Consider the following 71,592-nt stretch of genomic DNA (forward strand, 5'->3'; position numbering starts at 1 on the left):
GGGATACCTAAGGTGTGTGTTGGTTTTACTGTATTTATTCATATTTATGTATGATCCAAGGAAATGGGGGGTGACTTAAGCTCTTTTAATATTTTTTAACATATAGATATGTTTTTTTTTTACTGTTAAAACACTTAGGAGTGTTGAATGCTAGGGGGTTGGATCACTTATACAATACACTGCAATGCTAATGAATTGCAATGTATAGTAAAACTCCCTATACTTCTATTACAGGCTGCCTAGCACAGCCTGTGATAGAAGTAATCTAATGACAAGTCTGGGAGACTTCAGTAGGCTCCCGGCTGTCATGGTAATGGGATGCCCACCCTCAGATCTGATTCTGGGGGCCGGTGATCCACCCCATAATGGTGCCTTGGTCAAAGTTTTGACTGAGCAGCCTGTAATAGAACTCAATCGATTTTGCAGTACATTGCAATGACTTAGCATGGCAGTATATTAAACTAGTGATCAGACCACCCAGGGTTTAAGACTGTAGAGGGTCTCAAAATAATAGTTTACAAAAAGTCTAAATAAAAGGAACAACTGTCCCCCGTAAAGAAATACGTCTTATACAGCCATATATATGGAAATCTAAAAAGTTACAGGTGTCAGACTATGGCGACAAATTTTTTTAAGCTCTGTTTTTTTTGTTTGTTTGTTTTGTTTTTAAAAGTTTGTTAACATGTAAGAACAATGGTATAAATTTCATATTACAGTAATGGTAACAACCCGCAGAATACAGGTAAGAGGACATTTTGGCTGCATCAATTTTATATTTTTCTCAACTCCCCAGCCTCCGTTTTATGAAGCACATAGTCAGGCTTAAAACTGTTCACAACTGTATATCCTTAGGGCTCGTTCACACGGGGGGCGGATTTTGGCACCGAGAGTGACGCGGGGAGCCTCATCAGTCTCAGGTCAAAACCCGCCTGCCATGACTGTCGCGGTCGCGGCTTCCCCCTGCAGAGTCAACTCCGGAGGGGGCTGACCCCGGAGGTTGATATCGCCAGGCGAAAGCCGTGGCTCAGCGATCCGCGGAATCCGCCTGAAGAAAGGGCAGCTCGCTTCTTTTTTCCGCTTGCAACGATATGCCGCTAGCGGAAAAAAGAATGCTAGTGGTCTCCATAGACCACCATTGTATGGAGACAGATTTTGAGGCGAAATCCGCTGTCAAAATCCGCCTCCTTGCTCCCGTGTGAACTAGCCCTTAGTATATATCCTTGTGTTCTAGAATCTGCACAGATATTTTCTATAACATGTATCCGGAAGCTTGGATCAGTTTTGCTCTGTATTTTGCTGTGGTTTTTTAGCGTCTCGGATATACAGCGGAACAAGATCTTTCCATAACATTTTTAGGTCTCACTAGAAAAGGATCGGAATCTGAAATAGCAAACAGGGGTCACTGGATCGTACTTCTCCCAATAGTTAATGGTTCTAGAGATGAACCTGCATCTATAGCATAAATACATAAGGCCTGGTTCACATCTGTGTTGGTAATCTGTTCGGGGAGTCCTCATAGGGACCCCTGTGAACGGACTACTGAACGGATTGGCAAGCGGTGTGCAGTGAAAGCACACGGACCCCATAGACTATAATGGGGTCCGTGTGCTTTCACTGCACACCACTTGCCAATGCGTTCAGTAGTCCGTTCAAGGGGGTCCCTATGAGGACTCCCCGAACAGATTACCAATGCAGATGTGAACAAGGCCTAAAATGTACATAACATAAAAAGTATATAAAACATATAAGACAGACCATCAGTCTCACCCGCAGATCGAGTCTCTCTTCCTCCTCCTCCCCATGGCTGACAGTTCGTCTTCTCATCTTCTCTGTGGATATGGGCATCTATTAGGGATAGATCGGCGGCCGCCTGACAAATGGAGAAAGAAGCATTTTTCTTTAACAAGACCTATTACGATTGTACAACTAATGTATAAATCATTGATCCCCTAACTCACACTGATCACAAGGAACATCATGATCCAATTCCTGCATGAAACTGGCAATTCACAGGGGACATGCTGAAAATATAATAATCCCTGATGAAATTGTCTGTAATACATTTTGGAGATTCTGGAACCCGAACTCCTTCTTGTACACAATATACAAGGATAGTCGGGCATAAGTTGTCAGTATAACTTTATACAACATGAGGGGAGCAATGATATAATACCCCCCTCTTATCACCCAAATATACAGAGTTCTATACATATAATGGGGGGAATTTATCAATTCATGTGTCAATCAAGCTTTCATGCGTTCCAACCTCTAAACACAAGCAGAGGTGTCAAATTGTAAAGTTAAAAATTAGAAATAAAGTTTAGTAAAAACATATGATAAGAAGGCTACAAAGTCCGAGCCAAAGATCATAGTTGTATTAGAAAATGACACAGAATTTTAGTATATGAGACCAGGCAACATTCAACGGGAAGGCAAGGATACGTGTAAAGCGAGTGGAAGCGTCACTTGGGAGAACGTTCCTGAGACTTTTATGTTCCGCCCGGGATCACAATAACGTTACCACCCGGCACACACTGTAAGGGCACGCCCAGTTTTAGCAATATGAGTTTAGGACCCAGAAGTCAATACTTATAATGGTTCATCTGCTTATAGATAAGATTAAAGATATTAAAAGTTAATTTTTGTGGATTTGGATGGTTCAGAAAGTGAATTTGTAAAGGATCTTAATTCTATCTATCAATTATCATTTCTCTAATAAATAGAATATTCTAGAGATTCTACCATAGCAAAAGGTAATATGAGATGGAATTTGTAGATCCAAAAACATTTCTAAAAAAAATATTTCAGGGACCCCTTCTAAGGGAGCATTCACACGGAGTAAAGTGGCACGCTATTTGGCGCGTTTGCGCCGCGTTTGCGCCACGTGTTTGACGGTGCGTGTTTGCGGTCACGCCAAATAGCGTGCCACTTTACTCCGTGTGAATTCTCCCTAAGGGCTCGTTCACATCTGCACCCATACTCCGTTCTCCAGGTTTCCGTTTCCTGCACAAAACAGAGGCAGGAGACGGAAACCTGCCGGAATGTTTCAAGCCCATTCATTTGAATGGGTTTGAAAAGTCTCTGGCTGTGTGCGCCGGTGAGCGTTTATGCGCTCCGCGGCGAAAACGTTTTTTTTTTAAACTGGACACAGAGACGGACATGCAGTACTCTGTGTCTGGTTTTAAAAAAAACGGTTTAGCCGCGGAGCGCGTAAAACGCTCACCGGCACTCACGGACGGACTTGGCATGACAGAAGACAGAAACCTGAAAATGGAGTTCAGGCACTTGTGTGAACCAGCGTCAGCTGTATTGCCTGTTTATATTGGGCTTTTGCTGGGTTAGATGTTCTCCCAGTCTGTGAACAGTCTGTCCGATGTACAGAAGCCTGTGGGGGGCGCTGTATCATGTGTACAATGGAATAGGAGCTACAGCGCATCCTCGGAGGAATCTTGTCTCTTTTTATTGGATTATTTATGACCCCTGTTCCAGGGTAATAATTCCATATTCTGGACTCCTTTCCTTGTCCTTGTCCCTTCTTATTTCTTGGACGAGAGGGGGCAACAAAACTTATTAAAGTACTCGCCCTACAGAAGGTGAAGCCAGGTTAGGGTATGGGAAGTATAGGTACGGGAAGTATGGGTATAGGATGTATGGGTATGGGGAGTATGGGTATAGGATGTATGGGTATGGGGAGTATGGGTATGGGGAAGTATGGGTATGGGGAGTATGGGTATGGGGAGTATGGGTATAGGATGTATGGGTATGGGGAGTATGGGTATGGGGAAGTATGGGTATGGGAAGTATGGGTTTCTTATATAATAAGAAAGATTTATCAATCCTCTACACCAGTTTTCGGGCATAGACGGATGATATTATGGAGCACATTTGGCTTCTGGCCATTCCTTGCACCAAACATTTACCATAACCCCGAATCTCATTGTCCCCATTGTGTGGGGCGGACCAGGGTTGGGATGGGTTCATTATAACTTAATCCTCTGCACCAAAGACTGGCGTACTATATGCCAGTCTTAATAAATCTTCCCCAATGTGCTTTAGATGCAGCTGATTGACATTGAATGCCATTGATAAGGTCACACTGGCGTATTCAGCCCATGAAATAATAATATTTGATGTTTTTACGGTTAATGAGGATCCTCCAGGGCCACTGGCTGCTAACTGGACACGCAGACGACTTACCGACACTTAACGGACGTCTTCCCCGATTGTGAAGGTGTTAAAGTGAGAACTTCTTATTGTCCACAGTTTGACAGAAATAAACTATTAACTAGAGATGAGCGAACAGTGTTCTATCGAACTCATGTTCGATCGGATATTAGGCTGTTCGGCATGTTCGAATCGAATCGAACACCGCGTGGTAAAGTGCGCCATTACTCGATTCCCCTCCCACCTTCCCTGGCGCCTTTTTTGCTCCAATAACAGCGCAGGGTAGGTGGGACAGGAACTACGACACCGGTGACGTTGAGAAAAGTAGGCAAAACCCATTGGCTGCCGAAAACATGTGACCTCTAATTTAAAAGAACAGCGCCGCCCAGGTTCGCGTCATTCTGAGCTTGCAATTCACCGAGGACGGAGGTTTCCGTCCAGCTAGCTAGGGCTTAGATTCTGGGTAGGCAGGGACAGGCTAGGATAGGAAGGAGAAGACAACCAACAGCTCTTATAAGAGCTAAATTCCAGGGAGAAGCTTGTCAGTGTAACGTGGCACTGACGGGCTCAATCGCCGCAACCCAGCTTTCCCAGGATCCTGAATGGAATACACTGTCAGTGTATTCCCGTATACCCGATATATACCCCCGATACCCGTTCCAACGGTGTGCCCCCCCACCTTCACCCCAGAAATACCCTGCAAGTCCCCTAGCAATAGAATTGGGGCTATATACACCCACTATTTTTGCTACTGCCATATAGTGCCATTGTCTGACTGGGAATTCAAAGAATATATTGGGGTTACGTGCACCCACAATTTTTACTACTGGTATACAGTGCCAGTTTCTGACTGGTAATTCAAAGAATATATTGGGGTTACGTGCACCCACAATTTTTGCTACTGGTATACAGTGCCATTGTCTGACTGGGAATTCAAAGAATATATTGGGGTTATAAATACCCTCATTTCTTGCTACTGCCATATAGTGCCAGTTTCTGACTGGGAATTCAAAGAATATATTGGGGTTACGTGCACCCACAATTTTTACTACTGGTATACAGTGCCATTGTCTGACTGGGAATTCAAAGAATATATTGGGGTTATAAATACCCTCATTTCTTGCTACTGGTATATAGTGCCATTGTCTGACTGGGAATTCAAAGAATATATTGGGGTTACGTGCACCCACAATTTTTACTACTGGTATACAGTGCCAGTTTCTGACTGGGAATTCAAAGAATATATTGGGGTTACAAATACCCTCATTTCTTGCTACTGGTATATAGTGCCAGTTTCTGACTGGGAATTCAAAGAATATATTGTGGTTACGTGCACCCACAATTTTTACTACTGGTATACAGTGCCATTGTCTGACTGGGAATTCAAAGAATATATTGGGGTTACAAATACCCTCATTTCTTGCTACTGCCATATAGTGCCAGTTTCTGACTGGGAATTCAAAGAATATATTGGGGTTACGTGCACCCACAATTTTTACTACTGGTATACAGTGCCATTGTCTGACTGGGAATTCAAAGAATATATTGGGGTTATAAATACCCTCATTTCTTGCTACTGCCATATAGTGCCAGTTTCTGACTGGTAATTCAAAGAATATATTGGGGTTATAAATACCCTCATTTCTTGCTACTGGTATATAGTGCCATTGTCTGACTGGGAATTCAAAGAATATATTGGGGTTACGTGCACCCACAATTTTTGCTACTGGTATATAGTGCCAATTTCTAACTGGGAATTCAAAATGCGCAAGGCTCCCGGAAAGGGACGTGGACGAGGCCGTGGGCGAGGTCGGGGGAATGGTTCTGGGGAGCAAGGTAGCAGTGAAGCCACAGGGCGTCCCGTGCCTACTCCTGTGGGGCAGCAAGCATTGCGCCACTCCACAGTGCCAGGGTTGCTTGCCACATTAACTAAACTGCAGGGTACAAACCTTAGTAGGCCCGAGAACCAGGAACAGGTCTTGCAATGGCTGTCAGAGAACGCTTACAGCACATTGTCCAGCAGCCAGTCAGACTCTGCCTCCTCTCCTCCTATTACCCAACAGTCTTGTCCTCCTTCCTCCCAAAATTCCCAAGCTTCACAGAACAATAACCCCAACTGTTCCTGCTCCCCAGAGCTGTTCTCCGCTCCTTTCATTGTCCCTCAACCTGCCTCTCCACGTCACGATTCCACGAACCTAACAGAGGAGCATCTGTGTCCAGATGCTCAAACACTAGAGTCTCCTCCATCTCCGTTCGATTTGGTGGTGGATGACCAGCAACCCACCCTCATCGACGATGATGTGACGCAGTTGCCGTCAGGGCATCCAGTTGACCGGCGCATTGTGCGGGAGGAGGAGATGAGACAGGAGTTGGAAGAGGAAGTGGTGGATGATGAGGACACTGACCCGACCTGGACAGGGGGGATGTCAAGCGGGGAAAGTAGTGTGGATGTTGAGGCAAGTGCAGCACCAAAAAGGGTAGCTAGAGGCAGAGGCAGAGGTCAGCAGCTTAGGCGAAGCCAGGCCACACCCGGAATCTCCCAAGATGTTCCAGTTCGTACCCAGCCCCGAAAAACTCCCACCTCGAGGGCACGTTTCTCGAAGGTGTGGAGTTTTTTCAAGGAATGCGCCGAGGACAGATATAGTGTTGTCTGCACAATTTGCCTCTCGAAATTGATTAGGGGCTCTGAGAAGAGCAACCTGTCCACCACTTCAATGCGCCGTCATTTGGAATCCAAGCACTGGAATCAGTGGCAGGCAGCAACGGCAGGACAAAGGCCGCCTGCCGTTCACGCCACTGCCACTGCCTCTGCCACTGCCTCTGCCTCTGCCACTGCCACTGCTGACTGTGCTGGCGATGCACTCCAGAGGACGAGCCAGGACACCACTTCATCTGCCTCCGCCACTTTGTTGACTTCTCCCTCATCCTCCCCTGTTCCTGTCTTATCTCCTTCTCCTGCACCATCAAAGGCACCATCAGGCGCTTCTTTACAACAACCCACCATCTCTCAGACATTGGAGCGGCGGCAGAAATACACTGCTAACCACCCACACGCGCAAGCCTTGAACGCCAACATCGCTAAACTGCTGGCCCAGGAGATGTTGGCGTTCCGGCTTGTTGAAACTCCCGCCTTCCTGGACCTGATGGCAACTGCGTCACCTCTCTATGCCGTCCCTAGCCGTCACTACTTCTCCCGGTGTGCCGTCCCCGCCTTGCACCAGCACGTGTCACTCAACATCAGGCGGGCCCTTAGTTCCGCGCTTTGCACAAAGGTCCACTTGACCACCGACGCGTGGACAAGTGAATGCGGACAGGGACGCTACATTTCACTGACGGCACACTGGGTGAATGTAGTTGAGGCTGGGACTGCTTCCCAAACTGGCCCGGTGTACCTCGTCTCCCCGCCTAACATTCCTGGCAGGGACACGAGAAGAACACCCCCTCCTCCTCCTCCTCTACCGCCTCCTCCTCCGCCACCGCCTCCTCCTCCGCCACCGCCTCCTCCTCCGCTGTTAGATTGACCCCAGCTACGAGTTGGAAACGTTGCAGCACTGGCGTTGGTAGACGTCAGCAGGCTGTGCTGAAGCTGATCAGCTTGGGGGACAGACAGCACACTGCCTCCGAGGTGAGGGATGCCCTCCTCGATGAGACGGCAATATGGTTTGAGCCGCTGCACCTGGGCCCAGGCATGGTCGTTTGTGATAACGGCCGGAACCTGGTAGCAGCTCTGGAGCTTGCCGGACTCCAACATGTTCCATGCCTGGCCCACGTCTTCAACCTAGTGGTGCAACGTTTCCTAAAGAGCTACCCCAATGTTCCAGAGCTACTGGTGAAAGTGCGGCGCATGTGCGCCCACTTTCGCAAGTCGACAGTAGCCGCTGCTAGCTTAAAATCTCTCCAGCAACGCCTGCATGTGCCACAACACCGGCTTTTGTGCGACGTCCCCACACGCTGGAACTCAACGTTTCAGATGTTGAATAGAGTGGTTGAGCAGCAGAGACCTTTGATGGAATACCAGCTACAAAACCCTAGGGTGCCACAAAGTCAGCTGCCTCAGTTTCTCATCCATGAGTGGCCATGGATGAGAGACCTTTGTGACATCCTACGGGTCTTTGAGGAGTCCACAAGGAGGGTGAGCTCTGAGGATGCGATGGTGAGCCTTACAATCCCGCTCTTGTGTGTTCTGAGAGAATCCCTGATTGACATCAGGGATAACTCAGATCACACAGAGGAGTCAGGGATAGCATCCGATCCGTCACAGCTGGAGAGTAGGTCCACACATCTGTCCGCTTCACTGCGTTTAATGGAGGAGGAGGAGGAGGAGGAGGAAGAAGAGTTGTCCGATGATGTGATGGTGATACAGGAGGCTTCCGGGCAACTTCGAATCGTCCCATTGTTGCAGCGCGGATGGGTAGACATGGAGGATGAGGAGGAAATGGAGATTGAACTTTCCGGTGGGGCCAGAGGAGTCATGCCAACTAACACTGTGGCAGACATGGCTGAGTTCATGTTGGGGTGCTTTACAACCGACAAGCGTATTGTCAAAATCATGGAGGACAACCAGTACTGGATCTTTGCTATCCTTGACCCCCGGTATAAAAACAACATCTCGTCTTTTATTCCGGTAGAGGGGAGGGCCAATCGCATCAATGCTTGCCACAGGCAATTGGTGCAGAATATGATGGAGATGTTTCCAGCATGTGATGTTGGCGGCAGGGAGGACAGTTCCTCCAGTAGGCGACCAAGTTCTCACCGGTCCACACAAACGAGGGGCACACTGTCTAAGGTCTGGGACACCTTGATGGCACCCCCTCGCCAAAGTGCCGCCACAGAGGGTCCTAGTGTCACCAGGCGTGAGAAGTATAGGCGCATGTTGCGGGAATACCTTTCCGACCACAGCCCTGTCCTCTCCGACCCCTCTGCGCCCTACACGTATTGGGTGTCGAAGTTGGACCTGTGGCTTGAACTTGCCCTATATGCCTTGGAGGTGCTGTCCTGTCCTGCCGCCAGCGTCCTATCTGAGAGGGTGTTCAGTGCAGCCGGTGGCATCATCACTGACAAGCGCACCCGTCTGTCAGCTGAGAGTGCCGACCGGCTCACTTTGATAAAAATGAACCACCACTGGATAGAGCCTTCATTTTTGTGCCCACCTGTGTAAAGCACCCCAACATGAAACTCCATGTCTGTACTCAACCTCTCCAATTCCTCCGCATCCTCATACTCATCCACCATAAGCGTTGCACAATTCTGCTAATACTAGGCTCCCTCCAACATGATTTCCCCCAACTCTGCTGGTTAGAGGCTCCCTCCACCCTGATTTCCACCAACTCTGCTGGTTAGAGGCTCCCTCCACCCTGCTTTCCCACAACTCTGCTGGTTAGAGGCTCCCTCCACCATGAATTTGCCCAAACTGGGCTGGTTAGAGGCTCCCTCCACCATGAATTGGTCCAAACTGGGCTGGTTAGAGGCTCCCTCCACCATGAATTGGTCCAAACTGGGCTGGTTAGAGGCTCCCTCCACCATGAATTGGTCCAAACTGGGGTTTTTAGAGGCTCCCTCCACCATGAATTGGTCCAAACTGGGGTTTTTAGAGGCTCCCTCCACCATGAATTTGCCCAAACTGGGCTGGTTAGAGGCTCCCTCCACCATGAATTGGTCCAAACTGGGCTGGTTAGAGGCTCCCTCCACCATGAATTGGTCCAAATTGGGGTTTTTAAAGGCTCCCTCCACCATGAATTTGCCCAAACTGGGCTGTTTAGAGGCTCCCTCCACCATGAATTGGTCCAAATTGGGGTTTTTAGAGGCTCCCTCCACCATGAATTGGTCCAAACTGGGCTGTTTAGAGGCTCCCTCCACCATGAATTGGTCCAAACTGGGTTTTTTAGAGGCTCCCTCCACCATGAATTGGTCCAAACTGGGGTTTTTAGAGGCTCCCTCCACCATGAATTGGTCCAAACTGGGGTTTTTAGAGGCTCCCTCCACCATGAATTTGCCCAAACTCTGCTGGTTAGAGGCTCAATCCACCCTGATTTTCAAAACAAATGTTGGTGCCAACCTCAACTTACTACAAGGGCAAAATTCACTGCTGGTGACAAGCTCTCCTCACTGCAAGTGCCAAATACACATGTTTCAAGGTGTTTTCCTACTGTCAGAGAGGTGGTATTGAGTGTGTAAAGTGTGTAGTTGTTAGGCTGTGATGTTGGGGTAATAGAGGGTCTTTGGTGTGTTAGATGCCCCCAGACATGCTTCCCCTGCTGTCCCAGTGTCATTCCAGAGGTGTTGGCATCATTTCCTGGGGTGTCATAGTGGACTTGGTGACCCTCCAGACACGGATTTGGGTTTCCCCCTTAACGAGTATCTGTTCCCCATAGACTATAATGGGGTTCGAAACCCGTTCGAACACACGAACAGTGAGCGGCTGTTCGATTCGAATTTCGAACCTCGAACATTTTAGTGTTCGCTCATCTCTACTATTAACACGTCTGCCTAAAACTTTTGCACATTACTGTATGTAGACAGAACAGGTGTGGCCTGATAAATAGACATAAGACAGAATGAACTTGAAGAGTAAATCTATCATTAGATACTGTAAGCCATGTCAATGTTTTATTGCCTCCACATTGATATTAGTTCAGAGCGGCGGCGCCCCCACCCCGGGATCCCTGAAGCAGATTCCTTGATGTTGTAACAAGACATAAATCCTTACAACGAATTTAGTCCTGTGTCAAGTGTGTCAACAACTGCCATAAATTTGTATCCTTAGACTCGCCTGTCTCTGCGGGATTTGTAATTGGCTTTAAATATAACAACTTGTAGGCCGTGGCCACACAGGACGAACATGATGCTGAAATTCTGGAAGGGAAATTACCCCCGCCGAGGCAAAAATCACCTGTCTGTAAAGGTGGCGGCAACAGCAAAACTGCAGTGCTGGGAACTTTTTGGCTTTCGTCATGGCATACACAGGAGATTTGCTGATACTCCATTGACTATACTGTAACTGTATATTGCAGTGGGTTAGGCAATGATGAGTTTGCAGCAGCTTAGGCCTGGTTCACATCTGTGTTCGGTAATATGTTCGGGGAGTCCGCATGAGGACTCCTCCAAACGGACTACTGAGTGCATTGACAAGCGGTGAGCTTATGAAAGCACACAGTCTAACGATATACTTTCCTGTCCGCATGACTCGTGCGGAGACCATGTGGAAAGCACACGGACCCCATTATAGTCTATGGGGTCCGTGTGCTTTCACTGGACACTGCTTGCCAGTCCATTCGGGGGGTCCCCATGCCTTACTCTGGGGGCATAAGTAAAGGCTCATGGTCTCTGGTGCAAAAGCTCAGCTTGGGCCTTCCTGCGCAACTGAGCCTCACAAGTGTACATATCCCCCTGTCCTTCTTTGTTCGGACCCCTGTCTGTGCACACAAGATACCCATCATTCCCATCTCCGGTGGGTGCCCCCCATAGTGATCGTGCCCCAGCTTCCCCTACAAAATCCCACCTTGACTATGTGCTGCTGACTAAACATGAGAGAACCCCAGAAGATTTATTTCGTCCTGTGTTCAGATAAAGCGAACCCCCAATACTTGTTTGGATAGAGCCAGAAGGGAAAATATTATATTGTGAGTGCCCCTCCGGCCCCCAGAATATAATAGCTAGAGGCCCAGGGGAGGTGACAACAATAAAAAAACACATTTATACTCACCTTCCGTTACCTCTTGTGGCCTCCGACATTCTGTGTCTTCCTCCTGGCGCCGTTTGGCGCTCCTTTCTGACAACATATGCCATAATTGGGCCTCAGTGGTGACAAGGACACGTGGAGGGCATGATGTCAGAGAAGAGCACCAAATGCCGACTCTGAAGATCTTCTATGACATCATCTGTCCAGTGGAGGAAGACATGGATCAGAGGAAGCCGTGAGGACATCTAGAAGAGGTAACGGAAGGTTAGTCTAGATGTTTTTTTTTTATTTTGTCACCTCCCCATGGTCTCCAGATATTATACTTTGGGCTCTGAGGAGACCCCAGGGTGTAATAATTAACCAGTGGCCATTTCGTTCATCTGAGATGAATTCCAAATTGTTTGGTTTCATTAAAAACTGAACACTTTATAATATTTGGGTTGATTTGCCCATCTCTACTGTTATTCTATCATGAAAAAGTTTTCTCCTTTCTGACAGTGTAAGGCTGTGTATAATAAATCTTCTCACACCAGGGCACCAGAGGACAGGGGGAATACATTTATGACGCAGACTGCCAGCTAGCAAAGGACATCAACCAAGTTTATCCAACCCTGTGTGCTGGGGTGGCGAACTGTGAGCCCTCATGGCCCCTGTGCCTTGTCGCAGCTGCAACCCATGTGACCCTTACAGTTATGCCACCGGCAAACCCTCTGAGATTGGTCCCAATATATTTTGTGCTTCAAAAATGTGTAGCCATGTATGTAGTCGTCTTTTTGTATTAAATAGTCTTGGAATGTGTGTTATGTGCATCATATAGCAGTCGTATGTGGTATGTGGCATAGCGGTACTATGTGTAGTATAGTAATATGCACAGTATGTTATGTTTATGGTGTGGACGTATTCATGTAACACCTGAGTACATCTGCTTCCATTTGTGTTTGAGCCTTCTTCCTTTAAGGATGGGGAGATTCTTCCACCAGGAGCGATTCTCGAAGCCCTTGTCCAGCTCTCACTAAAAGAGAACAAAACAATAAAGCTACAGTTCGGTATACTACAATGGAGAAGCATTCATTGCCGTAAAAAGTCACATAGGAGAAGTAATAACCTTATATGATAAATACAGTGCAATTCAAAAAACAAAATTGTCACCTACTACTGGTAGTACACTAACTCTTTGCATCGTCCAGTAGGTCCTTCTCCACTGATTCCTATGCAATTGGAATTTTTTCCAGCCCCCACCATTCCTGAGTAATTGGTGCTTAGGTTCAGTACCTAATATGCTAATGAGGCTTTCTATTGTCTGACAGGTGGTCCTAAACTGAGAAGACAGCCTGGACCTGCCCACTTGACAATAGATTGCCTGAAATTAACGCCCCCAATTACTCATGAATAGAGATGAGCAAGTAGTATTCGATTGAATACCTCACCGCCATAGGAATGCGTGTAAGCGGCCAAACACCAAGCGGTTAAGCACATCAAATATACGGCTGCTTACACACATTCCTATGGCGGCTAGGTATTCGATCGAATACTACTTGCTCATCTCTACTCATGAACAATAGGGGCCGTAGAAACCTATTATAGGACGGAAAGAGTTGGAGGTGGTGGAGGTGGTGAATGGTCCTTTTAAAGTGCCCTTCCCCCTTTGCTCAGTTCTACAATTTGTCATTACTGTTCCTCACCAGACATTTCCTGATGTCTTCTTGTCTGTTATCTATCTTGACCTATTTCAAGTCTACTGTGTTGCCTGAACTCTGCCTGCCCTGACTCAGGCCTGTGTATCATTGTGAACATTCTCCACCAGCCTTGACCTCTGCTGCTTGGCTATGACTTTTGATTCCTGACATGGCACCCTGTTGTGGTGTCATCTGCTATTTGATGCTGCGGCTTTTGATATGAGGATTCCTGTAGCTAGATCCAGATTGCTGTATAGGGGTTTAAGGATATATACCAGGGAAGACCTTGGACATTCCTCCAGGGCTATATGGGGAGTAACCCCGGGAGTTCATCCCACTTAGACAAGCCTTGTTACACCTTTTTGCTCCTCTATTCCATTTGGTAGGCCTTTTGGCTCAAGGTATCTCATAAAATTTGGGAAGGTCTGAGTTCACTCACACATTGCTCCTCCCTGGTGTCATTTCGCGTCTTGCCCCTTTGACTCTTAGGAGGTTACCCATACCTGAGCAGCTGTCAAGAAGGCAGAGACGATCTCTCAGGCAGCCATGTCTTGCTTGTAGGCAGCGATCAGTCATGTTCTGTGTCTTGAATGGCTCAGGATGTTACCTGGGCTCTGTAGTTCTCCTGACGGGCTAAGGGCCGTAGCTGTGCTATGTGCTTTGTCACAGTGACTCCAGACTGTCTCCGCATTCACTCGCCCTACTTCACCCCTCCTCTCTGGTCTGGCCACACTCCTCCTTTCTGCATATATGGGTTTATTGGCTCCTTCATTGCTTCATACTGTGAACAGATGGCTTTCTGGTCCTGTCACTTGATCATATTCCCTCATAGTCCCCCCGCTGTGCTGAGGTTGGGAAAGGTCTCCGCATCCTCCCAACGTCAGCAGCCATTACCTTTGGATCAGCTCTTGGGGTGCGCACACTCAATCTTTGCCCCAGGTAATAAAACGCTTAGCTACGGCTCTAGTCATACACACTTAACACAGGACTAAATATGTTGCAAGGATTTATGTCACGTTACAACATCTAAGGAATCTGCTTCAAAGATAGCGGGGACATCAGTATGCTAAAATAATCACACATTTAGGCTAAGGCCCCACTGGGCGGAAACGCATTGATTTTGGGCATTGCGGAAACGCTGCGTTTTACAGTACCAACATAGTGAATGCAATTTTGTCTAATCCTAGCCCCACACTGCGGGAAAAACTGCTGCGCAAAAGCTGCGTTTTTCAAAAACATTTGTGTTTTTGAAAAATGCAGCATGTCAATTATAGTTGTGAAAATGCTGTTTTTCCCTCCATAGATTTCTATGAAGAGTCTGAAAACTGCAAGAAAAACACAGCAAGACAAATGTGTTGTGGAAACTCCGCAGAAAAGCTCCAGAAAAGCATCAAAATCCACAAACAAAAACTCACTATTTTGCTTGGTTGACGCTAAGGCAAGATGAAGGCAAAAACGTGATGAAAAACTCAACAGAAAACTCATATGAATTTCCGCAGCACTACACTGAAAAACGCGATGAAAAACGTATGTACAAGCGTGTTTTTTTTCTGCGACAGAAAATGCAGCATTTTCTCAGCGTTTTTTTCTGCTGCGGTTCTTTGCTGTGTTTCCGCCCAGTGGGGCCTTAGCCTTAGGGTGGGTTCACATGTTCAGGTTTTCAGGTGCAGTTTTTGAAGTCAAAATCAGGTGTGGATCATAAAAGGAGAAAAAGCATCTGAAAACCTGAAAATGTGAACCCACCTGTCAAAGTGTATTCTGTTGTTTGTTTCTACCTCCTTCCTGCCACTTGATGTAACTGTCATAATGTCAGAACAAGTGCATGCGTACACCTACCGACAGTTCCACACTTGAGTGGTTAAAAAATCCTGATGGGGTTCCTTCTATCTCCAATACACCAGCAATGCAATTATCATACGCATTACTCTACACCCTTAGTGTCCTCACACACAGTATACTGCCCCCTTAGTGTCCTCACACACAGTATACTGCCCCCTTAGTGTCCTCACACTCGGTATACTGCTCCCTTAGAGTCCTCACACACAGTATACTGCTCCCTTAGTGTCCTCACACTCAGTATACTGCTCCCTTAGTGTCCTCACACACAGTATACTGCCCCTTTAGTGTCCTCACACACAGTATACTGCCCCCTTAGTGTCCTCACACTCGGTATACTGCTCCCTTAGTGTCCTCACACACAGTATACTGCTCCCTTAGTGTCCTCACACTCGGTATACTGCTCCCTTAGTGTCCTCACACACAGTATACTGCCCCCTTAGTGTCCTCACACACAGTATACTGCCCCCTTAGTGTCCTCACACTCGGTATACTGTTCCCTTAGTGTCCTCACACACAGTATACTGCTCCCTTAGTGTCCTCACACACAGTATACTGTCCCCTTAGTGTCCTCACACACAGTATACTGCCCCCTTAGTGTCCTCACACTCGGTATACTGCTCCCTTAGTGTCCTCACACACAGTATACTGCCCCCTTAGTGTCCTCACACACAGTATACTGCCCCCTTAGTGTCCTCACACACAGTATACTGCCCCCTTAGTGTCCTCACACTCGGTATACTGCTCCCTTAGTGTCCTCACACACAGTATACTGCTCCCTTAGTGTCCTCACACTCGGTATACTGCTCCCTTAGTGTCCTCACACACAGTATACTGCTCCCTTAGTGTCCTCTCATACAGTATACTGCTCCCTTAGTGTCCTCACATACAGTATACTGCTCCCTTAGCGTCCCCACACACAGTATACTGCTCCCTTAGTGTCCTCACATACAGTATACTGCCCCCTTAGTGTCCTCACACACAGTATACTGCCCCCTTAGCATCCTCACATACGGTATACTGCCCCCTTAGCATCCTCACACACAGTATACAGCTCCCCTTGGTGTCCTCAGACACACCGAATACTGCCACTTTATTGCCCTCACACATAGTATAATGCCCCAGTAGGGCTCCACACAGTATGCTGTCCTCTTAGTGCCCCCACACACAGTATATTGCAACCTTAGTGTCCTCCAACACACTATACTGCCCCCTTAGTGTCCTCCAACACAATATACTGCCCCCTTAGTGTCCTCACACACAGTATACTGCCCCCTTAGTGTCCTCACACACAGTATACTGCCCCCTTAGTGTCCTCACACACGGTATACTGCTCCCTTAGTGTCCTCACACACAGTATACTGCCAATTTAGTGCCCTCACACACAGTATACTACCCCCTTTGAGATTGCAGCTTCCATCTGGTCCATAAGCCAAGGAGACCCTCAGATTACCCTAACCACACTAAGGAGGATTAAACCCCTTGTCTCCCATCCGTACACCTACCAACATAACCATCACTATCTAGAATTCGCTGTAGGGTTGAGGTCGGGGGCCCCTTGACAAAAGATAGCACTGGGGCCCACAAGGCTTTAGTTATGCCACTGGACAATAGTCTTCTTCAGACCATAATTTCTGAAAAAGTTCAGGAACAAGTGGAAGGAGTAACAATTCTTGATGGTGATGTCATTAGATTTACTATAATTAATACTTGGCCAAAGAGAATGGTCCTTCTTCTCGACAAATATCCCAACACTAGAAATAGAAGGCCGGATAAAGCCCTTGTGGCAGAATAATAATCTTGGAGTTATCTAGGATAGAACTACAGAAGTTCTCTGGAAGTAAATGACATGAAGGACTGTAAGAGGAGGAGATGGAAGGAGAAGATCACAATATTCCAGCCATACCATGCCCAGATGATGAAGAATAAGGGAATATTCACCTATTTAGTCAAACCCACCAACTACAGCTAGTACAGTGCAAATGGTTTTGCCAAGTGGGGAGCAAATTTTGCAAAGTAAGAATCTTTAATAAATTAGAAGTCAAAGTTTATTGGATTCAATTAAGCAAATTTAGTAAATGACCAAAAGAGAAATCGATATTTAGTATGACCTTTGCCCTTTGGAGGAGGAGTCCTGGAGGTGATGATCACAGATACAGCCCTGATCCGGTCTGTTTGGGATAACATGAAGAAACAGAAGGATTGGAGCAAGCCTATATACACAGAAGACCTGGGCTTAGTTCTCCAAGATGGCGGCAACAACCTCCCTGCCGAGGAGTTCCTTCAAGAACTGCCTGCAAGTACCGAGAAGAATTGATGGAAGACAAAGGGCAAAGGTATTTCTGAAAGCATTCTTACTTTACAGAATTCCCCCCCCCCCCCTCCCCGATCTGTCTAAAACCTTTGCACATTAGTGTAATACAGCAAGTCTTGTGCCAATAAAGCAAGCACTGGCACTAATATCAAGGATTTCTGTAGAAAAGTATTCACTACTGGTCCCACTGGAAATAAAGTGTTACAGTGAGATGAGAGCACAAGACGGTGGCGTATAGACAGGGCCCAGAGGGGTACAGGGCCCGCAGCTAGCCAGAAATGGCCGGGGCCCTGGACCACCATGATAGTGGTTGGGGAAAGCCTGGTTTCTTGATGACTATATCTATTGTTAATGGAATGAGGCCCGGCCCAGCTCAGGGGAGATGACCAAAAATAAAATATACTTACCTCTCCTGGGCTCAACAACTACTCTGGCGCTTTCCGGCTGGTGACTGAGGTCACGCACCCTAGACCTCACTTCTGGGGCCTGTGATTGGGCCCCAGCAGGTAATGACATCATCACGCCCCATTTGACTGCTGAGGTCCAATCATAGGCCCCAGCAATGATATCTGTGACACGTAAACTCAGTCGCCAGACAGAAGAAGAACACGGAAGATGCAAAAGGCACATGGACGGAGTGAGAATGCCCAGGAGAGGTAAAGTAAGGTGAGTATAAGTGTTTTTTATTTTTAATCATTCCCCCTGGGCCTCTACTTATTATACTCTGGGGTCTGAGGAGATCCCAGAATATAATAATAGCACCAGCTCTAGGGGGAGCTCTTGGGAGGGCCACTGTGGAGCATATAATAATATGTGTGGGGTCACTGTTTGGTATATAATACTATGTGGGGGCCACTGTGGAGCATATAATACTGTGTGTGGGAAATTTCAGAGCAAATAATACTGTGTGGAAGCCACTGCGGAGCATATAATACTGTGTGGGGTCCACTGTGGAGCATATAATACTCTTTGGGAGGCACTGTGGAGCATATAATACTGTGTGGGGGCCACTGTGGAGCATATAATACTGTGTGGGGGCCACTGTGGAGCATATAACACTGTGTGGGGGCCACTGTGGACCATATAATACTGTGTGGGGGCCACTGTGGAGCATATAATACTGTGTGGGGGCCACTGTGGAGCATATAATACTATGTAGGGGCCACTGTGGAGCATATAACACTGTGTGGGGGCCACTGTGGAGCATATAATACTGTGTGGGGGCCACTGTGGAGCATATAATACTGTGTGGGGGCCACTGTGGAGCATATAACACTGTGTGGGGGCCACTGTGGAGCATATAATACTGTGTGGGGACCACTGTGGAGCATATAACACTGTGTGGGGGCCACTGTGGAGCTTATTATACTGTCCCAGTAATTTTACATGCTGGGCACTGCACTGCTCACTCACCGTATTCTTGATCATTGCAGTTGGGAGTAATACAGCTGTATCCCTTTCAAGTATATGAGATATCACTTCAGCACCTGTAACCGCCACAATTTGCTCTAGGGAGGGGGTAGGGGGCCCCAGACAAAAGTTTGCACCAGCTCCTACAAGACCTTACTTACGCCATTTGTTAGAGGTAAACAGCGACTGACTCTTGAGGAATCAACAAATATGTAATTTTCTCATATTTTGGAGCAGTATTCTCAAGAACTTTAGGGAATGAAGTTTTTTTTGTGGTCTGAACCCGACTGATCCACTCCTGTGCCTCTTATTTAGAGACTTATCTGGAAGAACAGTTGAAGTAAATCCTCCAGACACGTCATAGCTTCTACAACGTAGACATGTCAGTTCATCCTTGAGCTGGTTACTTAATTGGAACTTTAGCCCTGAGTAGTTCTATTGGGTTTCACCACCATTACCGTTGTGTAGTCTTCTATAAGCCTGATAACTGGTGGGATACGCAGCAGATTGTCTTCTGAAGACTCTTTATAAATCACTGCCATGGCTTCCAGAAAAGGACTAGGGCTCAGCGGAAGCAGATTATCTTGTTCCTAAAGTTTCTCTGTCCGGGCTAGAGATTTTTTTTTTTTTTTTTTAAATGTAGATTGTGAGCCCCACATAGAGCTCACAATGTACATTTTTCCCTATGTCTTTTTTGGAATATGGGATGGAAATCCATGCAAACACGGGGAGAACATACAAACTCCTTGCAGATGGTTTTTCTTTTGTCCTTGGTGGGATTTGAACACCAGGACTCCAGCACTGCAAGGCTGCAGTGCTAACCACTGAGCCACCGTGTGGCCCCTCGGGCTAGAGATTTGACTTTTAGCAACTTCATTCTAATGTCCAATTTTATTCGGCCAGTTTAAAGAAAACCAAAGGGCTGAAATAATTCTTATTCCCCAAATTCTTCTTTGGATGGGACAACTTGCATGGGACCAAGGTCTGTTGGAGCAGCCACCAATGGTGGAGACTGTAAGGTGCTTGTATGGAGGGCTTGAGATGCCGACACTTTCAGCCTTCTTGTTCTGGCTGTACATAATCAGCTTTAAGCTCTTTTTGCATAGCTGACATTCCCGCCACCTGTTGTGTTAGTCCAGTGAGTGTCACATACTGTACATGATACGACACAACTGCAGCATGGGAAGCCTGGGCTGCAGCAACAGAGTCTCTGTGTAACTGGTGTCCCATAGACTTTATAGACATGTTTACTCGCAGCATTGCTTGGCTCGGTGCGGAATGTCGGGAGACAGAGATATTATTGTGTCACAAACATTATATTGCAGAGTAGCTATGTACAAAGATAAATCTCCCATAACCAGTGTATGGGTAAATGTAGATGTCAGGATTCCTAAAGAAAATCTGTTTGGCCTCTGTCATGGGTAAGAAATACAGCAGCCTGCACAATCCTATACAGAGTATACAGAGGACAACCGGGAAAAGAGCTATACGGTGCAACAAAGGCTGATATAGGTCGGAGTCTTCCATTGTAGGTAAAGGTCTAGAAATCAACCTGACGCTGGGTTCATACCAGCGCTTGTTCTATGTTTGGGGATGAAAAATGCGGAGAGAAAAGTGCAGCAAACAGAGCTTTTCTCTTCGCCTTTTTCAGACGGAAACTGAGCGGAAACCACACGGACCCCATTATAGTCTATGGGGTCCGCAGGTTTCTTAATGTAACCGCTTTTTATGTGGATTAGGTTTCCGTTCAGGGGTCCCCAAGTAGACTCCCTGAATGGAAACCCTGAACGCAGATGTGAACCTGAAGTATACGGCTAATAAAAGGTTCAGGCTTAATACACACTAAGTCTAAGAGTCAACATCAGAGGCTAGCACATATAGAGGAATAAAACAATGCACGGTACAGAATTATATCAGAAAGACGGGGATGCCATGTCTCCTTTATAGCAGCTTATAGTAACGGGGCAACATGGTGGCTCAATGGCTAGCTTTGTAGCGCTGGAGTCCTGGGTTCGAATCCTGCCAAGTACAAAAGATCTGCAAGGCGTTTGTATGTTCTCCGTGTTTGCATGGATTTCCTCCCATACTCCAAAGACATACTGGTAGAGGAAAAATGTACATTGTGAGCCCTATATGGGCTGGGTGATAAGGAGCGCCAACCCTACATTTTTTTTTATTTTTTTTTAATTTTTTTAAAGGCTATAGTAATGAATTAAAAGGTGTTTTTGGGATAATCTCACTGGGGATAGGGGTACTGTAAAATAGGCAGTTTAGGCAGTGTCTTCCACTGGTTTAGGCAGTGTCTTCCACTGGTTTAGGCAGAGTCTTCCACTGGTTTAGGCAGTGTCTTCCACTGGTTTAGGCAGTGTCTTCCCCTGGTTTAGGCAGTGTCTTCCACTGGTTTAGGCAGAGTCTTCCACTGGTTTAGGCAGTGTCTTCCACTGGTTTAGGCAGTGTCTTCCACTGGTTTAGGCAGTGTCTTCCACTGGTTTAGGCAGAGTCTTCCACTGGTTTAGGCAGTGTCTTCCACTGGTTTAGGCAGAGTCTTCCACTGGTTTAGGCAGTGTCTTCCACTGGTTTAGGCAGTGTCTTCCCCTGGTTTAGGCAGTGTCTTCCACTGGTTTAGGCAGTGTCTTCCACTGGTTTAGGCAGAGTCTTCCACTGGTTTAGGCAGAGTCTTCCACTGGTTTAGGCAGAGTCTTCCACTGGTTTAGGCAGTGTCTTCCCCTGGTTTAGGCAGTGTCTTCCACTGGTTTAGGCAGTGTCTTCCACTGGTTTAGGCAGAGTCTTCCACTGGTTTAGGCAGTGTCTTCCCCTGGTTTAGGCAGTGTCTTCCACTGGTTTAGGCAGAGTCTTCCACTGGTTTAGGCAGTGTCTTCCACTGGTTTAGGCAGAGTCTTCCACTGGTTTAGGCAGTGTCTTCCACTGGTTTAGGCAGTGTCTTCCACTGGTTTAGGCAGAGTCTTCCACTGGTTTAGGCAGAGTCTTCCACTGGTTTAGGCAGAGTCTTCCACTGGTTTAGGCAGTGTCTTCCCCTGGTTTAGGCAGTGTCTTCCACTGGTTTAGGCAGTGTCTTCCACTGGTTTAGGCAGAGTCTTCCACTGGTTTAGGCAGAGTCTTCCACTGGTTTAGGCAGAGTCTTCCACTGGTTTAGGCAGTGTCTTCCCCTGGTTTAGGCAGTGTCTTCCACTGGTTTAGGCAGTGTCTTCCACTGGTTTAGGCAGAGTCTTCCACTGGTTTAGGCAGTGTCTTCCACTGGTTTAGGCAGTGTCTTCCCCTGGTTTAGGCAGTGTCTTCCACTGGTTTAGGCAGAGTCTTCCACTGGTTTAGGCAGTGTCTTTCACCTTCCCTCTGATGCACAGACTGCCTGGGCCATGTGACTTATCACTGACTTCAGTAGTCACATGTTGGGCACTGGTGACATCACTGCTGATACGTCACTGGTACCCAACACTTGACCTCTGAGCCACAGCAGTCACCTACAACCGAACTACAAAATCATGATAAAAAAATTGCCCACCTGGCGACCTTGACATACTGATATGTCAAAGTGTGGGAAGGGGTTAAGTTCTCAATTGACCCTATCTTCTTCAGCGGCACTGAAATCTTTGGGATAGCGCTGCCGTCCCCACATTCGCTGCTAAAGTTTGTACAGTGAAAAAGTAGTACAATCCTGTGAGCTGTGCCGTATCAGGATCTCAATTTTTAGACCCCTGCAGATCTAATGTCAATGGCCTATCCTAAGGATAGACCATCAATGTGAGAAAACCCAGTAAATGTATTCCATACTCCAGATCTCCTCCTTGGTTCTGCACTTTAATGCCCTTCATTGTGACCCTATGGTATTGTTCCGCACATGGATCTTATAGTGTAAGTTACAATACCCATTAAAAACAAGCACTACAAAGTTTTATCATTCATTATAATTCCACATTAATTCCGTCCCATCGTGAAGACCTGGTAGTCCCCAAAGATTTTGTTCTCAATGTTCAGTGAGACTCCTGTATGTCTAGGGCTGGATCATCTTGATCTTTCTCCCTAACATGTTGAGTCACCCAAGGTGACTTTCACCCTTCTACAAGGAGCGGACATGTTTACATGTGACAATATGAATTTTTTTGCAAAGACATAAAACACATAAACCACAAAATCGAATCTACATACCAAAAAGTGGCAACAAGATGTGCCCAAACGCAACCGTCTATTTTTGTTATGTTTTAGTAAAAAGAACTGGTCTGACCCTTGAAATTACCCCGTGCTACTGAATATATTACCCAAGTTTGTTCCGTCTCCTTAAATTTCCCTGGAACCAGGTGATCCCGCAGATTTTTGCATCTCCTGTTACTGTTCACGTCCTATAGCCTGGTCTAAAAATACAAGCTGGGTAGCCTCTTACCGGTAACCGAATCTTTACGCCTTCTGCTTACTTATGGAAATTCTCATTGAAACTATTGATTCTATATAGCCATAAAACCGATATGGAAGTAGCCCATTGCTAGCTGTTAACATTGGTCTGGGATAACCATTGGTGACCAATACGTCAATCCTACAATCTATACAAATATCAAAACGTTCGACCTCACTTTCCCCCCATTTTCAAAGTAAATATTTGACTATATTAAATTTTGTTAATATATGGCTCAAAGTCCCGCAAGTTTGTGGAGTCACCAGCCCAAATGACCCATGCACCATCCAAATATAGGGTGGAGATTTTAGTGAAGACGTTTTGATATTATAGATCTACAGCTCTTCAAAAACAGGACTTTGGTGCGACTGGCATCCATGTCACTTTTCTTGGTAGGTGACGGCACTTCTGCTGGCCAAACATGAAGTAGTTTTGCATCAATAGAACCTTAAAATACTCCCATATAGAGTTTTTTATATTTCCAAATTTCGTTAGCACAATCCAAAAACTTTACAATCCAAAAACTATCTGTCTGATATAACCTTCACTTTTAGGCTCTTCATATCTATTTTGGTCAGCCTGTACCCAAGTTGCTATTGAAAGAATCATAAGGGTATGCTCACATTTAAGAATTTAGCACTGAATTTGATGCTGAATTTGCCAAGCAAAAAATTCTGCTTCAGGAATTTGAAGCGGATTCTGCTCGACAAAATCCAACAAAGATTTTAATGCCGAATTTGAGGCAGAATTATGAGAAGAGTGCCAAAGTGCATCAAATTCAGTGCCAAATTCCTTTGTCCAATGGCAATCATAACGTACAACCCCAAACATGCTCTACAGTAGGTGTTCTGCCTGTGGAGAAAGTTTTGCTCATACACTGACTTTCTCCATTAAAACTTCATGCTAAGAGCCTACAATATCCTCATCCAACAAACAAATTCACAGCCATAACCCAGTCACTCCCTCCATGCTCTTGTAGCTCAAGCATTTGTCACCAGTCTTAATGTCCATGAGCGTGCCTCCTATTTTAAGGACAAGATTCATGGCCTACAATACGTCAAGAGATTCTATCATACTTTGTCCACAATAATGTCCCTCAATCCCACGTTTCTCCTTACACCATCTCCAATTTTAACCACATAACAGATGGAGATGTGTCCTCTCTAGAAAAATGATGCATTTTGAATAGCAGTGGCAAGAAATTCAGGTGATCACAATGGTGAGAGTATTACCTACATTCCTTATATGGTGAGTGTATTACCTAGATTACTTATATGGTGAGTGTATTACCTACATTCCTTATATGGTAGGTGTATTACCTAGATTACTTATATGGTGAGTGTATTACCTACATTACTTATATGGTAAGTGTATTACCTGCATTACTTATATGATGAGTGTATTACCTGCATTACTTATATGGTGAGTATATTACCTAGATTACATATAAGGTGGGTGTATTACCTACATTACTTATATGGTGAGTGTATTACCTAGATTATATATATAAGGTGAGAGTATTACCTACATTACTTATATGGTGAGTGTATTACCTACATTCCTTATATGGTGAGTGTATTACCTAGATTACTTATATGGTGAGTGTATTACCTACATTACTTATATGGTAGGTGTATTACCTGCATTACTTATATGGTGAGTGTATTACCTGCATTACTTATATGGTGAGTGTATTACCTACATTCCATATAAGGTGACTATATTACCTAGATTACATATAAGGTGGGTGTATTACCTACATTACTTATATGGTGAGTGTATTACCTACATTCCATATAAGGTGACTATATTACCTAGATTACATATAAGGTGGGTGTATTGCCTACATTACATATAAAGTGAGTGTATTACCTACATTACTTATAAGGTGAGTGTATTACCTACTATGACTAAGGGATCGTTTCTATTTGAACACCCGAAACACGTAAGCTCTTGTATGTAATTTCTTTTATATGGATCCATGCCTATTGTTTAGGTTTTTAACTATGCTTCAGTAAAAGTTACATTTTATTATATACGGCATGCTGGAACCTTTTTTCTATTGTATTCATTTCCCATCCTGAGTAACAGTCCGGGAGTGTTTCCGTGCAGCCGGGATTTCTGCTCAGTGTGAATAAGTTTCCATACATGGTAGAGCGGTCAGTGACACCTAAGGTGTGTTTGGACTACATTACATATAAGGTGAGTGTATTACCTACATTACATATAAGGTGAGTGTATTACCTACATTACATATAAGGTGACTATATTACCTAGATTACATATAAGGTGAGTGCATTACCTACATTACATATCAGGTGAGTGTATTACCTACATTCCATATAAGGTGAGTGTATTACCTACTTTACTTATAATGTGAGCGTATTACCTCAATTACATACATGGTAAGTGTATTATGTATGCTTTTTCTTAACTTATAATTTTATCTCATTAATCACTGGCTCATTTGAGACGCAATGGTAGTATATGCAATGAGGGAGTAGTTTGCTCTGCAACTTTAAATCATCTAGATACGTGAACATTGTTTCTCATATGAGCTATGTAGTTATAAGCATTCAAAACGAAGCATTTGTGAGCACATAGTCAGTTTCCTTATAAGCAAGGGTTAATATATGTATAACCTTTTTGATATGTTATCTGCTAATATATATTTTTCGTATCTATGCAAGTAAGGGGATTTGCTAAAGGGCGATTTTAAGTCCTGCCCATGATACTTTGCATACTGATAGCCTAATCAGTCCCAGGAGTGTATCGTAGGGGGGTGAATATAAAGGTATGTTCTCATACTTTGTTAGTATGCTATGACTAAGGGATCGTTTCTTTTTGAACACCCGAAACACGTAAGCTCTTGTATGTAATTTATTTTATATGGATCCATGCCTATTGTTTAGGTTTTTAACTATGCTTCAGTAAAAGTTACATTTTATTATATACGGCATGCTGGAACCTTTTTTCTATTGTATTCATTTCCCATCCTGAGTAACAGTCCGGGAGTGTTTCCGTGCAGCCGGGATTTCTGCTCAGTGTGAATAAGTTTCCATACATGGTAGAGCGGTCAGTGACGCCTAAGGTGTGTTTGGACTACATTACATATAAGGTGAGTGTATTACCTACATTACATATAAGGTGAGTGTATTACCTACATTACTTATATGGTGAGTGTATTACCTACATTACTTATATGGTGAGTGAATTACCTACATTACTTATATGGTAAGTGTATTACCTACATTACTTATATGGTGAGTATATTACCTAAATTACATATAAGGTGAGTGTATTACCTACATTACATATAAGGTGAGTGTATTACCTACATTACTTATATGGTAAGTGTATTACCTACATTACTTATATGGTGTGTGTATTACCTACATTACTTATATGGTAAGTGTATTACCTACATTACATATAAGGTGAGTGTATTACCTACATTACACCAAACAAGACAAAGAACCATGGAAATAATACCCGACAACCGCCAATATCCAAGACAAAACCCCCCAAGGATGCCACCTATCAAGAAAAAGCCAACCAGAGCAACCCAGAGCACCGACATAGAGACAATAAAGAGAATAGAGCATGCGGTCACTACAATGGCCACAACAGCAATACACATAAACCAATACCTGGCCACACTGCAACCAACCAAGAATCCAGCCCGTCCTCTGCAGGACAGCTCATTACAAGGTTTACCCACTGAAGATGAAATCACTAACTATCAGTAGTTGGAACATACAAGGGCTGAACGCCTCAGCCTTTGGATCTAAATCAAAAGATCCAGACTTCATAGACAGACTAAAAAACATAGACATTCAAATCCTCCTAGAGACATGGACCCGGGCAGATGACGAGTCCCTAACACCCATGGGCTACAAGGAATTCTCAGTGCCCGCCCAGAAAAATAAGACAACCAAAAATGGCCGCCACTCAGTAGGCATACTAATATGGTACAAGGAGGAGCTCAAAGAACACATAAAAGCTACCAAATGTGGAACCAATCACATATGGATAAAAATAAGCAGCTCCATCCTCAGCGGCCAGCAGGACATCTATCTCTGTGCAGTATATATGCCCCCACCAGGGTCCCCCTACCACGACCCCGACACTTACAAGGTACTACAAAGGGAAGCCGTCCACTTCCAACCCAAAGGCAGAGTACTAATATGCGGAGACCTGAATGCAAGGACAGGCACAGAGTTAGACTACCTGCCCCCGGACGACAACCCACATATGCACGGTAGTGAGATCCACCACCCAGATCCCACACAGACAAGAAGAAACAGCCAAGACAGAATTGTCAACAAGAGTGGGAGACAACTGCTGAACATGTGCCGAAGCCTAGGACTGTACATAATAAACGGACGTACCACAGGCGATCCCAGAGGACGCTTCACACTAAACTCTCAAGTGGGCAACAGCGTGGTGGACTATGCCATTACAGACGCAGACCTGTCAGACATTGAAGACTTCACAATCGCACCTGACTCCCATCTATCAGACCACAACCAGATCCTACTATACATGAGAACCAGGAAAAAAACACCCACACATGAGCCCCAACAGTCCGGCCTCTACAACCTACCAAGACATTTCAAATGGGCCAACCACCAGGCCATAGAATATACCAACGCAACCAACCGACCCGAAATCAAGACACTGCTCACAAACTTCCATACAAACACCTATCAGCCAGACCAACAGGGAGTCACCAGAGCTGTGAAGGATCTCAAGTACATCCTACAGACCACAGCAGAACTAGCAGGCCTGAAACGAACCAAACCAATAAGACAAACCAACAAACAGTCCCACAAATGGTTCGACAGCGACTGCAGAGCACTACGCCATACCCTAAGAACAGCCTCCAACCAAAAACACAGGGACCCCAACAACAAGGAGGTGAGGGAAGCCTACAAAAACCTATGCAAGCAATACAAGGGCACCCTCAGAGAGAAGAGACAGAGGTACCTCTCCCACAAAATAGAGCAACTAGAGGACTCCCTCCAGGACAGCTCATTCTGGGAGACCTGGCACCACATGGGCACAAAGCCCAAGAAAAACTCTCTCCACATCCAAAATGGCAATATCTGGCTCAACTACTTCAGAGGTCTCTACAAAAACATCCCAGAAGAAGAACTAACTCCAGAACAGCAACAGATAATCACCAAACTGAGGGACATGGAGAAAGTCATCAAAGACTTCCAGAACCCCCTGGACTCACCAATCACCATAAAAGATATACAGGAAAGAATTGCCCTGCTGAAAGGCAAAAAGGCCAGTGGCCCTGACGGCATCCTACCAGAGATGATTAAATACAGCTCTCCAGCAATACACGTGGCACTGGCAAAGCTATTCACCCTCGTGCTCAATGCTGGACACTTCCCCGAAGACTGGAACAAAGGGCTCATAACCCCCATCTACAAGAATGGGGACCAATATGACCCCAACAACTACAGAGGGATCTGCGTCAGCAGCACGCCGGGGAAATTGTTCAACAGCATCATCAATAACAGAATCCTCACCTTCCTCACACAACACGGGGTCCTCAGCAAGAGCCAAGCAGGGTTCATGCCAAACCACCGCACCACAGACCATATCTACACCCTGCACAGCCTCATCAAGACACACGTCCACAACACCAGAAGAGGCAAGATATTCGCCTGCTTCGTGGACTTTAAGAAGGTGTTCGACTCAGTATGGCACCCAGGCCTACTCCTAAAACTCCTAGAGAGTGGAATAGGAGGAAGAACGTACGATGTCATCAAGAGCTCCTACACTGGAAACCAGTGCAGTGTGAAGGTGAATGGGAAAAGGACAGCATACTTCCAACAGGCCCGAGGGGTCAGACAAGGCTGTAGCCTGAGCCCAACGCTCTTCAACATCTATATCAATGAACTGGCTACAGCCCTGGAGGCCTCACCAACCCCAGGCCTCACCCTGAACAATCAAGAGGTGAAGTTCCTGCTATACGCCGACGACCTCCTACTCCTGGCCCCCACTGAAAAAGACCTCCAAGAAAGCCTGTCAGTGCTGGAAAAATTCAGCACCACATGGGCCCTACCCATCAACCAGAAGAAGACCAAAGTCATGGTATTTCAGAAGAAGGACCACAATAAAGCCTCCACCACCCCACAATTCACACTGAACGGCTCCACACTGGAGAAAACCAACAGCTACACCTACCTGGGGCTGGAGCTCAGCCAATCAGGAAGCTTCAAAGCAGCAATAGAAACCCTGAAAGCAAAAGCCTGCAGAACCTTCTACGCCATCAGAAGACAACTGTACCACCTCAAACCACCGGTGAGGGTCTGGATGAAGATATTTGACGCAGTCATCTCCCCGATCCTTCTCTATGGCAGTGAGGTTTGGGGCCCAGCCACCTACCCAGACCAGTCAAAGTGGGATTCCAGCCCAACAGACAACTTCCACCTGGAGTTCTGCAAATACCTGCTCCATGTCCATCGCAACACCACCAACATAGCCTGCAGGGCAGAGCTAGGCAGACTCCCCCTATGGCTCACCATACAGAAGAGGGCGCTAGCTTTCCAGGCACACATCCAGGGGAGCAAGCCCGACTCCTACCACCACCAAGCATGGCTAAGCCACCTGAGCAAACCAGACATTCACCAACCAAACAACAGCCAACCACCAAACCAAAAACACCAACAGATGATAACCAAGGCCGAAATAAAGGCGACCACAGAGGCAAACAGAGAGCGGTACATTGAAGAATGGAGAAACGAAATAAATAACTCCAAGAAACTCACCGTGTACCAATCCCTACAAAGAGACTACACCATGGCCACCTACCTGGAGAGAATACGCCACCCCAAGCACAGACAGACCCTGAGCCGGTACAGACTGAGCGCCCACAACCTAGAGATAGAGACGGGGCGATACAGGCAGATGTACAAGCCACGGGAGAACAGACTGTGCCAGCACTGTGAACTGGGGGCCCTAGAAGACGAGACCCACTTCCTGCTACACTGCACCAAATACTCAGCTGTGAGGGCCGTCTACTACCAAAGACTCTCTGCCCACATCCCAGACTTCATATCTGCAGACGAGAAGAGGAAACTCTACATCCTACTGGGAGAAGAAGAGGCCACTGTGGAGATCGCTGCCCAATACGTGGCAAGCTGTCACCAAACCAGAGGAAGATGAGACTCCACGGACTGTTATATTTACCCCAATACACCCGCCCCACCCCACCCCCACCTTCAACCCCACCCCCCCATATAGCGGTCACCAACGAAGAGGAAGATGAGACTCCATGGACTGTTATAACCCAAACCACCCCCCCATACCCACCCAACCCAACTCCCCCCCCCCCCCCCGCCCACTTTACTAGCTTTGGCAATGCCAAATACCTATTCGGACGTGCCAATAAAGCATTTTTGATTTGATTTGATTATAAAGTGAGTGTATTACCTACATTACACATATGGTGAGTGTATTACTTACATTACATATAAGGTGAGTGTATTACCTACATTACTTATATGGTGAGTGTATTACCTACATTACTTATATGTTAAGTGTATTACCTACATTACTTATATGGTGAGTGTATTACCTACATTACTTATATGGTAAATGTATTACCTACATTACTTATATGGTGAGTATATTACCTAAATTACATATAAGGTGAGTGTATTACCTACATTACACATATGGTGAGTGTATTACCTACATTACATATAAGGTGAGTGTATTACCTACATTACACATATGGTGAGTGTATTACCTACATTACATATAGGGTGACTATATTACCTAGATTACATATAAGGTGAGTGCATTACCTACATTACATATCAGGTGAGTGTATTACCTACATTCCATATAAGGTGAGTGTATTACCTACTTTACTTATAATGTGAGCGTATTACCTCAATTACATACATGGTGAGTGTATTACCTACATTACATATAGGGTTAGTGCATTACCTACATTACATATATGGTGTGTGTATTATCTACATTACATATAAGTTTAGTGTGTTACCTACACTACGTGTAAGGTGAGTGTATTACCTACATTACACATAAGGTGAGAGTATTACCTACATTACTTATATGGTAAGTGTATTACCTACATTACTTATATGGTAAGTGTATTATCTACATTACTTATATGATCAGTATATTACCTAAATTACATATAAGGTGAGTGTATTACCTACATTACATAAACGGTGAGTGTATTAACTACATTACTTATATGGTGAGTGTATTACCTACATTGCTTATATGGTGAGTGCATTACCTACATTACATATATGGTGCGTGTATTACTACTGTACATTACATAAAAGGTTAGTGTGTTACCTACACTACATATAAGGTGAGTGTATTACCTACATTACATACAGTATATGGTGAGTGTATTACCTACATTACATTACTTATAATGTGAGTGTATTAACTACATTACATATAAGTTGAGTGTATTACCTCCATTACATACGTGGTGAGTGTATTACCTACATTACATATAGGGTTAGTGCATTACCTACATTACATATATGGTGCGTGTATTACCTACTGTACATTACATAAAAGGTTAGTGTGTTACCTACACTACATATAAGGTGAGTTTATTACCTACATTACACATAAGGTGAGAGTATTACCTACATTACTTATAACGTGAGTGTATTACCTACATTACATATAAGGTTAGTGTATTACCTACATTACATATATGGTGCGAGTATTACCTACATTACATATAAAGTGAGTTAATTACCTACATTACTTATAAGGTTAGTGTATTACCTACATTACATATAGGGTTAGTGCATTACCTACATTGCATATATGGTGCATGTATTACCTACATTACATATAGGGTTAGTGCATTACCTACATTGCATATATGGTGAGTGTATAACCTACATTACATATAAGGTTAGTGTATTGCTTACACTACATATAAGGTGAGTGTATTACCTACATTACATATAAGGTGAGTGTATTACCTACATTACACATAAGGTGAGAGTATTACCTACATTACTTATAATGTGAGTGTATTAACTACATTACATATAAGTTGAGTGTATTACCTACATTACATATATGGTGAGTGTATTACCTACATTACATATAAAGTGAGTGTTTTACCTACATTACATATATGGTGAGTATATTACCTACATTACATATAAAGTGAGTGTTTTACCTACATTACTTATATGGTGAGTGTATTACCTACATTACATATATGGTGAGTGTATTACCTGCATTACATATAAAGTGAGTGTATTACCTAAATTACTTATATGGTGAGTGTATGACCTACAATACATATAAGGTGAGTGTATTACCTACATTACTTATAAGGTGAATATATTACAAATTGTATTTATAATGTGAGTGTATTACCTACATTACACATAACGTGAGTGCATTACCTACATTACATATAAGGTTAGTGTATTACATACTTATCTACATTACATATAAGGTTAGTGTATTACATACTTATCTACATTACATATAAGGTTAGTGTATTACCTACATTACATATAAGGAAAATGTATTACCTACATTAAATATAAGGTTATTGTATTGCCTACATTACATATAAAGTGAGTGTATTACCTACATTACATATAAGGTGAGTGTATTACCTACATTACATATAAGGTGAATGTATTCCCTACATTTCATATAAGGTGAATGTATTACCTACATTACATATAAGGTGAATGTATTATCTACATTACATATAAGATGAGTGTATTACCTACATTACATATAAGGTTAGTGTATTACCTACATTACATCTAAGGTGAGTGTATTACCTACATTATATATAAGGTTATTGTATTGCCTACATTGCTCATCTTATTTCCTGTTTCCATTAGATTTCACTCAGTTTTCTTTTTCGCTAACCACCTGTCCTCTTGATCCTTTTCCCTCACATCTTGCCTGTACTGTATCACCAGCTGTCATTCCCCACTTGAGCCAAATGTGTAACCTCTCTCTCATCTGGAGCTTTCCCTTTATCCCTTAAGCATGTTCTTATAACTCCAAATTTAAAGAAGCCCACGCTAGACCCCACCTCTCCTGTTATTGTCCTGTTTATAAGCCTCCCTTTGCTTCTAAACTTCTAGAATATTTGATCTATACTCGTCTAAGTCTCCGATGGACTCCTTACAATGTAGTATCTTCTGCTGAACCTGTACTAAACGATGTGAGCCACAACCAAAGGTCCGCACTTAACTTTACTCCTCCTAAATCCATTTGACACAGTAGACCCCCAGTACTTTTTCACATTCTCAGCTCCTTAGCCTATACTGTCCAGTTCTGTCTTTGTTTTCCACCTATTTGTCTGACCTCACTTTCAGTATATATTTCTGGCTCTACTTCTTTCCATGTCTTCTGTCTTACGGGGTTCAGTGTTGGGGCCCATTTTGTTTGCTCTTACACAATCCCAGTTGGATGGACTAGCAGGAGGTATTTAGTACTACCCTTATGCTGATGACACCCAACTGCGTAAATCCTCCTGAACATTTCACTGGTGCCCCAAAAACCACAATTCCTTGTCTTTCAGCTGCCTGTGCTTCAATGACACTTTGATATCACAGTATATTTTTAATTCTTTATATCTCAACTAAGTTTTTTTCTAAAACCAAACCCTTCAGTTTCCTCCATCATCTTATTCACCTAAACATGATATCTCTGTCTCCTTATGTAACACCAAACTCCTACCTAGACCTCCGGCCCCATAACTTGGAGTTTTACTTGACTCAGATTTAGCCTTTCTTCCTCATATTCAATCCATTACCTATCTCATTACTGACATCCTTGCAGTCAGCCCACAAAGGGTCTATGTGCTGATGTTGTTAGGAGTCCTCTCCATTATACCTCGGAGTTTCATGGTCCCAGGTGTACTTTAGCGATTAAGGTAGCCATTTACATTATAAAAGGTCAGCCAAGCCCTCCAATTTCAGCAGGACCAGTAGACCATCTAATGTGTCCCCTGCTCTTCTCACTGTACACAGCCGCCATTGGGCAAACCATCAGAAGATCTGGCTTTCAATATCATCTTTATGCTGATGACACTCAATGATATACCTCCTCCAATGACCCCAATCACCAGTGACTGTCTTTAAAAAACTGAACTTCTCAGTTTATGGTCTCACTTAGACTTAGACCTCTCCTTCACTTCATATAATCAGACACTTGTACACACTTGTCACCTGCACCACAAAAACATCTCAAGAATCAGTCCTTTTCTCACTGTGGAAACATCAAAAACCCTTATTCATGTCTTGACTATTGCAATTCTCTACTATTTGGTCTTCTACAAACTAAACTCTGTCCTGACTGCAGCAACAAGACTCATCTTTCTGTCGTACCACTACAAAGATGCATTAGCCTTGGGCCAGACACTGCACTGGTCACCCATCCACCACAGAATACAATATAAACTTATTACACTCACCCACCGGTCCCTCCATAGCGCTGACCTCCTTATATCATCTCCCTCGTGTCTGTCTACTGCCCTAACCACCCTCTCTATTCTGTCAATGACCTTAGACTTGTATCCTCTGTTATATGAACATTCCACTAAGACTTTTCTTGAGCTGCACCAGTTCTCTGGAATGCTTTACCTTGGACAATCTGATTAATCCCCAACTAGAGCAGCTTCATATGTAACATATTTATAGGCAGGCGTATCACACAACTCTACATTTTCTACCAATAATCTTACGTTGCGACACCTGACCCATCCAACCAAAGTATTTGTAGATTTTGTACAAGAAGTATTGGTACATGCGCATATATATGACCATATATTTTATGCATCTTGTGTGTTCTTCAAAGTTGTATCTCAGAACATTTGGAATCGATATTATATAATATTATCAGAAATTAAATTGACGTCTTTTCGTTTTAGAGATAAGATAAGTGGCAGCTACTTAAAATTTTCCACCAGGACACTCGTCCCTCTTACGTTGCCTCCTTAAACTGCTAGTTCATGCTGTACCCACGACAAGCACATTATCTCTCTTTTGTACTAAGTAGTTCCTTTGTCTTGCCCTGAATAGACGTAAGAGATAGTTGACATTTTTTCTTTGTTGTCCGTTGACATGGCACAGCGGAGTTGATGTACTGTTCCACCGTCTAATTTTAGAAATCAACTAGAATTGATGTGTGAATGACACGACCCAAGGAAAAGAGTGTGTGACCGAAACAGAAGAGAAGAACTTGCCAGAATGACTTATGTATGCACTCACAGAACACAAATAGACAAAAAACACTAGCAACCACGAAGAAGCGATAGAAAGCAAAAGAAATAAAGGAGGTAAAACACAAACACAAAGGCAAACACTCGAACAACCTAAGTTTAGTGTCCTGCTCTCGGGCTATACATTAACCCTGCTGAGCTTAGTTCCTGCAAGCTCACGCTAGGAGGGCAGGTAGTGGGAAACCTTCAGCAACAACCTTGCACTTGGGACTGATAGATTGAGCTGCAGGAGAGAGCCGGTTTTTCATACAATAGCAAAGTCAGCACCACCCATGATAATGCTTATATCAGCAGGACACTCGTACAGTACTCCGCATTTCTGCAGCTACTTTTTATAACTCTTGACACTTGAACAGTTAAACATTTGGAATCTTACTCCGGCCAAGACCTGTAAGCAAACATACAGAAGATACTCATCTGCAAAGGTAAGCCATGCATGTCAAGCGTTGCAAGGAAATGTTTTACATCAGACTTCATCTCCTATACATTACAAGTGATATCTATGCTGCCTTTTTCTAAATGCATGCTCTGTAGGCTTGGGGCACCTTGTGCATCAAACTCAGATGTCTGAATATTCAGGGAATTGTTCTGTGTTGTATTAGTAACCAATCACAACATGGTCTGGGGCTGAAAGACGCTGTAGACACATCTGTGTTATATAATTGAGTAATATTTTTAGTTGTAATGTTTTTGTAACACTCATCGGTTGTAGGTTGTAGATATCTATGAGTCCTTAAGTGTTTACAAGATACCTACGAGATCTTAAGTGCTCACAAGGTACCTACGAGACCTTAAGTCCTCACTAGATACCTACGAGATCTTAAGTGCTCACAAGATACCTACGAGATCTTAAGTGCTCACAAGATACCTACGAGATACCTAGCAGACCTTAAGTCCTCACAAGATACCTAGGAGATACCTAGGAGACCTTAAGTCCTCACAAGATATCTATGAGATACCTACGAGACCTTAAGTGCTCACAAGGTACCTACGAGACCTTAAGTCCTCACTAGATACCTACGAGATCTTAAGTGCTCACAAGATACCTACGAGATACCTAGGAGACCTTAAGTCCTCACAAGAGACATACGAGACCTTAAGTGCTCACAAGATACCTATGAGATACCTATGAGACCTTAAGTCCTCACCAGATACCTACGAGACCTTAAGTCCTCACAAGTTACCTACGAGACCTTAAGTCCTCACAAGATACCTACGAAACCTTACGTGCTTAATACTAATGATAATAGTTTTACTCTCTCTTATAGTAAATAATATAGGGGCAAACCAAGAATGCATAAATTGTATCTATTTTTCTAATCTTACTAGTTAAAGAGGAACTTTCGTAACGACCATGAACTCTTTAATAGGCGCCACTCCACAGATTCCAGTGCAGTTGGGATTTTTTTCTCTAGCCACTACCATTCCCATGTAATTATTTCTGTTATTGTGAGTACAATTATGCTCTCTACTGTCAGGTGGGCGGCCCCTGGCTGTCTTCTCAAGCCCAGGACCACCCACTTGACAGTAGAGAAGCTGATTAGTATATTGGGTGCTGGAAGTAACAGCAATGATTACTCAGGAATGGTGGGGGCTAGGGAAAAAATTTCAACCGTGCTGGAGTCAGTGGAGCGGCGTCTATTGAAGGATGCAAAGTACTAGAGTTGGTGGAGATCCTCTTTTCAGACCCCTGGGCAAATTTAATACTGATATCCTCTGGAGAGGCCTTGAGTCTCCAAATGGAGTCCAACACCCAGACCCCACACCAACCAACTGTTCCGTCTGGCAGTCATAAGTCTGAAAATTGCCAGGCGGCTAGAAAAAATAATACAGTTTAGGCAGTATGGACCTTCCTATCCCATCTTATGTTATGACAGGTAAGGCCTAAATGTGACCCTACCCCTAGCCAGCCAAGCTCACTGATTTTGCAATAATGGCCAATCCTCATCCTTTATTCTCAACTGAGATAAGTCACACGTGTTTGCCAGCAGCCTATTGCCCATTGACAACCCCAACATGTTCAGCTGAACCAAGTGTGTATGTGTATGGGGAGTTTGTTAGGAGAAGTTTTGGCACATTGAGAATGGACAGTATATGACCAAATGGCAAAAACGAGTTGTTGGCTGAAATTGTAGATCGGGAGATTGAGAGGGTTCAAGAGACAAAGAACATTATTGTCCCAATTCTTAAGATTTTCATTACAATTTTTTAATTGTATCATGTCTTAATATACATTGGGGACAAATAGCTTTTAAAGGCGTATTCTATCCAAAACATGTATCACCCATCCAGTAGATAGGCGATAAATCTTAGATTGGTGTTTCTTGGCTGTTTTCTTGACTTCGAATGGAGCACCAATGAGAATATTTGACTATGGCTTCATTTACACTCCTCTTTAAAACCTTAAAAATGGCTTGGAAAAAACCCTTTAACGAAACCCCATTAAAATTAGGGTGCACAAATATGTAAGTTGTAGCTGGAACCTATAGATGGTATAGAGTCAGAAGAAGACTTTGTATATCAGTGGTTACAGAATGGGACCAGAGCTTCAGCACCCCCGGACCACTTCTATTTAGTGGCTTCTTCTTCTTCTTCCAACTCTGTCCTGGGACTTGACATTCGGACCTCATCTCGATCAGCTGTCCCAGTCAGCCTACGCTATAGGGGACAGAATCAGAAGTAGAAGGCTCCATCCATTGTATAGTAGTGGTGCAGGAGTACTACAGCTCTGTTTCCATTCAAGTGAATAGGAGGACTGCCGCTAGACAGTGGATGGAGTCTTCTGCTTCTGACTCTGTCCTTTCTATAGGTTCCAGTATCAGAGACTATCTAGAACAGGTGATTGGGTGCAGGGTCTAGCTGTTGGACTCCCATTGATCTGATACTGATGTGATCAGTATCAAAAACAGCCCCTAGCCTGAAAAACCTCTATAAGGATTTTTGTGCCATATGGTAATAAAGCATGTATGTAGCCTATAGGCAATGGATAGCCATATACCTTGGGATAAATCAAGTTGAGCTTTAAAGTTAGGAGGACAGATGCCAGATGTATGCCAGATGCACCAATAGACTAAGTTGCTCTTGAAATTTGACAACTGGGTACAAAATGTGGCCTTTAAGAGATTACTCACGCTTCATCTTTAACATTCAGTACTGTACGATGCCATTTTAAGGTTGATGTTGGAAGCACTGCGTCAGAAACGTAGACCAATAGGATGGTTGGCAAGATCATATAATGAGGCTATCAGAAATCAGGCCAGATGGGAAATCTTCGTAATATACATGGAATGCAAAACCGTTATTGCGGAGGTGCCAGTCTGGTGCATTGTGCCAGAAAATGCAGGAATAATCATAAGAAGCCATTGGCCAGCACATTAAGGTTTCTTGAGCACTCCCCCTTTAAATTTGTTGAAGAGATACACGCCAATTACAGAGATCCAGCTGCGATCAGGGACAACAGAAGCTACTGGAAAGAGCCCAGGATGGAGGGTGACATAAGCAGGAGCCCACGAGCAGGTATAGAGAACCTGCTACCAATGGGGGATCATCACTCGGGGGGCTCGTAACCACCAAGCTAGCATTAGCCCTGCTTTGGAATAAGAAGGTGTCTTAAAGTGTGTTAATTGCTGGAATATTTCAGTATATACTAGCTATTAAGTCTTACATCAATGTCTTTCAGCATTTCACTTCCCAGCGTAACAAATCTGTTATCGAAGGAACATTCTGTTCCAACAAATTGCTCTTGGCCAGGGATGAAGGTTCCTTCGCGAACAGATTTACAACCTTTCATATGCTCCATCACTTAGTGTTTTACTGTGAGCTTACCTGTGGTCTTTATTATCGTCGGGCACCAGGGTCCTGGCCTTCTGGAAAGGGATATCTAAGGCATTATCGAAACGCAAGAAATGGAAATCTCTATTATCTAGTCTCTCTTTAACTTGGTCATGGTGTTGTCCATGGCTACAAGAAATCCTGTTGACGTGCTTACTAGGTTTTCTTTTGTAAGGTAGGAGGTCATGACCCACCAGACTCTTTAATGGTAATGTGTCTTTGTAATCTGGTCGTAGATTATGTATATTGAATAGCATGAGTTACTATGGGGCTATGGTCTTTGCTGAATGCTGAATCATTGGAATTTATGTCATAAATATAATACATTTTGATATGGATGGGAATAGCCATTATAGTATATTTTGTTCCAATCATTTGTTTATTACCTGTATTTTGGGTTTGTATCTGTTTTTCTGGATTCTGCAGCATCTGTGTATCACAATACATAGCAAGCTGCAGAATGCCATTCACTGCCAAATCCATGGGACTGTCTGACCAGGCTATTCTATTCTTCTTCTGAACAAAATCTAACTTGATTTATGACCAAATGAAAGTTGAACTTTACGTTAGTCATAATTCAGCTTAGAAAAGGGGCTGGAGACCGAGATATCAGACAGTAAGTCTGATGAATGTGCTAGTGAATGGCATTCTGCAGCTTGCTATGTAGTATATATCTATACCAACTGGGAACCCAAACAAAAAAAACATATTCAGTGCAACATATATGCGCAATACACGCCAAAGTATTGCATCACAGTGCTCAGTTCTAGGGATAGAGTTCAGACAGTAGTTTTTGGTACAGCCAAATGGCCACTATGGTATATTTTGTCTCCATACATTTGTAATTGCATGACTGCCAGATTTGTAGTCGGGAAGGAATTTTTCCCCCTGAAATAGGGCAATTGGCATGAGCCTTATGGGGTTTTTTTACCTTCCCCTGGATCAACACTGTAGGGATTGTAGGGTTATAGGTTGGACATGATGGACTAATGTCTTTATCCAACCTCATCTACTATGTAACAATGTAACTATGTATATTGTGTTATTATAACATCTTTTTTAATAGTTTTTATTAAAAAATGTAGTTTCATTTAGATTTTTACAGCTTTTGTGTTTCCCAGTACATAGCAAGCTGCAGGATGCCATCCACTAGTCAGGATAACTGTTTGTCAGCTCACTTGATCAGCCCATTGTATTCATTTTGCTAAACAAATTTCTGAGCTGATTCATAATCTTTGATTTAGTCGTGGGCAGCATGGTGGCTCAGTGGTTAGCATTGTTGTTTGCCCCATGCTTAGGTGGGTTTCTCTGGTTACTCTCTTACTCATTTAGATTGTGAGTCTTACATGAGACAGTGACTAACAATTTCTGTATAACACTGGGTAATAGGATGGTGTTAGAAGAAATAAATAATAGTCACAATTTGGCTTAGAAGATAATTCAGGAAATGAGAGAGAAGGGCCAAAGACCAACACATCAGAACACGTCAGCTAGTGAATGACATCAGAACACGTCAGCTAGTGAATGACATCAGAACACGTCAGCTAGTCAATGACATCAGAACACATCAGCTAGTGAATGACATCAGAACACGTCAGTTAGTGAATGACATCAGAACATGTCAGCTAGTGAATGACATCAGAACACATCAGCTAGTGAATGACATCAGAACACGTCAGCTAGTGAATGACATCAGAACATGTCAGCTAGTCAATGACATCAGAACATGTCAGCTAGTCAATGACATCAGAACACGTCAGTGAATGACATTCTGCAGCTTGCTATGTGGTATATATGTATGCCAGATGGGAACCCAAACAAAAATAATTTCTAGTGCAACATACATGCAAAATACATGACAAAGTATCCAATGTATTTCACCCAGCATCACATTGCTGAGTTCCAGGGATAGTCTGTAGGCAGTAGTTAATGGTATAGTAGCTTCTATGTATCACAGAACATTGCAAGCCGCAGAATGCCATTCACTAGCATATCCATTGGACTGTTTGACAGCTCAGTCAATCAGGGCTTTTGATTCTTCTAACCTAAAGGCATCATCCTTTTTCATTAAGGATTAGTCTGATCACCTCCAATCTTCCTTCTGCCAATCCTTGTTTGTCTGTGTCTATATAAGCCATGCTGTGTCTGTGTAATCCTTCAGTTTCCTATGCATTTCTCCTGTCCTTATGTTTTTTTCTTGAAAAAATATTTCAGTCTTTACTATGTGTCCCTGTGTGCACATGTCTTACTATTTGTATGCTGCGCAAAGCTCTATTCTGTTTGATTCATCATGATCTGCTGTTTGGGCACATGCTGTTCTTCTGTCTGTATGCCTGAGCTATGTTGCAGTTTCTTTTTGTCTTCTTGCCCGACACGACCTCATGTTTGGAATATTGCCCTTCAGTCTGTTTGGCTCCAGCTACGTTATTCTATTGTCTGTAATTCTGAATCACTTTCTCTGTCTGCAATGTCTGAATGCATATATCCTATGGATGATTTACCTTTGGGCTTCTGCCATATATACATCGCTATTACCATATTGATGACTATGTCCTTTTGCTAAGTATTCCTGTGTGCAATACTCCTTCTATAGCGGATACATTTTGGTTATGGACCTAAGCGCCCATTCATTGATAGATTTTTAAAAACACTCTAAAAGATTGAAAGCCTTCGACTACCGCTCCTATAATAAGGTCAGCAAATGAATGGTACGAAGAGTTAAGGCGGCACGTGTTAAGTCCCAAATCCCATTTCTATTACTCAGTTTTTTAGCTCCTTGCATTTGCACTCTGTCATCAGTACACAACTCCAGTCCATAAAGATCATCCTGTGTGGATGTGTTTTTTGTTCTACCATGTTTGCATCTTGGCTACTGATGGAACATATATGTCCTTCTGATATATTTGGACATATGTCCTTCTGTTGACTGTCTGTATGTCTGAACCTTGTATATGAGTGGTTGCTCCGGAGTCCTGGAATTGAACCAGTTTCATCTCTTGAATCTGAGCTATGTATCTTGCTCTGAGTTCACTCATGTATCTCGCCTTGAGGTCCAGAGTTGGGCGTATTCCTTTTAACACTTATCTCTTACCCTAGAGTCAATGTCTATGGTCTTGGTACCACTCTCCTGCAATAGATTTGGCTATGTACCCCAGTGTTTAGTATGTCTTTCTGCTACCTGTCCTTATGCCTTACCTTGAATTCTTGTGCATGACCCAGCTTCTGTTATATTTGTCCAGGGCTGCTCCTTATTCAGTATGTGTTATCTGTCCGGAACACTTATTCTGTCCATGCATTTTATCTGCTCTTATTTTAGTCTGTATTCACACTGTGTGTTTTGCCTTATTCTTTGGTGTGCTGCACCACAATCCTTGACCTCCCGAGTCAGCTGTGACCAACACCATAGTCCTTCAAGAGGTAGAGATCTGGCAGACTTCCCACAGCAAATCCAGATCCTGGAATGGGGTTAAAGGTGACTACCAGGGAGTCTACTTAGACAATGGCCTCTAGAGTGGCCCACAAGCACATCAGTTTGGTGACACAATGGTGCCACTACCCGCAACCCATTATAAAATCACTTTGGAGCCCATGTAGAAGGAGATCCAAGAGGAAGGAGTTACTGAGCATGTGTGACCATTGGTAATAGACAGGTTAGGTGGTCTATTCTGTGAAGGAATGAAACACTAGAAGGTACCATACTAGGTATGTAACAGCAATATCTAGACACAGGAGTATTTAAGTGTTTCGTTTGACCCAAAATGGAGCAATGGAAGAAGGTAGCCTGGTCTGATACAAATAACATCATCCTTCATCATCATGTAGATGGTCAGATGTATCAAGGTCACTTAGCGGTGCACTAAGGCAAACTGGAGAAGACAATGTGTTGGAGTCCTTCTGGGAAACCTTCAATCCTGGCATTTATCAAAGTATCACCTTCTTGAGCACATCCTTTCCGACAGGTGATGATTAATCTGAAATGTGTCCACTGGGCATTTTTTTCACCTACTTAAACATTGTTGGAGAAGAACCCCCTTCATGTCAATAATATTTCCTTATAGCAGTGGTCTCTTTCAGCAGGATATGTCCTGGCGAAGAGACCGGTCCAAAGCTTGACATAAAATAGACATCTTTTAAATCGACTGAAGGAATTGGTGTGACCTGAAGTGGGCTGGCCACCAGATTTTGTTTTTTCACTTTTTTAAGAACTTGCACAACACTTCAACAGCATAATTTAACACATTTTCCGGAAGAATGGTTTGAGGAACATGACAAGGAGTTTAAAGTGTTGACTTGGCCTCCGATTTTTCCAAATCACAATCTGATTGAGCATCTGGGAAATGTGTAGGAAAATATTTTTTACCATAGGAGAAACCACTATGCAATTTATGGGACTTAAATGGCCTACTGTTGATGTTTAGGTGCCATATACCACGGGACAGTTTGACCCGAATGGTCGGAGGTTTTTCACTGGCACAAGGGAGGCCGACACAATATTAGGGAACTGCCAGTCATCAGTGTTTGCCTTCATCCTACATTACCACCTGAAACTCCCAGCACTTCATGAATCTCTTGACTGATTACACCTTGACCCAAAGGATTGGTGAACACTGGGGTTCAGCCGATCTTGAGATTTCAAGATCGATTTTAAAATCCGATTTCCGATCATTTTCCAGCCGATCTCGATCCTGATCTCGATCGTGAAATTTGCTTGATCGCCGATCGGAATCTGATCTTTTCCGATCCCGATCCTCAACCCTAGTCAATGCTTTTCTATGGGAAAAGTCACTTTTGGGGTTGAGCCGATCTTGAGATAACCTCCGGTCTCGATCCCGCTGGAAAAGGTCGGGTTGGAATTCCAATCGCGATCGTGAAATTCACTCGATCACCGATTGGAATACGATCTTTTCCGATTCCGATCGCTCAACCCTAGTGAATACCATACCTAGAATGGAGCTGCTCCTGGTACTATTTAGAAATATAGTAAAGTTCAAATGTCAATGCCACTTCAGTGGTCACATCTATTACCGATGGCTACGTCCTTGGGTTGAGGGAAACTTCTGCCTCGAAACAAACAGATGATTACCATCTGTTCAGACTCCATTCTCTAACTTTACCTTAAACAACGTTCTTCCACCCCAAATCCTTCTAGCAACCTTCGAGACATTGTATCTACTAATCCTATTTCCAACTCTTCATCCTTCCAAAGCTTTACAAAAACTTCTATCGAAAAAAAACTCAAGAAGTCAGCGCTATTACGAGCCTAAAACAGAAACAGTATAGAAATGTCAGCTCAGCAATTACCTGACCTCCTCCGCCAAAGTCTCGACACCATAAATCATCCTACGTAGCGCCAAAAGAAAGAGTCAAGGAGTTTTACATAGGTCGAGATTTCATCCATTCTTTAGCATAAATAGTCTTGTCACTTCACGGCTTTCGGGAACTAAGTCATGGAAAATCACAACTATCGTCCAGTTCTATGACAAGTTGTGGTGATCTCTCAATATTACATGAAGATAAAGTAATGTTAAAAATAGAGGTGAAAGGATCTACACATAGTGAGCAGAAGGCAGCCCCGTGTGTCGCAGCCAGGTCCGAGAGAGAGGCTGGCTAATTAGTTAAGTAACGGATTTGTATAGAACGCCGGGCTCCGATATCGGCTTAAAGAGAACCTGACACTAAGACAAACTTACATTACAATAAGAACTCCAACGCGATAAGCTAATAGGAGACGTGTGGAGCTTACTATGCAGCACGGAACAAGGACCGTGAGTAAAGCCACATGTTGGGTTGCTGCTATTCTATAGATTGCTTTCATTACAATAAACCCCTTCTCGATATACACCCTCTAACTTATACGCGCCTTGTGTTTCATGGGGTGTGTTGTTACCCGTCACTCATCGATATGAATTGTCGAGCAATTATACTGTATACTGAACCGATACGCTCCATTGGAATTGCATATCGCCCATCTCGAGTAACAGCGCGGTGTTGTACTTGTATGGTGTTAGTGTTAATTTAGTAATATACATTGCTGACAAATCCTTATCCTTTCATCCACTGGCTATGAGAACTGATATGTTAATTAAAGAGGTTGTCTTTCCACAAGCAGCCGCTTTATTATGGGAGCCGAAACAGCTGATATTGCCGGAGAAGCTTCCTCGAGCCAAACACTTCCCCTAGCTGGGGCTACTGCTGGGGAAATGTCGCCTGGCATAGCAGCCATTTACATGCACTTGAGCCGCCCTCCGCTCTGGCTCGTAGAAGGGGGGGATGAAATTTGTATCACATTGTAGGCTAAATTCCGGCCATAAATTGGAATTTTTTAACCAAAATAGTAAAAATATTTTAGCGTATATTGATTTTATTGTATTGTGAGAATGGCGTGGTCTACTGGGACAATTGGAAATGGACGGAGGATTATGAGCTTAGAAAATAAGATGGACGGAGGGGACTGAACCCCAAGCCTTATAATTGAGAGTGGAAGTAATGACTGATTTAGTGTCTGGGAAGATTGTGGCCAGCCTAAAGAGGTCGAAGAAACAGGAGATGGTATGACAAGTCAGTAGCCTATGGGGAGTCGTGATGGAATGGAGTTGGATTAGCCTCAAGAAGACTAAGAAAGATGTTGATGGAAATGTTCAGTCATATTTAGAGTCAAAAGGTTTTTAACCAGGGATCAGTTGGAACAGAACAAATTCAAGTGCAAAAGTTCACATGAGGGAGGCATAGATCTACCGAATGAGGAAAATATTGCTCATAATAAATAAATAAACATAATAATTCATTATGTATAGTAGGGAAACATGATGAGTATGTTGTGGTGTAATGAATTACGTTCATCCACCTTTACTTCAGGTGTCATTCAAAGCCGACAAAAAGGTTTAATCCCTAGACAGACAAGGCTTCTTCACAGAAAGAACTGTAAAACTGTGGAATAGCCTACCCCAGGATCTAGATCTATACTGTAAGGACTGTGAATCCATAGAATAGCCTACCCAGGAGCTGGATCTATACTGTAAGGACTGTGAATCTGTAGAATAACCTATTCAGGAGCTAGATCTATATTGTAAGTTCTGTGAATCTGTGTAGTAGCCTACCCAGGAGCTGGTCACAGCAATAAGAGCTGACAACTTCAAGACCCGCTTAGATGCCAATGTATAAAGTGTTTATTTCCTTCATTCAGTCCTTCAGTTATGCAACCATCCGATGGTTGAAGTTGATAGACGTTAGAGATGAGCGAGTACTATTCGAACCGGCAGTTTCGAATAGCACGCACCCATAGGAATGAATGGAAACGGCCGCTTCCATTCATTCCTATGGGTGCGTGCTATTCGAAACAGCCATCTCTAATAGACGTCTTTTTTTCAACCATACTACCTATATAGCTGTGGGTTGTCATCAGTGTTTCCTCTCACACCCAATGTGGAATGAAAGTCTTCTCGGACCATACGTATATATTCCATGGCCAGGAATCCACATTAGGGCTCGTTCACATCTGCGTTCTGCTCTCCGTACTGCAGGTTTCCGTTTCCTGCATAAAACAGAGCAGGAGACGGAAACCTGCAGGAGTCTCTCACCCATTCATTTGAATGGGTTTGAAAGATGTCCGGCTGTGAGCGGCGGTGAGCGTTTTATGCTCTCTGCCGCGAAACCGGGTTTTAGAATCCGGACACAGAGTCGGACATGCAGTACTCTGTGTCCGGATTTTAAAAAACGGTTTCGCGGCAGAGAGCATAAAACGCTCACCGCTGCTCACGGCCGGACCCGGTCTGTGGTTTCCGTCTTCTGGCATGCAGACGGAGACCAGAACTCAGGTGTGAACCTAGCGTAACCTGCACAGACTGTAAACATTATGCATTTCCTAATATGTTTTCCTCCTTAGTGTAGAAACAAAGGGTTCATCAGGAGGTAGAGAAGTCAGTGAACCTGTGACAAACCCTGAAATTTGCAGGGAAAACTGTAATTCTCGACGCTTCGATGATAGGCGGCAATACAATTCAAGACAGTTGTCAACCCTCCCAGGAGATGATGTTCAGCAACCTCACCCCAATGTTAGCGTATAGAGTAACCCAAAAGTCACAGCTAAGATAAATGTTCATGTCAGTACACCTATAAAAAGACTGAACAAGTATGATTTGTTTGACATGAGAAATCCTTTTCTTTCTAAGAAGATCATGGCATCATGTTGCATTTGAACAAGCCATCTGCTAGGAACCAAATACCGTATAGAACAGACAGTTAGACAGACTCCCCTGCACGCCAAGCTAAGACAACACTGAGCATCCAGCGCCCTCCAAACTGGAGCAGAACCCGGCCCCAGAGGTCTTCGCCAGAGCTCCTGATGGTGGAGACGGACTGGTAAATTCTGGGTTGGTAGTCAGGAGGTCCAGGGATGAGACAGGAGATAGTCTAACTAGCTGGGTCATACACTGGAGGTCATGTGGTACAGAAGGGTAATCAGACAAGCCGGGTCATATACTGGAGGTCACGAGGTAGAGTCACAGGTCAAGGAGAGGTGGTCTTCAGGCATCCTGGGTCATACAAGGGAGGCAAAATAGCAGGTCAGGGAGAGTAGGAGGCAGGAAAGCAGGTCAGGGAGAGACTGGGTTCGGTCACAGGAGGAGATTGGCAACCCCCACAGACTATTGTGGAGGTTCCGGTTCTCCCCTGAAGGACCCAGAAGTACAGCTAGTAGAGCGGATCAGCTGCCTCCAGGCTGAGACCTGACATCACCAGACTTCTGGGACAATGTCCCTTGGACAAACGAGACCAAACTGGAGATGTTTGGCCATAATGCCCAGAGCCACATTGGGTGAAAACCAAACACAGAATATTTAGTTAAATACATAATGGCACCTTGGAATTTGTTGTGTTGGTTTTCAGTTGAGTTTGGATTTACTTAGTTTCAGGACCTTCTAAGGATTAGATCTTATATTTTTTATGTTCTGATAAAAATTGTGATGAATTACTAAAATTTCAACCTATATTTAATAGACAAAACCAACTCAAGTTACAAGACTAAATCCGAAGATCAGAACAGCATAGATGAGATGGATGAGAATGAAAATGAGGAAATCCTCAAAGGAATGATGAATCTGATGTCAAGACGGATGGCTCATATAAAACTGAAGGATCGGTACAATATCATCAAGAGACTGGGCAGCGGCACATATGGAAGTGTCCTACTGGTTGAACACAAATTACAAGGTAAGATGGGCTTACATAAGGTAACTTATTAAAAATGGAACAAAATTAAATTTTTTAAAAATTTTGTTTTCTTTTTTAATGTTTAGAATTTTGGGAAAAAATCATAAAAATGTTGCACATACTCACCTAACCTACAGCCAGAAAAAAAATCTATATCACACATATAAAATTTCATGGGTATTACAGATTTCTTATATATTTTTTTTAATAATAAATAGAAATTAAATACACTTACATTTTGGGTCTGGTATATTGTTGGAATTTTTTTAAGCCAGATAGTGATATGAAAATAGATTTTAAGAATTTTTTAATTTAATTTTTTTTTAAATTTTGTAAACTACAGAAGCTCAAGACGTTAATCCCGTAATGATAATTTAGATGGGAAAAGTTCTATAAAACACCAAAAAAAAAATCCCTTGTGAAAGCCAAGCACTATCAAGAACAATCTTTCATCCATCGCATAAGCGAATTAGATGTGTTCTATGACAGTGTCCTAAAATACAGACCTAAATGTGTCCTTTTTACTGTGCAGTGAGTCATGCACCCAACTTGCTATACTAGATCATAGCCAAAATGCTTCAAAGGACATACCTGGGCTTTGAGGACACTTTTTACGAACCAAGATGCCAAAGGTTTTGCATAACCTACCCAAAAACATTATACTCGCTAACATACCCCTGACATTGTACTCGCTGACATACCCCAGACATTGTACTCGCTGACATACCCCTGACATTGTACTCACTGACATAACCCTGACATTGTACTCACTGACATACCCTTGACATTGTACTCACTGACATACCCTTGACATTGTACTTGCTGACATACCCCTGACATTGTACTCGCTCACATACCCTTGACATTGTACTCGCTGACTCACCCCTGACATTGTACTTGCTCACATACCCCTGATATTGTATTCACTGACATACCCCAGACATTGTACTCGCTGACATACCCCTGACATTGTACTCGCTGACATACCTCTGACATTATACTCGCTGACATAACCCTGATATTGTACTCACTGACATACCCTTGACATTGTACTCGCTGACGTACCCCTGACATTGTACTCACTGACATATCCCTGACATTGTACTCACTGACTTAACAATGACATTGTACTCACTGACATAACCCTAACATTGTACTCACTGACATACCCTTACATTGTACTCGCTGACATATCCCTGACATTGTACTCGCTGACATATCCCTGACATTGTTCTCGCTGACATATCCCTGACATTGTACTCGCTGACATATCCCTGACATTGTACTCGCTGACATACCCCAAGAGAACAGCTGAACAGAAAGTTTCAATTTTGATCCAAATATGTCTTTACTATATGAATTATATGGTAGTCACTGGCATGCAACACGAAATATTAAACAATATTTAGTAAATAACCTTCATTTCTATATATTTCAACAATTTTCCATGACAATTTATTTGCAGTTAATCGTTAGAATATTTTTTCTTAAAATCTTTCTAAAATCTTTTACAAAGGAAATCAATATCTAAAAGTCTTATACAAATGTTTGTACTCATGAAGCATCTAAAATTACCGGACTTTCTATGTTTGGAGAGGACACCTAAAGTTTAAAATATTACCTGTATAGTGTACATGTACGTTACCCTGTTGCCCCCTGTGCAGCTCATAATCGCTATAGAAATATCTTTTTGGCTTACTAGACCCCAAGTAAACTTAATATAGACATTCTAAAAGTTACTGTCATCCAGAAAAGTTACAAGTACATCCAGTTTAGAATTCACAAACATGCATTTTTGCACACGTTTGCATATTTTTGAATCAGGAGAGTCCAAGCCAAAAGTCAGCCTGAGAGGTAACGTCAGAACCAAAATCAGGAGACAAGCGGATTTCTAGCAACAAGTCAAAGAATGAGATATGATCAGGATATACACTGACAAGCAAAAGGGTAACAATGTTTAGAACTTGTGGCTTTCAGGCTCCATCCACTACAGCTTCCAACATGAGATTACCATCATTTTATAGACAATCAGCTTGGCTATCTCAAACATTTGACTTGCAATTATTTAGCATATGATCAGTTCTGCATATTCTTGTCATGTAACGGCATTGTTACTGTTTTGCTCCTGGTGGTGGAAACATCTTTTTCTTCTTCTATACTACACATTACAAACTGTTCTCACATTCCCTAACACCTCAGGTTGATGCTCAAGTGAAAGATCACTGGTTCGAATCAAGGATCAGCCATGAAGAAGAGTCATCAAGAGACATGCTTGAATCTGATCGAGAGTATGCTCAGAAGGATTCAGGCAGTGTTGGATGCCAAAGGTGGATTTACAAAATACTAAAATTAAAATTTAGATTTTTTGGAACCAAACAGTAACAATGCAGATACATGACAATAATTTGCATAACTAGTCATATGCTAAATAGTTGCAAGTCAAGTTTATTTAGGAGATAGTCAAGATGATTGTGTATAAAATAATGGTGGTCTCACATTGGAAGCCGTAGTGGATGTGAGATATGGAGTGCGAAAGTCAAAAGATCATACATTGCTACCCTTTTGCTCATCAGGATACATCCTGATTGTATATTAACCTTTGGCTTGTTACTGGAAATCACCTTTTCTTCTGATTTTGGCTCTGATGTTACCTTTCGGACTGACCTTTGACTAATTACTAGAAATCAGCTTATCTCCTGATTTTGGCTCTCCCGTTACCTCTCAGGCTGACTTTCGGCTTGGACTCTCCTGGTTTTTATCTGCCTTGTAGGTTCTGGTTTGACTTCAGTTTTATTTCTTATACCAGTTTCTTTGGTGATTAACTGGGCCCAAAATTCAGCACAGTCCATCTGGCTTCGCGGCTGGCGCAGGTGAAGATGTTTGGGTGTCTGAGTTCTATCTCTCAGGTCTGTGTATGATTCAAATGGCTAGTTCTGCTCTCCGTTGTCAGCCAGATCCTGCAACTACTGATATTCACAACACAGACTGCATAACACAACTTTTTTCAAACTTTCTTACTATATAATTAATAGTTAGAGATGAGCATTTCCCCCCATAGACTGTAATGAGGTTCGAAATCCGTTCGAACAGTTGAACAGTGTGAGTATGTTCGAATCGGATTCGAACCCCATTATAGTCTATGGGGGGAAATGCTCATTTCAGCAGTATGCAAGATTTGATAAAATCATACTTACCAAGTCCACGAGTGATGGTCGGGCTGGATTCTGCTTGAAGTCTTCTCCCGGCGCAGGGTCCCCGCGTCTTCTTCCGGGTGGATTTCACTCTGCCTAGGCATCCGGCCTAGGCAGAGCCGACTGCACATGCGCGGGCATGCACGCGCATGTGCAGTCAGCTCTGCCCAGGCCCGACGCCTGAGCAGAGCCGACTGCGCATGCACGTGTATGCGCATGCATGCCCGTGCATGCGCATGCATGCCCGTGCATGCGCAGTCGGCTCTGCCTAGGCCGGATGCCTAGGCAGAGTGAATTCCACCCGGAAGAAAATGCGGGGACGCAGCGCGGAGAAGACTTCGGAAAGGTAAGAGAAGAACCAGTGTTGATGGGCAGAATGTATAGCATTCTGTCCATCAACGCTGGTTCTGCATCGAACCTTAAACTTCGAACAGCTAGTAGTGTTCGATCGAGTACGAGTATTTCGAATACCGTAGTATTCGATCGAACACCTACTCGATCAAACACTACTCGCTCATCTCTAATAATAGTGAATTAATAATGACTTGAAACCTGTTGTAAAGTTGGGAAAACACTGTTAATCAAGGTCTTTTTGTAGATTCCTATTTGTACATAGGAAGACAAGGTTGTGCATCAATAGGGTCAAATCCATTCAAAAGGTTCTGGTGTTCTCAATGTTACACTGTGGTTGAACAGAATACTTGGAACTCTGTTTATAGTTAGGAACTAGCAGGAGTATACTTATATTATATTATACATATATCAGGAATATACTTCTACTGGGCATTGTCTCCTGGGAATGTTCTCGGTCTTCCCTGTAGGTCGGTGACTCAGTACATTAAAACATGACTTGACTAAGTGGAGACATATGTGGCATCTGTGGAAAGATCTGTTTCAATGTGATGGTGTAAGTTTCCTCTTCAGTCTTAAACCTGCGGCCCTTGTGGGTCTTATCTCTTGGCTGTTGCTGGGACACTGCTTTTGTTTATAAGACGGTTTTATCTGACTATGTTGTATGTCTTTCATGGATCGTAGCGTGCTGACAGTGAAGAGCGCCCATTGCTCCATACAGTTATAGCGACATATACAGTGTACAATATGGCCGCTATCCCACAATCATCGCAGTAAAATTGTTGCCATTGTTACTGAATGAACAGGGGACGGAGCTTTCTGTGTACAGTATAGGCTCCACACAGCTGATCGATCCAGGGGTCGGGTCTTGGTTCCCCACTGATCCAGACAACCCCTTTAAATCGTTACATTTTTTTCCAGCTTTAAGCCAGATGTTTGACCTCTCCAGTTCTGGTGCTGTAATGAATATACTATATGAGCGTATAGATATACATATAGGTGTAAGTGGTATTTATAAATTATGTACACATCAATCTATTATTTTTAGGAAGTTTTGTGCGTCTAATTTCCATGCTTTTATCACATTTCAGCCACAAATATGGAATTTTTATGCATTTTAATGAATTACTTTATAATCCAAACTTTTATAAAGTAATCTGAGACTAGGGATGAGCCGACCTTGAGATTTCAGAATCAATTTTAAAATTCGATTTTCGATCATTTTCCAGATCGTGAAATTTGTTCGGTCGCCGATCGGGATCCGATTAGAGATGAGCGAGTAGTACTCGATCGAGTAGGTGTTCAATCGAATACTACGGTATTCGAAATACTCGTACTCAATCGAATACTACTAGCTGTTCGAAGTTAAGATTCGATGCAGAACCAGCGTTGATTGGCAGAATGCTATACATTGCCAATCAACGCTGGTTCTTCTCTTTCCTTTCTCCCTGCGCAGCGTCCCCGCGTCCTCTTCCGGCTCTGCATTCACTCTGCTTAGGCATCGGGCCTGGGCAGAGCTGACTGCGCATGTCCGTGCGGGCGCGGGCATTCGCAGTCGGCTCTGCCTAGCAGAGTGAATTCAAGGCCGGAAGAGGACGCGGGGACGCTGCGCAGGGAGAAGAATCCAGCCCAACACTCACTCATGGACTTGGTAAGTAGAATTTGATCAAATGTTGCCTACCCCTGAAACGAGCATTTCCCCCCATAGACTATAATGGGGTTCGAAACCCGTTCGAACAGTTGAACAGTGAGCGACTGTTCGAATCGGATTTCGAACCTCAAACATTTTAGTGTTTGCTCATCTCTAGATCCGATCTTTCCCGATCCCGATCTCTCAACCCTAATTGTATATTATATATACAGTAGGGTTGAGCCAATCTTGAGATTTCAAAATCCATTTCCGATCATTTTCCAGCCAATCATGAAATTTACTCAATCACCGATCCCGATCCAATCTTTGCCGATCCCGATCGCTCAACCCTATCTGAGAGTATAAAGTGTATGAATGGCGTTTTGACCATGTAAGGAGGTGCAAAAAGTCCACAAACCTTAGCAGCAAAAGTGTCAAACCCGCTGTGTATTTTATTAATACCTGTATGGTATCTCTATCATTTATTTCTTGTATTTCCTTATTCCTAGGTAATGTTATGGCTCTAAAATTAATGAAGAAGAAGTCTACAAAGAAGGAGAATTTCCTGATGGAATATTGCGTGTCCTTGTGCCTGGCATCTCACCCCAATATTATAAAGACTCTGGCAGTGGCCTTTGAAACGGATAGATATTTTTTATTTGCTCAGGAGCTGGCCACCGCTGGCGACCTGCACTCCATCATCGTGCCACAAGTAAGTTACTACATAGAAACTCACACAGCGCTCATCACATTGTATTGTCTTCAAGATGGAAGAACCTGGATGACATAGTGAAATTCTGTGCTGTTTTCTCTGCAGATTTTCCACATTGATATTTGTGCATGTGGTCTTAGATGGGTTGTCTGGAGAGTCTATCACAACTTCCTCCGAGGGTTATGAATGCAACAAGTCTAGGGGTTCTTGGTTGGTTCCAACCCTGTGTCCCATGATCATAACCAGCACCTGAACCCTGAGTCGCTCTGCCTGCTTCCTCCTCTCCTGTGGTCACTGCTGGTTGCCTGTATCATGGCAGCTGGCTGAATCCATCCTTACAATAGGAAATCCAACACCCATGATACAGGTAACTAGCAGGGAACATGAGAGAGGATGGAGGAAACCAATGACTCAGTGGCCATTTATTGACTATGGTCACGTCACTCAGCGTCAGAACCAGCCTGGAACCTCTTGGTTTGTCACATAAGTGATGATAGACTCCTTGGACAATCACTTCAAATTTGTAGCCATTAAGGCCATGTTCACATCTGCGCCGGAATCTCCATTGGTGTTGGGAAAAGTCCCTCAAAAAACACGTTTTTCTCCATTGGTTTTAGTTTAAATGGACGGCCAACTGATGGTCGCCATTATATTCAAAGGGGTTTGACAGGCTCCATGTCTTACCGCTGTTTTAGCAGTCCCCATCTCTGTTATTCTCACCCCAGGTCACGTGATCAGAACCAGCACCAGTCCCCAGTTCACTCCGCTTCCTCTCTATTTTCACAGGTCATTACTAGGTTACTAGTGCTATGGCGGCTTCCTTTACTATAGTCAGCTATCCCCCATAACTACTTGTGAGAACAGGCACGTAGGGAGGCGGCAGATATATACCGACCAATCCATATAGCCTTACCGGCTTATACATATATTCTATGCTGACGGGAAAACTCTTTTCATGCCTCCTTGTTATATTTACTGTACATGCCGGCATGAAACATCATTAGACAGACTTCTATATTGACCTTTCATATACTTACGCATAGTTCGGAGGTCACAATAAGTTGTTTTCCAAAACAAAATAATCCTATCCTAGAAGATATTTCCGGATACTTTAGTCTACTCATTCCATTTATTACTTTGGTTGTCCGACTCCCAATCTGCTCAAGCTCCAGTACAATGTATGTATCTAGTACAATGGGATCAAGCCATACTTTGTGTGGTGGGAATTACTTTTTCCAAAAATTTCAGATATGGCTGATCCTCAAAATTTTGGGATTCATCACTCACAGGCTCTTCAGACCCCAAAGTATAAACGTTGGAGGCTCAGGCGAGGTGTGGAACACTAACAATCACCTATCCTAGGCTCCATCTCTGTGTCTACTGAATGTTTCCCAGTCCTTGGTCCTCTTCAGGCCTCATCCGGCCTCTTCCATGATGTCAAAGGCCCTGAAGTCACCACTGGGATCTGTGATTGACCCAAGTGTCATGGTGTCCATGATGTCACAAAAGAGACCAGAAGAGTCCTGAAGAAACTGGATGCTACGAGGGAGTCCAGGAGAAGTGTCCACACCTCTCCTGGGCCTCCACTTGCTATACGCTGTGGTCTGAAGTGTCCCCAAAGTATAATAGCCCAAAAAGAAACCAGCAGGCGAACCACGCAAATACTCGTGAGGTTTGTCCTTCTCTAACGTGTGGCCTTGATAGTGATTTTTAGAAAGACACAACTGTATTTTCATCACACGCATCCTTGGCCCTTCTTGCTTTGGCAGCCTCTGCCTGGCATGGAGATGCTATGGTTCAGTTTACTATCCATTGATATCCCTAAGTCCATCTCAATATCAGTTTTATCCCCCAATTTGCCATTTAGCATGTAATGAAGACTTTAGTTTTCCTGTCCCAAGTGCATAACCTTACATATAATAAAGTGTTAATCTCCGCTCGCCACTTCTCTGTCCAAGTCCCTAAATCCATCTGTAATAAGAAGCTTCTCCTTCTGTTAATTGTACAGTTTAGTATCATCCGCAGATACTGAGATTTTACCCTGCGAGTCCTCGACAAGGTCATTATTAGTCTGTCAAATAGACCAAGGTTTACTATTGACTAGTGGCCGAGACCCAATCCAATAGAGTTGTATATATTTGTGGAGTTAATGGCAAACCATATGGGAATCTAGTACTACTAAGGGGGAGACTTTCCATATAGAAAAACAAAAACTGTATTTTTCAGAAGGTTTGGTCATTTCAGTCTTTAACCCCCTAGGCCAGCTGGACACGGGCTATTTTGACAGTATTTTCCAAACTGTACTTTCTCCAGGGACCCGGAGTCACAGTGTCCGTGTTATCTATGATACAGTCATTGCCTCACCACAAGACCACTGGGCCATATTGTAGCCATGACAGCCCAATAGTCTTGTCCACAGGCAGTGACTCAGACCATCGTACATAACACGGACACTGCGAGTCTGAGTCTCAGGCCTGATTCATAGTGGGTATGTCTTGGTTCCCTTATGGTGTTCCTCATTATGTTGGGAGAAATGACACTACATGTTGTACTTTTTCCATGAAATATGGTAATTAGAGATGAGCGAATAGTAAAATGTTCGAGATTCGATATTCGTTTTGAGTAGCCCCTCGATATTCGACTACTGGAATCAAATATCGGACCCCATTATAGTCTATGGGGGGAAAATGCTCGTTTCAGGGGTAGACAACGTTCGATCAAATTACACTTACTAAGTCCACGAGTGAGGGTCGGGCTGGATCCTCCGAGAAGTCTTCTCCAAGCAGCATTCCCGCGGCGTCTTCCAGCTCTGAATTCACTCTGCCAGGCATCGGGCCTGGGCAGAGCCGACTGCGCATGTCTGCACTACAAGCAGACATGCGCAGTCGGTTCTGCCCCGGCCCGATGCCTGGCAGAGTGAACTCAGAGCCGGAAGACGCCGCGGGGAAGCTGCATGGAGAAGACTTCTAAAGGTAGGAGAAGAACCAGCGTTGATTGGCCGACTGTATAGCATTCGGCCAATCAATGCTGGTTCTGCATCGAACTTTTCCATTCGAATAGCGAGTGGTACTTGATTGAGTATGAGTATTTCTAATACCGCAGCATTCAATCGAATACCTACTCAATCGAGTACTACTCGCTCATCTCTAATGATAACATTTGTGATGGAAGATTTGGAGGTTAATTTCTAGTGCAGATATGAATAGAGCCCATTGCAGTTCTTTCTAGGGAACAGATAACAAATGCTTGTGACCAGAATAATCTTCTCATAGTGACAACCCCAAGTTGAAATGTTCTGTTAGGACATATGGACTCCATTAGGAGGGGTGCTACATTCAGGACTTGAACCAGAACATAGAGCTGGTGACCCCATCCCATCCATACATTACATGGTCAGCCAGTCACTTAAATGGTCAACATGTAATGCTATATTCTTCCAGTAGTGGCCGCTATAGGGACAATATATTGGCAACCACAGATTTCTTTAGCATCAGGCTCCATGTGCTTTGTGGATTAGCTAACCATGTTTTTAATGGCTAGCACACTGACCCATAATATACCTACCTGTGTGTAGTATCATAGGCCCTATGAGCGTATAGGTCTGGGCGCACTGCAGGGAAATCAATAGATCAATGGAGACTTGGGCAGAACATGGATATCATCCCATGGACTTGTTGCTGCGTTTAGCCTTATGCTAGGTTCATAACAACCTTCCATCTGGGGACCAGAACAATGGGCAGGTGGACTGCTAATGTGGCAGTTACTCACAGAGCCCGGTGGACCCCATTGTGGTCCGTGGGCTTCTGTTTTTATTAAACTGAAAGTGGGAGAGGAAAAATTTCTCCGTTCAGGACTTTTTCCTCCACCAAATTTTGGTAGACTCTACGATAGAGGTGCAGATGAGAACGTGACCTTAGCTGATCCATGGGGCCAGAAAAACAGGGCCCCTTGAAAAGTGACGTCAATATGTCATATCATCCTTTTATCTTTGTAGGTGGGTTTACCGGAGATCATGGTCAAGCGATGTGCCCTGCAGTTGTCCGAAGCTCTGGACTTTATGCACAGCAAAGCGCTCGTCCACAGAGACGTCAAACTGGATAACGTTCTACTTTTCGACCGAGACTGTCACTACATAAAACTTGCTGATTTTGGATTGACAAGGCTCGAAGGTTTCCATGTATCTCCTCTAAAAGGAACCATTCCCTATTCCCCTCCCGAAATATGTGCTTTAGAGGAAAACGATACGCTTGAACTTGACTCCAGCCTGGATGTTTGGGGACTTGGGATTCTTCTCTTCTGCATCTCCACCGGATACTTCCCTTGGGATACCGCATTATGTAAAGACAAGCAGTATGAGAAATTTGTTCTGTGGCAAAGCACAGGAAATTACCAGAAAATCCCTTCTCAATGGAAGCAATTTACATGGCGTGCACTAGACATGTTTCAGAAGCTGCTAGCAATAAACGCAATGACGCGAAGCCCTGCCATTGAAGTCCAAAAATATCTAAGTGACCCATGGAAAATGAACAGCGTGAATGATAACAGCAACTTACAAGATAACTAAAAAGATATGGAACTTTGTGTGTCGATTGCATGAACTCTCCGAAAGATAAAAGTAGCATCGAAACCCATGCCAACCAGGCCAGCAAAAATTCCCCCCGTAACATAGTAAAGCTTGTTAGGGTAAATATCCGGATGACACTGATACTTCTGCCCCTAAGACCGCGATTAACTTTCCAATTATACGTTACTTGCCACAATACTTTAGAAAAGCGATGCTTAGGCTAGGGCTTTACAGGAACACATGGTTTGATCGCGGTGTTGTAGTGAAATTTTGCTGTGACCCCTGGGTGACATCATTGTTTCCTTATGGAAACAACATTGCAAGCAATGCCTGAAACAACAGACGATGAAACACACAATGGGAGAAATTTACTAAAGTATCTATGGTGTGAAAGTCGTACAATTCTGGCACATGGCCAAGGTTTGCACCAAAGATGCTCCACTTTGTTGCTTCCGTGCCCTGTTTGCCACTTTTTGAGAAAGAGGGCAGAATGGGGTAGGGATTATAAGTAGGGTTGAGCGATCGGGATCGGAAAAGATCGGATTCCGATCGGTGATCGAGTAAATTTCACAATCAAGATCGGAATTCCGACCCAATCTTTTCCAGTGGGATCAAGATCGGAGGTTATCTCAAGATCGGCTCAACCCTAAAAGTGACTTTTCCCATAGAAAAGCATTGACTAGGGTTGAAGATCGGGATCGGAAAAGATGGGATTCCGATCGGCGATCAAGCAAATTTCACGATCGAGATCGGGATCGAGATTGGTTGGAAAATTATCGGAAATCGGATTTTAAAATCGATCTTGAAATCTCAAGATCGGCTCAACCCCAATTATAAGTCCCACCATGAAACAAATTTACAACAGTCCCTGGCATAAGCGTCTACAACTGTCCTCGGCATAAGCGTCTACAACAGTCCTCAGCATAAGCGTCTACAACAGTCCCTAGCATAAGCGTTTACAACAGTCCTCGGCATAAGCGTCTACAACAGTCCCTGGCATAAGCGTTTACAACAGTTCTCGGCATAAGCGTCTACAACAGTCCTCGGCATAAGCGTCTACAACAGTCCTCGGCATAAGCGTCTACAACAGTCCCTGGCATAAGCGTTTACAACAGTCCTCGGCATAAGCGTCTACAACAGTCCTCAGCATAAGCGTCTACAACAGTCCCTGGCATAAGCGTTTACAACAGTCCTCGGCATAAGCGTCTACAACAGTCCTTGGCATAAGCGTCTACAACAGTCCTCGGCATAAGCGTCTACAACAGTCCCTGGCATAAGCGTTTACAACAGTCCTCGGCATAAGCGTCTACAACAGTCCTCGGCATAAGCGTCTACAACAGTCCCTGGGATAAGCGTCTACAATAGTCCTCGGCATAAGCGTCTACAACAGTCCTCGGCATAAGCGTCTACAACAGTCCTCGGCATAGCAGTCTTCCACAGTCCCCGACACAATTTTGGCCCATAGATGGGACTTCATTCTGGAAAGTTGCAAGCGACCTTACAATAAATCAGAGAGAACGCACAATAAGGGGAAATTACTAAGTTATCTGGTGTAGAAGGGGCACCTCTTTGGCACGTGGCTGCGGTTTGTGTCATAGATGAGCCACTTTGTTGTTTCTGTTGCCCCTTTTTAACCACTTCTGGACCGGGCTAATTTCCAGTTTAGGACCAGACACATTTTCAGGTTTTTTTCATACATGTGGTTTTGAACTGGCACAAAGTGCTACTAAAACATTTTTTAAAATTTTAATGAAAATTTTTCATGAAGGTGACACATACGGTTGTGTAGCTGGGGCGGTGGCTATAACTTGTTATGGGAATGGGGTAGTGGTGATTTTTATTTTTTTTAAAGAGGACCTTTCACCACTTTTGGGCACATGCAGTGTTATATACTACTGGAAAGCTGACAGTGCGCTGAATTCAGCGCACTGTCGGCTTTCCCGATCTGTGCCCGCTGTAAAGAGCTTACGGTGCCGGTACCGTAGTGCTCTATGGTCAGAAGGGCGTTTCTGACCATTAGCCAGAGACGTCCTTCTGCCTCGCGGCGCCTATCACGCTGTGCTGTGGAGCGGGGAGGAACTCCCCCCTCCCGCTCCTGATAATACTCGTCTATGGACGAGCTGTGTGAGCAGAGGGAGGGGGCGTTCCTCCCGGCTCCACAGCACAGCGCGATAGGCGCCGCGAGGCAGAAGGACGTCTCTGGCTAATGGTCAGAAACGCCCTTCTGACCATAGAGCACTACGGTACCGGCACCGTAAGCTCTTTACACCGGGCACAGATCGGGAAAGCCGACAGTGCGCTGAACTCAGCGCACTGTCAGCTTTCTGGCAGTATATAACACTGCATGTGCCCAAAAGTGGTGAAAGGTCCTCTTTAACAAATTGTGCCCCCCATTAGGTCTTAATAAACATTGCCCCAGTTATAGGAAGAATACTGCCCCTACAGTATACTCATACTGTAGAGATGATCTGGGTACGTCCTTGCAGGGTTATAAGTGGACCATCTAGATATATATAGGTCAATAGGCGGTCCCAAATTGGTTAAGAAGGTGGCCAGAGAGGGGCATGAATTATAGCCAAAACCTACACGAGTCTGGCACAGTTCTGCTATATGGGATCTCCTTAGATGCGACAGAATTATTAAGATTATTAGGAGCCTCTTAAGAATTCTGGTTCATTTTGTGCCAGCGGAACAATTAAAGGGGTTGTCCAGGCACTTACACTTACCTGACTGTATCTGGCGGATTCTTCATCATGGATTCGACCCCAGGTCATATAATGCCAATCCCCATGGCACAGATAAACTAAACAGGAAAAGAGAGATGGGAAGTGCGACCCGGGGTCGGGGAGGTTCTGATCATGTGACATAGGGGTCAGAAGGAAATTGGAATTTCTGAGTCTATGATGAAGAATCTGTCGGATACAGCAAAGTAAATTTAAGTTCCTGGACAACCATTTATTGGGACTGATGTAGGGAACGCCAATGTTATTAAATTCCCCCAAAATTTCAACTTTCTTTATCATAGGGGAAAAATTTACATTGCTTGCAAGTCATCATAAGGCATCATTTTTTGAAGAATCGCAGGCAACCATGTTTCTGTGAAGTCTTCCCCTTAGACAGCCCACACTCTGCTCTATCCACCAAACACTTGTCTATAGGTATCCCTCCATAGCTCCCCATATATGCTGTGTAACCTCTGGGGACAGCTATCAGACTTGTCCACCATTAACCTAGCTCCAAGTCAGCTAAGGCCTCCAATTTCGGATACAACAAATTCAATACAATATTGTGACAAGTTAACAAAACCCTGGACAGGCTGCAATACATAACACAACCACTTGGTGGCTGCGCATAGACACAAATAGGATAGACATCTTGTGATGCAATATCACATTATCTTGCTTTTCAAAAAAACTGGTTATCTCGTGAAAATCTCAGGACTCATTTCAATATCTCACAGATATCTGGACATATCCAACCAAAAGGAAAACAAAAGGATAGATAATATTAATGGGGATGGGGGACATTAATGGGGATGGGTAATATTGAGAACCAACTTCCTGATCCTTCTTTTCCCGCACATGTTCCGTCAGGGGAAAGTCGTGACATGGCCATACACATTAGATGATTGGTTGCCAAGGTTAGTGGGTTCCATATACATTCATCTAACATGTATCGCCACCTTTAGGACATCAGCTCTCATGACATATGTTCTTTAGAAAATAGCCAATGGACAGGTGGGGTTGGGAGGGGTCTTGTTTTTATCATATTTCTATAATGCTGTTTCTTTATATTTTGTATTTGCAATTAAAAAGTTGAATCAAAAAATAGACAACGTCCAAGAAACATCAATTCAGGTACATGTCCTTTATAAGTCTGCATTGTGCCGCTCCTCTGTTACAGTCCTATGAAAAAGTTTGGGCACCCCTATTAATCTTAATCATTTTTTGTTCTAAATATTTTGGTGTTTGCAACAGCCATTTCAGTTTGATATATCTAATAACTGATGGACACAGTAATATTTCAGGATTGAAATGAGGTTTATTGTACTAACAGAAAATGTGCAATATGCATTAAACCAAAATTTGACCGGTGCAAAAGTATGGGCACCCTTATCATTTTATTGATTTGAATTCCCCTAACTACTTTTTACTGACTTACTGAAGCACAAAATTGGTTTTGTAACCTCAGTGAGCTTTGAACTTCATAGCCAGATGTATCCAATCATAAGAAAAGGTATTTAAGGTGGCCAATTGCAAGTTGATCTCCTATTTGAATCTCCTCTGAAGAGTGGCATCATGGGCTACTCAAAACAACTCTCAAATGATCTGAAAACAAAGATTGTTTAACATAGTTGTTCAGGGGAAGGATACAAAAAGTTGTCTCAGAGATTTAACCTGTCAGTTTCCACTGTGAGGAACATAGTAAGGAAATGGAAGACCACAGGGACAGTTCTTGTTAAGCCCAGAAGTGGCAGGCCAAGAAAAATATCAGAAAGGCAGAGAAGAAGAATGGTGAGAACAGTCAAGGACAATCCACAGACACCTCCAAAGAGCTGCAGCATCATCTTGCTGCAGATGGTGTCACTGTACATCGGTCAACTATACAGCGCACTTTGCACAAATAGAAGCTGTATGGGAGAGTGATGAGAAAGAAGCCGTTTCTGCAAGCACGCCACAAATAGAGTTGCCTGAGGTATGAAAAAGCACATTTGGACAAGGCAGCTTCATTTTGGAAACAAAAATTGAGTTGTTTGGTTATAAAAAAAGGCGTTATGCATGGCGTCCAAAAAGAAACAGCATTCCAAGAAAAACACATGCTACCCACTGTAAAATTTGGTGGAGGTTCCATCATGCTTTGGGGCTGTGTGGCCAATGCCGGCATCGGGAATCTTGTTAAAGTTGAGAGTCGCATGGATTCCACTCAGTATCAGCAGATTCTTGAGAATAATGTTCAAGAATCAGTGACGAAGTTGAAGTTACGCCGGGGATGGATATTTCAGCAAGAAAATGATCCAAAACACCGCTCCAAATCCTCAGGCATTCATGCAGAGGAACAATTACAATGTTCTGGAATGGCCATCCCAGTCCCCAGACCTGAATATCATTGAACATCTGTGGGATGATTTGAAGCGGGCTGTCCATGCTCGGCGACCATCTAACTTAACTGAACTTGAATTGTTTGTCCAAAATACCTTTATCCAGGATCCAGGAACTGATTAAAAGCTACAGGAAGCGACTAGAGGCTGTTATCTTTGCAAAAGGAGGATCTACTAAATATTAATGTCACTTTTCTGTTGAGGTGCCCATACTTTTGCATCGGTCAAATTTTGGTTTAATGCATATTGCACATTTTCTGTTAGTACAATAAACCTCATTTCAATCCTGAAATATTACTGTGTCCATCAGTTATTAGATATATCAAACTGAAATGGCTGTTGCAAACACCAAAATATTTAGAACAAAAAATGATTAAGATTAATAGGGGTGCCCAAACTTTTTCATAGGACTGTATTTCTCCTATAGATAAGTTGTATAACTGGTCCCAATACAGCTCAATGCGGTGAGACTCAGGGCGGTTATGACTCTCAGAATCTTAGATCCTTCATGCCCCAATATTATTTGTCGGAGAGAGTCAAGTGGATCCATACATAGAAGATACAATTTTGGTCTTGTCCGTATCCACAAGATCAGTTGACTTTGCTCTTGTCTTCAGTTTTTCATGTACCACATCGTTATTTAGCTCTGGGACAGTGGCGCAACTAGGAATGGTGGGGCTCCATGGTGAACTTTTGACATGGAGCCCCTCTCCGGCTGACGCTGAATAACCTTGGCTGATGGACCCACACACACACACACACATTCCTGCACGCTCTATTATGTCCCATAGTGGCCCCTGCACACAATATTATGCCCCAAAGTGGCCCCTACACACAGTATTATGCCCCATAGTGTCCCCTGCACACAGTATTATACCACATAGTGGCCCCTGCACACAGTATTATGCCCCATAGTGGCCCCTGCACACAGTATTATCCCCCATAGTGGCCCTTGCTCATACTATTATACCACATAGTGGCACCTGCACATACTATTATGCCCCATAGTGGCCCCTGCACACAGTATTATCCCCAATAGTGGCCCCTGCTCATACTATTATGCCCTACAGTGGCCCCTGCACACAGTATTATGCCCCACTGTGGACACCCATGAACAATTATTAAACTCTGGGACAGACCCCAGAGTATAATAATTGGTGACCCAGGGGGGATACCAACATAAAAAAAACACTGTCAGGGCTCGTTCACATCTGCGTTGTAGGGTCCTTATTGCAGGTTTCCGTTTCCTGCATGAAACAGATGCAGGAGACGGAAGCCTGCAGGAGACTTTCTCACCCATTCATTTGAATGGGTGAGAAAGCTGTCCGGCCGTGCGCGGTAGTGAGCGTTTTGCGCTCTCCACCGCGAAACCGGGTTTTATAATCCGGACACAGAGTCGGACATGCACTACTCTGTGTCCGGATAAAAAAATCCGGTTTCGCGGCGGAGAGCCTAAAACGCTCACCGCCGCGCACGGCCGGACCAGGTCTATGGTTTCCGTCTTCTGCCATGCAGAAGACGGAAACCATAGTACGGAGACCCTGAACGCAGGTGTGAACCCAGCGTCACTTAACTATCCCCAGCTTTGCTGCACTCCTCAGTGGTGTCGGCCATCTTCAATGATGTCTGGAATGTCACATGACCCGGAATGTCACATCACCCGAGACCCAGGCCCTGGTCATGTGACGTCAGGAATGTTACAGAAGTAGGCCCGAAGCCTGTCTGGAGCCCGGAGAGGTACGTAACAGTGTTTTTTTTATGTTCTCTTACCTCTCCCAGGCCTCTGATCATTATACTCGGGGGTCTGAAAAGACCCCCTAGTATAATAATAGTGCTTGTGGTGCCCACGGCGTCACTTACCGATCCCGGCCCCTGCCAGGATCAGTAAGTAAATAGGGGCTATTACATGCTGGAGAAGTTGCTGCCAGGCCTTGAACCCTGAGGCAGCCCCAAAGGTTCCTCTATTCTAAATGGTACAAGGTATGCAGGGGCGCCATTACAGTTTTTACATTGTGGCCAAGGAGGTTGAGGTTACGCTTCTGCTCAAAAGTATAGCTATACCAATACCAAGAAGAGAACAATGGAACAGCTCATATAGGTAGGTACAAATGATTGACCATAGACATCCTGTACATTCTGTTCCTGCATAGGTGATACATTCCCTATGAGAAGCTTTTTACAGTATAAGGCTTCAAACACACAACCAAGTTTGTAAGGCTAGATTCCCACGTTGCAGAAAAGCTGTGTTTTTTTTTGACCGGACACAAAGTCCTGCATGTCTGACTTAGTGTCCAGTTAAAAAACCGGTTTCGCCGCGGACTGCCGCTTTTCAAACCCCTTCACTTGAATAGATTTGAAAACTGACTGTCGGGTTTCCGTCCCCTGTCCAATTTCTCGGGGCAGAAGATGGAAAACCAGCAGGATTGCTTAAAGCGTACACGAGTGCAGATGTGAACCCGCCCTAAGAATGTTGCACAAATGCAGTTTTTCTCCAATTTCACCACATTCTGAATTCTGTGCGTTTTTTCCCATGAAGCTTTTCGCACATTTCAGTGGCGTGTATTTTTCTGCAATGTGCAGGTGATGTAAGATGCTGCGGTTTTACATTACGCCACATGGGGCCTCGGCCTTAAGGGGTTCTATAGAATTGTTTATAGGATTACTGTATACTAACGTCTAATAATATGGGCACTATATACAGTATAATATAGCTAACATCCAGTGTATATGGTGAAGGCTCATCTCCATGTCCCCTTTAGATATTATGTCAAATATCGGGAAGGGGTTAAACCAGGAGCTATTATGTAGCTGAATCCGCGCCATACAGGGCAGGTGCTGGATGTATTATATATCTGACACCTGCTGGCAGACTCGGGAAACACCGATCCAGAAAGCGAAACTCCTCGGATGCAGCAGTCAAGAATTCATTAAAAGAATATATACATTTAAAATATAAAAAAGAAAGCAAAAAATAAACGTAAGATAAAAGGTTGCGATCTCTGAACTGTAGTGATTGTAAGAATATAGTTTACTGGGAATCTTCTCGGCGCAGATAATTCCATGATAACAAATGTAGAATTATTAATCTCTCCTATTCTATTGCACAAGTAGTTTTTTTTGTTTCGTACATACAGAAAAATATAAAACTCTTGGCCATATTTGGGATTTATTGCACCTTTTTTATCCTCAGCTGTGTCCTATGATCCGCAGCAATATGGAAATTGAGAAAATTCAGCGATTTGGCTGCAGCAGAAACGCCGTAATATTACAGTACCTGCAAAGTGGACCAGATTCTGACTAATCTCATGCACACACACAGAAAAAATCTGCAGTAGAAAAACTGAGAATTCAAAAACACTTGTGTCTTGTAAATCGCAGCATGTCACTTATCCCTGCGGAAACACGGGCATTGTCTATATATGTATAATAGGGGCAGAAAATCCGCAGAGGAAAACTAAGCATCACAGTAAAAAAAAAAAAAATGTAACCACTTTTTTTATGTGGCTAGGTTCCCATGTGGACTCCCAAATGGAAACGGAATACAGATGTGAACTGGGCCTTAGCTTAAAGGGATTCTACGATTAAAACCTCTTTTTTTGTGGATAAGATGTCAGAATAGCCTTTAGAAAGGCTAGTCTTCTCTTACCTTTAGATGTGATCTCCGCCGTGCCATTCCTTAGAAATACCGTTTTTTACTGGTATGCAAATTAGTTCTCTGGCAGCGATGGGGGCGGGCCCCAGTGCTGAAAATGCGATGGGGGCGTCCCCACTGCTGTTCAAGAACACGATCCTGCGACGCCTCTATCTTCGGCTGGATCCTCCCCTTCTCTGTCGTCTTCCTCCTGCGTCACCTCCGACGCCTGCGCAGTTGGCTCTGCCAGTGAGACACTAGTGGAGTCGACTGCGCATGCCGGCCGGCGGCCATTTTTGGGAAGTCGCTCTTGCTCTTGTAGTTCAATGCAGGAGCGGCCTCCCAAAAATGGCCGCCAGTCGGCATTCGCACTTGGCTCTGCTGGTGTCTCACTGGCAGAGCCAACTGCGCAGGCGTCGGAGGTGACGCAGGAGGAAGACGACAGAGAAGGGGAGGATCCAGCCAAAGATAGAGGCGTTGCAGGATCGTGTTCTCGAGCTGCAGTGGGGACGCCCCCATTGCATTTCCAGCGCTGGGGCCTGCCCCCATCACTGCCAGATAACTAATTTGCATACCGGTAAAAACCGGTATTTCTAAGGAACGGCGCGGCGGAGATCACATCTAAAGATAAGAAACGAATAGCCTTTCTAAAGGCTATTCCGACATCTTATCCACAAAAAAAGAGGTTTTAATGGTAGAATCCCTTTAATAAAGGCTTTACCAGGGAGTATAGGGATCATTACCTCAGAGATACTTTCCAAAAATGCACAGTGGATAGTGTAAAATATTTACAAATTTTTTTTCCAGATTCTGTATTTTTCGGACTATAAGACATGCTTTTTTCCACCCCCATGGGAGGAAAATGGGGGTGTATCCTATAATCCGAATGTGGTGTGTTTAGGCGGGGAAGGGGGCGCGAAGAAGCGTGCTTGTAGCATCGCTGCTAGCTTCCTACAGCGGCAGGAGTGGGACGACATGTGGGCTCTGGGCTGTGAGGGCAGGGTGTCCCAGCAATCACATCGCTATCTGCTATTACAGCAGATGCCAGGCCTGTAAAGATAATGGCTGCTGCTCTGCTGCCAAGCGGTCGCCATAGCTATCAGATCTCCACTGTAATATACAGCAAAGACCTGGAGCTAATGCCCACGATCAGAGTCTACTCTGATTGCGGCCATTACTACTTCAAGGCCCCCCTAAAGTGTGAAAATAGTCCCCACTGGCCTCATATCTTTCTTGTTGCAGGCCCATGTCCCACGCGGCGAGATCGCGGGAACCAACCTGTTCCTGTTTTTAGGGGGTCCATGTTAAACAACACACAATTCTATCATAATTTTGTCCGGTGGGTCCTTACGATTATGGCGATACCAAATTTATATTAGTTGTATTACATTTTGCAAAGAAAGTCACTTTTTGAAAATGAAGGATTTTCATGGGTGAAGGGGGGGGGGGTGTCACCGTATTCTGACACCTATAACTGACACCGTATATATTAGCTCATTATTATTATGTTTGCTATGTATGATTTTTTGATCACTTTTTATTGGTATTTTTTTTGGAAAATAAAGTGAACAAAATCCTTATTTTGCACATGGCAGTATATATATATATATATATATATATATATATATATATATATTTCACTGTACGGGATAAATAACGCCAATTTTGGATGAATATGGATTTGGATGATCAAAGCCAACTTAGTCTTCCTAAATCTGGCCCCAGTTAGGCTAAGGCCCCATGTAGCGGGTCACGGCAAAAAAAAGCAATGCGGTAAAAACCACAGTGGCAGCGCATTGCAGTTTTCCGCAGCGTTTTTCGCAGAAAGTCCACAGAGTTTTCCTTTGTGGACTTTCAGCTTCCATTAAATCTATAGGGAAACCTCTGGCGTTTCTGTAGGTATAATTAACATGCTACGATTTCCGTTTTGGAAATTGCAGTGTGTTTCTGCAATGTGTTAACATTTGCGCCATGTGGGGCCCCAAGCTGAAGGTTATTTTTTTCCTTTTTATTGTTTTTTACTTTTTAACCAAATCTCTATAGATTAATGTTGAGCAAATAGTATTCAAATCCTAGATTCGGACACCTCCGCTCCCATAGGAATGCATGGGAGCGGCCGATCGCGAAGGGGTTAAGCAGCACGCCGGCCGCTTCCATTCATTCCTATGGAGCGAAGTATTCGAAACTAGAGTTTCGAATACTATTCGCTCATCTCTACTATAGATCACTATTGATCATGGCATCCATGGGGTTAATCAGCCTGAGTCAGAGTATCTTCCTGCTCCAGCAGCGGCTGCATAACACAATGGAGTGCCAGGAATAATGCCGCAACCACAGCTCCTGAGCCCTTGGCATTACAGTGCAGTACTATTACGGCGCTGAATATAACTATACGCTCAGCACGACGTAATAGTATGGCGCTAAATGGGAAGGGGTTAAAAATGGTCGAAAATAAAACTATAGTCTGATGAACTATAAGTGTAACCTCAGTTGTGGATAACATCTTTGAATGTGCCCGTGTTATTGCTGTAATACACCTCCCTCCCACTAGTGTACAGGTTGGCACATAACATGCTCAGATGGGCGCACCATTACCAGCAGCTACCACAGGGGGCAGTATTGTCTCACTTCTTTTCAATATGTTTATTAATGACCTTGCAGATGACATATTGAGTACAATATAACTATATAGAGATGACACTGACCTGTAAAGTAACACAGAAGTGGATGATATTATATTACAGAGAGATCTGGAGAAGCTGCAGGCATAGGTAGAGAAGTGGCAAATTAAGTTTAAAGGGGTTGTCGAGGGCTAGAAGAAAGGCCTGCTATTCCTATGTATGACTTGAGTCTGGCTTGCAGACTGGGAATTGAGGATATTGGAGAACATGACACTTAAAGTGGACCTTTCATGCTCTCATGCACATGCGGTTTTATATACCGCCAGGAAACCAACAGTGCGTGGAATTCGGCACACCGTCAGTGTGAGGACACGAAAGCTCCTCTTCACAGGGAATGTGACAACAGATAATTAATTATTTTTTAAAAACCAAATTATGCTAAATGTATTTTTAAGAATTTTTTTTTTTTTTTTTAAGTTATACGTAACTATCTGTATTTTTAAGAAACGTTCAATATCATGCAATTTTCACTCTGGCCACTAAACCTAATTTAGAGTGACAATTGCCAATTCTGTAGGGGTTTTCTTGAAGCAGTCTTATTTACATTATAGAAAATACAAATATCATAGCAATAGAAGATAATAATTGTATAAAAATAGCAAGAAAAGATACTACCTACTGTATAGAGCTCACATCACATTACACCCAATATTACATTCACTACTGATATGACATTAGATGATATACTGCCCTCTGTGCAGATGTCTACAAAACTCTTCAATAGTCCATGAGCCAGCTCTAGACCATTGCTGCCTATAGCTATGCATATGCTCTAAAGCATATCACTAAATGCTGTTAACAGAGCAGAAGAAACATCCCAGACAAGATGGCTGTCCGGCATAATCATGTACAGGAAATAGAATAGAACAATCTATGGAAATAAATAAAATTGATGATACATTTAAAGTGGTTGCCGTGTGATCA

General features: G+C 43.7%; 1 protein-coding gene across 1 annotated transcript; it reads left to right on the plus strand.

The window, feature by feature from the left end:
- The first annotated feature begins 15,008 nt into the window (after positions 1–15,008).
- On the plus strand, positions 15,009–59,258 carry LOC142208904 (serine/threonine-protein kinase SBK1-like). Its single transcript, XM_075277748.1, has 4 exons — positions 15,009–15,045; positions 48,598–48,810; positions 54,492–54,694; positions 58,689–59,258. The coding sequence occupies exons 2-4, from the start codon at positions 48,654–48,656 to the stop codon at positions 59,256–59,258; spliced, it is 930 nt and encodes a 309-aa protein (XP_075133849.1). The 5' UTR covers positions 15,009–15,045; positions 48,598–48,653.
- Positions 59,259–71,592: the final 12,334 nt, after the last annotated feature.

The sequence above is a fragment of the Leptodactylus fuscus genome, chromosome 6 (assembly GCF_031893055.1).
Source record: "Leptodactylus fuscus isolate aLepFus1 chromosome 6, aLepFus1.hap2, whole genome shotgun sequence".
NCBI lineage: Eukaryota > Metazoa > Chordata > Amphibia > Anura > Leptodactylidae > Leptodactylus > Leptodactylus fuscus.

Coding starts and splice junctions, on each gene's coding strand:
- LOC142208904 (XM_075277748.1), top strand. CDS start 48,654: ATGGATGAGAATGAAAATGAGGAAATCCTCAAAGGAATGATGAATCTG. Junction 48,811..54,491: donor GGTTGAACACAAATTACAAG/GTAAGATGGGCT, acceptor CCTTATTCCTAG/GTAATGTTATGGCTCTAAAA. Junction 54,695..58,688: donor ACTCCATCATCGTGCCACAA/GTAAGTTACTAC, acceptor TTATCTTTGTAG/GTGGGTTTACCGGAGATCAT.